This window comes from Calypte anna, chromosome 5 (genome assembly GCF_003957555.1).
Source record: "Calypte anna isolate BGI_N300 chromosome 5, bCalAnn1_v1.p, whole genome shotgun sequence".
NCBI classification, from domain to species: domain Eukaryota; kingdom Metazoa; phylum Chordata; class Aves; order Apodiformes; family Trochilidae; genus Calypte; species Calypte anna.
Genome location: NC_044250.1, coordinates 1,709,690 through 1,770,637, shown reverse-complemented (window position 1 = coordinate 1,770,637; position 60,948 = coordinate 1,709,690). Strand labels below are relative to the sequence as shown.

The window sequence follows — 60,948 nt, the reverse complement described above, 5'->3', positions numbered from 1 at the left end:
TTTCCTAGGAGAGCAGCCAGTGTTGGTGAAGGTCTAAGCCTGAGGAATGCTCAGCCTGGCCTAAGGGATCAGTTCCTCCCCTCAGTTGTTATGACTTGGCCTGCTCAGTCATGCGTGGCCTCACTGCCCAAAACCTGTCTAAATCTGCACTGATGACCAAGACTGAAACCAGTCAAATCAGGAACTTTCCAGTCTGACAAGAAAATAAAACAGATTTCTGCCTGACACTTCTTGTAGCACAGCCTGGACTCCTTACCTGTTGTTTGATGCTCTTGGTTGCTTCTGAAAGTCACCATGAAAGGGATCCAACCCACGGGACAGGAGTGGACTCCGAGTCAAGCTACACCATGGAGCTGAAACCTTCACCCAGCTTGAGGCTGTCAAGGAGGGGAGATTGCATTCCTCACACCCACCTTTAGCTCTCTTCCCTGTCTCCAGCCACCCTGCTCACCCTGCTTACCCCCCAACAGCTCCAGTCTTCATCAGGGCCTCTCCAGGCCAGCTCAGCTCCAAAGCTCTGAGAACAAAGAAGAGGAAAAAGCAGGGAATCGACTGAGTTGGAAAAGAGCTTTAAGATCATCGAGTCCCACCACTAACCCAGCACTGCCAATTCCACCACTAACCCCTGTCCCTCAGCACACCAGCTACACAGCTTTTAAACACCTCATGGGGTGGTGACTCCACCACTGCCACGGGCAGCCTGGGCCAGGGCCTCACAACCCTTTCAGTGACCAAGTTTCTTCTAATATCCAAACTAAACCTCCCCTGTCACAACTCGAGTCTGTTTCCTCTTGTCCTATCACTTGGTTCTTTGGGAGACTGATCCCACTGGCTCCAACTGGGAACTGTAGACCCAGAAGTTTTCCCCTCAGCCTCCTCAGCTCCAGGCTGAACACCCTCAGCTCCCTCAGCCTCTCCTCACAAGCTCTCCAGAACCTTCTCCTTGTGCTCCAGACCCTTCCCCAGCTCCAATACCCTTCTCTGGACCCACTCCAGCCCCTCAATGTCCTGCTTGTTGTGAGGAACCCAAAAGTGACCCCAGGATTCAAAATTAATCCTTTAGGGCCAGCTTCCAGGGTTGGCTTGATCACCAGATGGATCTGACAAGCTCCAGAACCAGCTGCTTGGTCAGCTCAAGCTTTTAGGTCATGCCTTGATGCTGGCCAAGCTCTGTAGCAATGGGAAGCAGAAGAGAGGGGAGACAGAAGCAAATTCCTTCAAATGCCCCAGCCAGGTCCTGAGGAGCTGGTGTACACCCTCCCTGAAAGGTGCCTCCCCACAGCTGCTGTGGCCAGGACCTTCAGTGGAGATGAGACCTCCCCAGGAGAGAGTTCAGAGGCTCAGACAGGGCCTGGAGCTGAAACAGCAAAGGGTTTGGTGAGGACACAGGGACAGCAAGCAGTGAAGCTGTTAAATCAAGAACAAGAGGGAAGCAGCTGAAGTTCTCTTACAAAGCATTTCTGCAGTCAGGAGATGCAGCTTGAGGAAGGGGCTGACATCAGCTGAAACAACAGGAGGGTGGAGAGAGCAGCTCAGGTGCTGAACCATGTGTGTGTGTTCCTTTGGACCCCGTGGAAAACACGAACTCTGAGGGCAGGGTGGGAGCGGGGAAAGCCAGAATTGCAGCATTGTTACTTCATCCTGGAAACTTTGGCAGGGAAGTGCAGCGCTGTGAGCTGGCTCAGCATGACCACACAAAAAAAGCAGCCAGCCCTTTACTGGAAACCGTGAGTGACTGCATCGCCCGCCACAAGGAGGCTTCACCTCCAGCAAGCGAGGATTCCACCTTCTCTCCCTGCTCCGGGAGCCTCACCACAGCCCAGCTCCTTGCAGAAGGTGCTGGTGTCAAGTCCAGGTCCTTGCCCAGCGAGGAGCACACCCCCAGCCCTGCCTCACTCCTTCTCCCAAGGGCCTGAGGCTTTGGGAAGAAGGGATTTGCCATCCAGCCTCCTGCTTGTTTAACTCCATCTCTTATCACACACCTCTTTGATCAGCCAGGGCTGTCCCACTGCCCTCTTAACAAGCAATTTCAGATTCAAGACACAAAACCCCTGCCCATGGGTACTTTGCCAGCAATTGTCATCAGTTTAAACAGTAAATAAATGCTATTTACTGATCCTGCTGTTGAGCCAGAGAGCAGCATCAGGGCAGCACGAGGCCCTGCAAAACTTCTCCACCATCTCTCTACCTTCACCATTTGCCCAGAAGCTCACTTGGTAAGAAAAATCTGGGCTTACTCTCTGTTTTCTTCATCTTTTCCTATACTTTGGAGTCACCAGGGTCTGCCTCCCTCATTTCCAGAGGAACAGGCTGGGCCATGGCTGTAAAGAAGAACATCCACTTCCAGTGTTTTCTACAGAAATCCCTTCTCCTTTGGATCACAGGATGAATCCTGCCTGCAGGGCCCTTTGGGTCATCCCATCCTCAGGTGGGAAGGGTTCAGCACCTTCCTGCTCTACTCCAGAGGCCAGAAAAAGAACAGGGAAAGGGACTGAGAAACTGTTTCTGCAGCCACATCCAGCAGATGAAGCACCAGTGCACGGAGAGACTCATGAAGGGGAAGGGAAAGTTTCACCACCATTACTCCAGAGCAACTGGGGACTTTCTCTTCTTGGATGAAGCCCCCCAGAAACAACTGGTAAGAGCCAGTTCTCCCCCTTTTCCCTGTATCACCCCCAACCCTGTCACACAGATCTTCTGTTTCAGTCAGCTTCTGCTTTCCCGAGGTGGGAAGTATCAGGATTGAGCAACAACCCTTCTGAAAACAACCAAACCCTGGGGTTTAGGAACTGGGAGGCAGGTTATTCTTTATATTCTTTATATAAAGAGAATTCTTTAATTCTCTTTATTCCTTTCCCTTCTGGAGAATGAGGCAGAATTTCATTTTCAGGCAACCTGCTTTGTCTGACAGCTGCAGAAACCAAACCAAGGCAGGCACCCTGGCACGAGCAAACTTCAAAAAGCACCTTTATTTTTTTTATTACCTTGGAGAACTGGAGGATTGTCCCTCTGTTACCCCACAGGGGCTGTGAAAGGTTGAAGCACTCAGATTTAATTCCAGAATTTAGCTATCTTGCCAAGAACCCCGTCCTGTCCAGCTCCCCAGGAGGATTTCAGAAACTTTGTTCACATTCCCCTTTTGCTTACAGCACCAGGACTGCAGCCAGCAGCAGACACACACAGGAGCTGCTCACTCCCTGCAATCTCCTCCTCCTTTTTCAGCCCCTTCCCCTCAAAACTCAGCAATTTCAGAGAATTTGGAGAGGAAACACCAGAGAAAGCTGCCAGCTGCCTCATTACCCCTCACAAGTGAACACACCTGCCTAATCCTCTCATCCTAAAGCTCCTTTTCCTATACGTACTTTCCACTTCGTTGGGCTTTCTATACATCAGCTCCGTGTCGTAACTCACCCGAACCTCCTTCAGCAGAACCACTCCGAGTTGGACCTCAGCCAGCTGTTTCAGGCTCCCTGCTCTCAAGCCTACACCAGCCTGTGACCCACACCGGGTTTCTGGGGGTGTTCCTGGGGATCTGTTTGTCTCTGGGGGTGTTCCTAGGGGTCTGTTTGTCTCTGGGGCTGTTTCTGGGGGTGTTTCTGGGGTTCTGCATCACCCCAGGGAAAAAAGGGAACGGAGGAAAACACTGGAGGGCTGGAACAGCACCCACGGCCCCGCTGCTCCTCCCGGCCTTGCAGCAGGGACCTGAACCAGACGCCAGCACCCACCCCGCGGGCACCTCCTCACCCCACAGGGCCGGCAGCGAGGGGAACCAGCCCGGACAGGAGGAACGGAACCGGCCCCGGGCCCTGTCCCACCCCGGCCACACGCTTCAACCCAGTTCAGGCAATAGCGGGGACGCTCGGGGAGTCCTGAGGCTCGGGACGGAGCTTACACATCGCTGCGGAACCGAGGCGTCGGGCCGGGGTTCGGAGCCGCCTCCCGCCGGTACCGGGGGAGCCCCGGGCTGCGCTGTCGCCGCGTGGCCCGCAGGGGGCGCTGCAGGAGGGGGCGTGTCCCGGCTGAACCAATCAGCGGCCTCCATCAGCAGGGCAGGCGCGGCGCTGCCCCGGGGCATGCTGGGAGTTGTAGTCCCGGACAGGTGCGCGGTGCCCGTGGCCACGGGTCCCGGGGCTGGGGTGCGGGAATCGTTGCGTTTCCCTCCGCAGCGTCACCTCGGGACCTGCAGAGCATCCTTCTCCTTCCCCCAGCGGGGCTGTGCGGGGCTGCCCTGGGATGGCGGCGGAGATCCCGGACGCGGTGGTGATAAGCCCTCGAGTGTCGCGTGTTGATGACGTCACAAGAAGTAATCAGGCTCGCTGGGCTCCGCGCGGCATGCTGGGAAGTGTAGTCCATGGCGAGGGGCGGGGGGACCCCAGAAACCCCCTGGAGGAGGAGGAGGAGGAGGAGGAGGAGGAGGAGGAGAAGGAGGAAGAGGCGGAGAAGGACGAAGGAGAAGGACGGAGGAGAAGGACAAGAAGGAGAAGAAGAATGAGGAGGAGGAGAAGGAAGAGGGGGAGGAGAAAGAAGAAAGAAGGGGCAAAAAAGGAGGAAGGAGAAGGATGAGGAGGAGAAGGAGAAGGAGGAGAAGGGGGGGGTCAGCCCCCGGGCTGAGCTCTCAGAGCGCCCTGAGGCTCTTGGTGCCCCCTCAGCCCCGCGATCCTTCCCCAGTGCCCCGCGTTCGGTACCGGTGTGTTTGTCCCTTCGGTTCCGGGAGCTCTCCCCAGCAACACCGGACCGGACAGTTCGGTTCTGACGGTACCACCCCGTCCCCCCCACCCCCCCCCCCTTCCCCGGCTTCCTCCACCTCCCAGCTCTTCCCGGAGGTGAAGAGCGAATTCCAGGATTCTCAGGGAAAGGATGAATTGATGTTTTACTTTTGTTTTATTTCTGCAGTTCTGCCCCTGCCCCCACTGCTGATAAAACCAACCAGGCAGCCGGTTTGGGTTTGCAAAGCTAAGTTTTATGCTGGTAAAATCATACAAAACGGATCATACCCTTCCTGTCCCCGTGCCCCATCCCTGTGTCCTCAGGCAGGACACAGCTGGAAGCTCCAGGGGACAAGTTCAGGGGTGACACCCCTGAAGCAGGACCCTAAATCCCCCACCACACAGAGAGGAAAGCAGAACGCTGCAGCAGAACTGATTTTCATTTCTCCCATTTCAACAAACTGGCTCTGAGAGAAGAACTGGGAAAGCTCTACAGAAGTTTCCAGTACCCAGTGGTGGATGTAACTGGGTGAACTGGGATGAAATCTCACCCATGGCAGGAATGCAGCAGATGCTCAGGTTTTGGGTAGAGGTGTGGAAAAGCCTTTCCAGAGGAATAAGAGAAAATGTTTGGGGTATCATTCATCTCTCTGCTCTCTCGTTTTTGGGGTTTAACACCCAACTTAAACTATTAAAAGTTTCATAGCTCAGCCTAACCTGTAGGCATCTCCTGTCACCCACAAAGAGAAATAATCCTGAAGTGTCCAGGGCAAAACCATCTCTGTGTAGGCTGCTGGGGGCTTTGCTTCTCTGAGTTCAGAAGGGGGCTGTACCTCTCTCTCCTGATCCAGGGACCTCTCGTGTGTCAAGGATTAACCAGATACCTCAGATGGCTGCAGGCTGTAAAGCTGTAAAGATAAATTTTGCTGACCCAGTCACTGCCAGGGCTGTCACCTATCTTTAGCTCAAGTAAGGAGAACCCAGACTGGGATTCAGCTTGCACGTGTTGGGATTGTTTCCTAAGGGCCAGAAAAAAAGCCTTGAAATGATCAGAGAATCACAGAATGGGCTGGGTTGGAAGGGACCTCAGAGCTCATCAGCTCCAACCCTTGCTCCACTCCCCCCGTGGTTCCCAGCCCATGGCACTCAGTGCCACATCCAGGCTCTTTGGAAAGATCTCCAGACACGGAGAATCCACTACTTCCCTGGGCAGCCCATTCCAATGCCTGATCACCCTCTCCAGAAAGAAATTCTTTCTCATCTCCAACCTAAACCTCCCCTGGCACAACTTGAGACCCTGCCCTCTTGTCTTGCTGAGAGTTGCCTGGGAAAAGAGCCCAACCCCCCCCTGGCTCCAACCTCCTTTCAGGGAGTTGCAGAGAGTGATGAGGTCTCCCCTGAGCCTCCTCTTCTCCAGCCTCAACACCCCCAGCTCCCTCAGCCCTTCCTCACAGCAATTCTGCTGGATCCCTTCACAGCCTCCTTGCTCTTCTCTGGACCTGCTCCAGCACCTCAATCTCCTTCCTGAACTTCCTGAGGGGCCCAGAACTGGACACAGGACTCAAGCTGTGGCCTCCCCAGGGCTGAGCACAGGGGCAGAATCCCTTCCCTGGACCTGCTGGCCACGCTGTTCCTGAGCCAGCCCAGGATGCCATTGGCCTTCTTGGCCACCTGGGCACACTGCTGGCTCCTCTTCAGCTTCCTGGCAATCCAGACTCCCAGGTCCCTTTCTGCCCCTCTGTGCCCAGCCTGGAGCTCCCCATGGGGTTGTTGTGGCCAAAGTGCAGGACCCAGCACTTGGCTGTAGATTCTGCCCTCTCTTCAAAGGGCTCAGGGCTGATCATTTCATGGGTCTGTGGGACCCTGAGGCTTGGAGAGAAAATGTCACCCAGGTTAAAACAACCCAAAAATAAGCTCCAACTTATTGCCAAGATAAAAGATAACATTACCTTTAGAAGAATATGAACCCTCTGCTTACATTCTGGAGGTGTTTGGGGCTTTTTCAGTTTTTTTTTTTCTTTCATTACTGTTAATTTTTTCCCAAATGAGCTCTGTATTCCTGAACCAAAGACCTCAGCTGACTGAAACCATTGGGATCCAATGGGATCCCTCTGGGACACGAGAGGATTTAAAAGAAGTTGACTGTGGAAACCTTGCCATTCCCCTGCTGTCTGTCCATCCCCCCTCACCTGGAGCCAGGGAGCAGCAGAATTCCAGCAGCTTTCTTCATTCTGCAGAGGTTCCTAAATGCCTTTGTGTGTCCAGCTTCCCAGCAGCACTGAGGACAGAAAGCATCATTCTTATTGTTAATTTCCAAGGTAGGAAAAAGATCCAGAGTCTGAAATATTATAAAATCTGACAGACTGGGAACTGTGTCACTGGTTTATTCTCTTATCTCTACTCTGGACTTCAGCTCTTGCACAGAGCTGCAGTCTGTGCTCATGTACATTAACAGTAAGAAAAAATAAATAAATCCATTACTGAATTTTCATATCAGGAATGGTAAAAAAAAAAAAAAAGGCAGAGAGGAAGATTGTTTTGATCTGAACTCTTTTTTAATTTTTAAAACCCTGAGAAAAATACTTGTGAATGTCCCTGTGGCTCCTTTTCCTAATGTGGAGACTTTGGGACTCTTTTCTCCTGGAATTTTGTACTTGGAGGGACAGAGGACACTGAGGTCAGGGTGACATCCAGCTGCAGCTCAGCCACTCTCTGTGCTTACAGCAGGTCTGGTGTTGGTTTTAGCCTCAACCCCCCCAAATCCACAGAAATTCTCATCTTGATGTGCTGAGAATTGAGATGTGGGGTTACAGCAAAGGAAAAAAAATCATTTAAGAGCCTCACCTTGTCACACAGACTGTGGCCACTACAAACAGTCCAAGAGCCTTGGAATTTCACAGAAAATTACTCACAACCCACCTGCTGGGCTCTGTGTTGCTGTCACCTGAAGGTGCACTCTGAGTTACTCTCAATAAATGCAAACAGCAGCAGCTTAAAAAACGTTTCAGTGATTCAAGTTGTTGCAGTGAGCAGCTTCACCCTGCAAGTTCAGGCATTTGTTTATTAACAAATCTTTTTTTACTATGACAAGAGAGCCTCTGAGTGGTCAGAGCTGCAGGACCCTGAGTCTTCACCCAGTAAAAGGAGAGCAGCAGAATGCCTGATTATTAACACCTGCAATTAACAGCTCTCATTGATTACAGAGTTCTAAACAGAAATGTCACAAGAGGCTGGTAAGCTGAGAACAAGAGGTGGTTTTCTGTTTCCAGAGCAGAGGAAAGGTGGTGGTGAGGTTACAGCCTTCACCTGTGGCCATGCTGGTGCTTATCAAGCCTGCTGGGTTTGTCTGATTAAATATTATCCCCTGCAGAGACAGACTGAGGGCTTTATCTAGTCACTGATAAACAGCAGCTCTGAGAGGCAGTTTCACCCCAAAGCAAGCAGATAGTTTAATTCCATGAATTTGGGGCTTACTGCTTTTTTATGCCTGTACATGAATGGGCACCTCAGGTCCAGGTAAGCACCTAGGAGGGTGAAGTTTGGCAGGATGGGTTCTGTCTCCTGTGTCAGCTCTTAGGTTGCTTTCAGTTTATATTCAACTCCTGTCTTTGGGGTGAAGTTTGTTCAGCTGTAGCAGTCTGGTACCACCTGAGACACCCGTGTGTGACCTGTCATTTCTCCAATTGTCATTCCAGAGGCACCCAAGATCTCCAGTGTCCCCACCTCACCTGTGATGGCTGCCTGCAGATGGCTCAGACACCTCCAGCACATCCAGTGACACTGTCACAGCTCAGGGTCTGGATTCAGCACTGAATTATTGATGTGGGCATTCTGCTGCTCTCCTTCTACTGGGTGAAGACTCAGGATCCTGCAGCTCTGACCACTCTCTTGTTATAGTTAAAAAAAAAATACATCTTAGGCAGAAGATGGCAGAAAGAACATGAAGTTCTACAAGGACGAGAACACCAGAAGATCCTAAATGTACATTAAGATACAGATTTCATTTGTTAGATGTGGTCTGTGTGCTGAATTTTGGCCTTATTGCAAGAAAAGCCAGTGTTCTTTTGGAATCTTTACCCACAAAAGCAGATCTGTGTCATAATGAGAGTGTCTGAAGGGTTGTTTTACTCCAGAAGTCTGTTTCTTCCAATGTCTAAGAAAGGATCTGGAGAACTGGGCTTTTAGCACTTAACCTTTTGATCTAACATTGAATTTTGATTTTTTTAAAGAGAACAGTACCTCTGGCAGGCATTGCAGTGTATAAAAATCAGGCATTCCTCTGTAAAATCTGTGTAATTAGACCACAACCAGCATGAAGAGGAGTTCAGTTAAATGTACCATAAGAAAAGGGTTGGACTTGATGATCTCTGAGGTCCCTTCCAACCCAGTCGATTCTATTCTATGATTCTATTCTATGATTCTGATTCTATGAAAACCACCTCAACATTTCCTCACTTTTCTGGTCACCATACCAGATGACATGAAATGTCTGGTATGCTCTGTCGGGTGCATTATTTTCCATGGCAGATTCTCTCCCCTTCCAAGAGAAACACAAACTCTTGCTACAGTCCTCTGGCAACAGATTTGACTTTCTTACTATTTCTTACCATTAAACCACTGGATTAAGAATGAGAAGAGCAAACCAGAGCGTGGTGACAGAATTCATCTTTCAAGGCCTTTCCTCCCAGCCAAGAACACAGACTGTTCTTTTTGTTGTGTTCCTGGCTTTTTATCTGTTGACACTTGTTGGGAACACCGTGGTCATTCTGGTGATCAGAGCTGACAGGCAGCTCAAGTCCCCCATGTACTTCTTCCTTGCCAACCTCTCCTTCTTAGATATCTGCTACATCTCCTGCAACGTCCCCCAGATGCTGGTGAACCTCTTGAGCGAGAAGAAGACCATCTCCTTCTCTGGGTGTGCTGTTCAGATGTATTTCTCTCTGGCTTTTGGCATGACAGAGTGTTTTCTGCTCGGGGTCATGGCCTATGACAGGTACGTGGCAATCTGTCACCCCTTGCACTACACCACTGTGGTGAGCAGGCAGCTTTGCATTCACATGGTCCTGGCTTCCTGGGCCAGCAGCCTCCTCAGCTCCATGGTCATCAACAGCCTCACCTTGCAGCTGCCCTTCTGTGGTCCTGCCACACTCAACCATTATTTCTGTGAAGTGCCAGCAGTGTTGGCCTTGGCCTGTGCTGACACAGCCGTCATGGAGATGGTTGTCTTCATCTTCAGCATCCTCATTGTCTTCATCCCCTTCCTCTTCATCACCACCTCCTACGTCCGTATCCTTTCTGCCATCCTGAAGATTCACTCTGCTCGTTTACAAGCCAAGACTTTCTCCACCTGTGGCTCCCACCTGATGGTGGTGACCATTTTCTATGGGACAGCCATCTGCATGTACATGAACCCCAGGGCAAGGGCTCCACAGGATGGGGACAAAGTGGTTGCAGTGTTTTACACCATCGTAGCCCCGATGCTGAACCCCTTCATCTACAGCCTCAGGAACAAGGACATGGAGCACGCCCTGAGAAGGGCACTGAAGAGACCCAAATCCCTCTTTCTTTAGAGGCTTTTCAGGGTTTGGCAGTATTGCATTTAGTTCTGGGAGTTGATTGTCCTAGACTTAATTTTGCAGATTATGAGATGAAATTGTCAATGTGCTAAAATTCAACAGCACCTAAACCCAAAGCCCTTGGTTATAAATAGCTTCCTAAAGAACATTTAGGATTTGGTCTAAAACCCAAAGGCTAAATAAAGGCCTTGTGACCTCAGCCTGCCTCACTCTGGCAATTCATTTGAAATACAAGTGGAAAATCATAGAATTGTTTTGATTGGAAAAAAACCTCAAAGATCATCAAATCCAACAGTTAACTCAGTGCTGCCAAGTCCACGAAAATGCCAAGAGCATCACGACTAGAAATAAAAAAGAGGATAAAAGTTGAAGAACTGTGAGAAAAATTGTTTTATATAAAGCTTAAAATAAACTTTGCTTCATGATTAACTTCAGAGGACTGAAGTTACGTTGCAGACAGCTGTGATTTCCCTTCAGACCTGGGAATTTCTCAGTGTCTATTCTGTTGGTTAGAACAGAACTCCTGTTCTCTCCACCACAGGCTGCAGTTGTTTGCATCTAAGATTTCTTCCCCTGCACTGTGAGCGTTTTCTCCACCCTGTTTCCATGAGCAGCTTTGTTTCCTCTGCAGCTGATTTCTCTCCCTCTTATTTTCTGCTGCATTTCAGTCCGAGTCAGGACCCTCATGGGCCAAGATCTCTCCATTTTATTTTGCCATTGAGCAGATTATTTTGTTTTCTGGTTTGAGTAGGGCATAATCAGACACGAATATCAGAGGGGGGGTTTCCTTCTGTAACTCCAAGACACATCCTTAGGTTTGAAGTAACCCAGGAAAGAGGAAGAGCATTTCAGACCTCCTGAACTTCCTGATAATTAAATTAGAGATGTGCCTCATACTCACATTCATGCAACGTGGTGTTTTTCCCCATTCACTGGATTTTTTTTGGACAACTGTGCTTCCTCCTTTCCATGGTGTGGGTTTAGTCGTTCCCCAGTGACACAACAGCCAAAATCTAGATGTAGTTGGGTGCCACTGTAGTTCTAATTTTATATCTGAATAACCCAATGGCTACAGGGGGAGAACACCTCCACAGACTGAGCAGCCTTCCTTGTGTAGATATATTTTGATGGAATGATTTAGGCCCAGAGAAACCCACAGAAAATCCTTCCCAATGGATTTCAACTAAAGAAATGCTTGAAAAGAAAGCAAAAACATCTATGACATCTAAGATGTGTGCAGCCTAAGCAGTGAGAGCATCTTTAAAGCCAAAATCTTGCCTTTGCCCCTTAATTTTGTGGCCCAAACTGTTCTGTTACCATCCAGCCTTGTCTCTTGTCTCCAGCAGCACCAGAGGAAGGCAGCAGGAGTATGGGAAGTTATAACAAACCATGGTGGGACACAGCTTTCTGGTCTCTAAAGATGAGAATCATCTCACATCTTTAAAACTGTAAAAATCTGTTGTGAAGTAGCTAACTTCAAGCTGGCTGCCAGGGCTCTGAGGTGGCACAGTGGGCAGAGAAACTCATCCCGTGCTATGGCCAAGTGTCTAAGGAAGTAAACACTTCATTAATAAATTAATGAATTTATTATTCATAAATGAAGGAAGAGGAAGAAGCACATCCATCAAGTTAGAGCTAGACATAAATTTCTTTGCTCTGTGTCAAGCAGCAGATAGCTGGAAGAGGTGAGATCCTTTCTGGGGCAGGAGGTAGAACTCTACCTCTCCTTCAATTACCCCTCCTCTTGGGGAGGGTAAGTGAGGCCTTGGATGGATGAAGCCTTTAGGAGGTAAATTCAAAGATAAATGGCAAGATTTTTAGCAGAGTCAGCCAGAAAGGGGAAGCAGAGCCAGAGCAGACACCACACCTGAAGGACTCACTTCCTTTTAAAAATGTTCTTCCCATGACCAGAGAAGGCAAAAGATAAAGTTGCTGATGAGTGAAGGGAAAAGCTGTGTATGAATTGGACATATGAGGACAACAGGTGATTTCTTAACCCTGAAGAGGGGTAAATAAGAGGCTTTCTCCAGCTGTAGGTAGGGACAACAGTCATAGCATGAGCCACTGGAAGCCTCAGGCAGGCCTGAGCTCCAACTTTGGCTGAGGAGTTAACTCTATTTCCATCAGAAGTTACACTTCTCCCTTTCCAAAACAAGGAACTCCCCAGGGAACCAGCCACCCAGGAGTCACCAGCCTAACAAGCCCTTCTGGGTGTTGTGAAGAAGTCTCTAATGATCTTGAGACCTTCTTAGAGAGCTTGTAGGAAATGCACCTCATCCTTCCTAACAAGCCCCCATGGGACAACTTCAGAGACACCAAGGAGAAGGAAACTTTTCCTCTCTGGTAAAGGCAAGAGACCCTTCTCAAGCAGTTTAGTTTTTCACAACTACTCCATACCCTGAAGTTGGCAGCTGGGAGGGTTTATGAGTTGACATTCACCTTCCCAGTCCTCCACTTGACTGGTAGAGAAGTTACCACTGGAGTTGGAAGGACAACACCTCTGTGCATCACACCTCCAGCAGCTGAGAGAGCAGCTGCCCCTGGCCAACACCTTGCAACACTCTGGCTCTTAATGTTATCTAGAGAAGAAGACTTTTTTGAAGGAAAAGACCCAGAAGATGATTAAATAAGCCATTTAATGTGTTCTTTACATGTGCAGAAAAGAATATTCACTTGAAGGACATGAAGTTGTATCTTTAGTATCCTGGAGGCCAGCAGTGGTCAACAAATAAGTTAGAGCAACATTTTCTGATTCCACAAGAAAAATAATAAATATTCAGATCTCTAACATAAGCTGGTTCAGAATTAAGGATCTGATACTGCACATTAAAATTCCTGCTCACTCAACATTCTGGAAATCTGGTTGGCAGTTGGGTTGGCTAAAAATAGGAAGTAAAACAAAGATTTCTGGTTAACTGCAAGAGAGTGATGGTTCTAAATAGCTGCAGATATTTTGGTGGGAAATCCAACTACTGCACACTGGTTGTGTTGCCACTGAAAGAGACCTGGAAAGGCTGGAGAAACAGGTCAAGAGAGACCTCATGGAGCACAACCAAGTCCTGCCCCAGGGCAGGAATAACCCCAGACACCAGTAGAGCCTGGAGGTTGACCAGCTGGAAAGCAGCTCAGCAGAGAAGGGCCTGGTGGGACATCAGGCTGAGCATGAGCCAGCACTTGGGGGAAAAAAAGGTCAAAATCTTCCTGGGTTGTGTTAGGAAAAGCAATGCCAGGAGGTCAAGTCTGTGAGACCTGGAGTGCTGCGTCCTGGTCTGAGCTTCTCAGTGCAAGAGAGCCCAGTATGTGCTGGAACAGGAGCAGTGAAAGGGATTAAGGGACTACTATAACCCAGGAGTTGAGCCTAGAGAAAGAGAAGGCTCAGGGGGATCTCACTGAGTGCAAATACCTGTTGGGTTGGAGGCATAAAGAGAACAGAACCCAATGCTTCTCTGTGGTGTGCAGTGAGAAGATAAACTGAAATTTAGGGAGCTCCATTTAAACATAAGAAAAGGCTTTAGTTCTGTAAAGGCCAAGCACTGAAAACCCACAGAGGTTGTGAGGTCTTAATCAGAGGGGACACATTCCTCAGCAGCCCCTCTGTTTGACCTGACTTTGTTCAGGTGCTTGTCCTAAATCATCTCCAGAGGTCCTGCCAAACCTGTGGCATCTTGTGATTCTGTGTGAAGGTCCAGATGGTCACAATCTTTGGCCCACAGACCTTCCTTTCACCTTGTTTTGCACAGTGGCCTCATGGTCACTACATGGGAAGTAGAGTAACTGGACAAGAAGTTTGTACTAAAGACAAGACCCATGTAGTTGTGTCAGTTTCAGAGCACACTAATTAATTTTTCAGCCCTAAACATGTGAGGTATTAAATAGTTTATGGAGGCAACAGAGATTTGCATGAAACATCCTCCTTAGAGAGAGGGGAAAAATATAATATGAAATTGTCCTTCAGAAGCACACTTGCCTCCTGATCAAAGTGCTGAGGGCGTGCTTCACCTCCTTGTTTCTCAGGCTGTAAATCATGGGGTTCAGCATGGGGATGAGAATGGTGTAGAAGATGGATGCAATTTTCTTGCCCTCCAGTGAGTTTGGTGACGTGGGTTGGAGGTAATTAAAAGCAGCAGACACGTAGAAGATAACGACAGCTGCCAGGTGGGAGGTGCAGGTGGAGAAGGCTTTGTGCCTGCCTGCAGCTGAGCCCATCCTGCCCACAGCCACCACCAGGCAGGTGTAGGAGGTGAGGATGAAGAGGTTGGTGGCCAGCAAGTTGAAACCCACAAAGACAAACACCAAACCCTTGTTGAGGCGCGGGTCGGTGGAGGTGACGGCAAGCAGAGGTGTCACGTCACAGTAGAAATGGTTGATGACCAAGGGGCCACAGAAGGACAACCTGAGCAGGGCACTTGTGTGCACACTGGCATTCAGCAACCCTGCAAGGTAGGACCCAGCAACAAGGCTCCAGCAGAGCCCAGGGGACATGGCAGCCTTGTAGAGCAGGGGCTTGGAGATGGCCACGTAGCGGTCGTAGGCCATGGCAGCCAGTAGGTAAACTTCAGCTGTGCCAAAAACTGCAAAGAAATACAACTGTGTGAGGCAGCCAGGAAAAGAAATGACTTTGTTTGTTGTTGGGAGGTCCAGCAGCATTTTTGGGGTGATGGTGGAGGAGTAGCAAATGTCTAAGAAGGACAAACAACCCAGGAAAAAGTACATGGGGGTGTGGAGCTGAGGGCTGAGCCTGATGAGGGTGATGAGGCCGAGGTTCCCCAGGACTGTCAGCACATAGATGCCCAGGAAGAGCACAAAGAGGAGAAGCTTCTGCTGTGGGTGCTCTGTGAGTCCCAAGAAGGTGAAATGAGTCACGTGGGTGCAGTTCTCATCAGCCATTTTTACATCACTACAGGGAGATTTGGAGGGAAGAGGATAAAAACAATTCCTGAGGCAATTGCCACTTTACAAATACCAATGCAAGAAGCTGGCACCACCACTGGAGTTAAATGGAGAAGAAAAAAATGTAAGAAGTGCCAATATTTTCCTTGCAATGACAGTGCCATCTTGAATAAACATCAGCACTTCTTAAAAGTTGTTTTTTTTTTAAGTCCTTAAGTTTGTCACCACCCCTCCTTCACTCCTGTATCTGTATGAGTATTTTGGGGGGATGCTTCATAAATATCTTGTCCCCAGTTGTGATCAGGTAACCCTGCTCACACTGATGATTTTTCCTGTATTTCAAACACCTTAAGGTTACAGTTCACACAAGGTCCTGTCACAAAGTGAAAGCAGAACTTGGAATTTAACACCCTGGGGGACAGGAGTTGTTCTTTTTAGTCTAGAGCTGGTATGTTCTTACCTACCCACAGCCTAAGTGTAATCCTTCCTTCTCCCATTGATTACCTGCTCCTTAAAAGATCCATCAGCCTTTGGATGACCACACTGCACACAGCTGGCCTTCAGCCAACACACAAAATTGGCTCTTTTGACCAATTCTGAACTATTTTGCTTGGGATAAAACAACTCACCCGTAGTCCAGGTACCCTCAGAGGGCAGATGACCTGTTCAGATGTTGACACTCGTGTCTAGATCTTGAAAGGGAGAGGAGATCAGTCCCCCCTGGCTCCCTGCAGACCATCAGGAATGCAACACAACACAACTCCTGAAGGCTGCCACTTGCACTTTTAGCATTTTGACCAAAGATTGCCAAAGTGGGTGAATCTTAAGGCAAAATTTCCCTTCATTGCTTCCTTTCCAGTTCAGGACTTTGGTCTCCTGTGCACAGCTGATGTGAAACTGCACAAGCAGATGTCTAAGGTACACATCATTCATTTAAAAAACCCACAGCCAACTGTAGTGAAATATTAATATTATTTATCAAATGTAATCAGCAATTTCTGGGATCAAGTGAGAAGAATCTCAGCATTTTTACAGAATGGAATCTTCCTTCTCTAGAAAAATATTTTCATTGTTCAACCTTCCTCAAGCAGCCTCAGAAATACCTACAATTTCCTACTGAAAACCCCTCTCAGTATATCAAGACATACCTTGAGCTCTCACTTCCATAGGCTTTAGATTTTCCAGCTTGTAACTGAGTGCTCACCTGCTCCTCCAGCTTGGTGCTTGACACAATCTTTGTCTTACACTCCTGTCTTCATTGTGAAGTTCTCAAGATCAAGGTTTTCTTGCAGACACTTCCACAGGGCAATTCTATCTGAAACAGACCTTGGGGATTTGAGGTGAATTAGCACTTCTAGTTGCTTACTTCTTGCATTTCAGGTGAGGGTAGAGCTGCACATGGGGAGTTCAGGTGTCTAAATTCATGTTAAGGTTCCTGAGAGGAGAAGTTCTGTAGATATGGCAAAGGAATTAACGGTTAATCAGTAACCAAGTGCATATAACCACTGACACAACAGTTCTGAGGAACATTTAGTGAAAGCAGGTGAGCTTTGTCTATTACATGACCCCTCAAATGAGGAGTAAACTGCAGCCTGTCTTTTGTCAGCACATATCCTGGTTCTGAGATCACCCCGTGGTGATCAGTCCCTGAACAGATATTTCCAACAATTTTTGATTTTAAATATCCCTCATCCTGTCTTCAGCCAGACCTGAAACCTCAGCCTCTTACCCCATTTATCTGGACACTTGATTCAAACAAACTTTCAAAATTGAGTAGTAACAGTGAGCAGCTTGGCCACCCCTCATTTTGAAGATGGGCCATGGCCAAGACAAAATGACACTTTGGAAAAGCTAATTTTAGCCATGTTATTTAAGCACAGTGATAACTTATTGTGCTTATGAATCCACTGTGATGCTCGAATTCCTTGTGAATTCATGTGTGAAAGCATCACCCAGTGTGCACTGTCATTTTCCTCCTTTTGGGTCTTTGCAGAATTTATCACTAAGTTCTCAATAAGATCCTTAATTTTCCTACTTCCCAACAGAGCTGCTGCAGTTTTTCATCATTCTCCATCCCTGAGAAACCACAAGCAGGCAGGATCATCAAGCAGGTGTAGATGGAAGATTTTGTCCCTAAAATCATTTCATTTTTAAGAGAGATTCACAAGGACAGTCAACCCCTCACCATCCAACCTGGCTTTGCATTGGAGATTCACCCACCTGCTCTCCTTTCAAAGTCCTCCTGCATCATTTGCAGATCCATGCTTGGCAATGATTATCCTGAAGTCAAAAAAAAAAGTCTCTCCACATCAGACTTTATGAAACCAGAAGGATGTCCCAACCCTGTGCTCCTGGGATAAATCATCACAGCCTCTTCAGAGCACCTAGAAAACAGAGGGAGAGTCTCCCCAAGGGCATCCCACAGGGATTTGTCTCAAATTTATGTTTGGGGAATTTGTTAAGACATCAGAAATAATATGTGCTGAGAGGATAAGCAATTCTACTTGTGTGCTTAACTTTGCAAGAAGAAAGGAAACCACACATGAAGATACTTTTTGTAAGCAGAAGAGAGCACTGGGATTTATTCAGGTCCTGTGCAAACCAGGCACACTTCAGGCTTCTGTCACCTTGAAGATGTTTAATGGGCAATCTCTGCCTTTGCAATCTGTCCATGGTGTTCCATGAGGTTTTCAGACACAAGAAGCAATTACCAACTACTCTGCTGGTTTGGTTTCCTTCCTTTTTTCCTATTTTTTTTTTTCCAGAGGAAAGTTAATGACCCCCCAGTGCATTGTCACATAAAATGACCCAAATGAATGCAGCAGCTACTAGGAAAAAAGTCACCTGGCATAATGCAAATGTAGGAAATTCTGCTCTAGATCAAAACAAGAGGGATTTATCTCACTTACATGTTGACTGTGTCCCTAGAAGCCACCTGAAGCACAGAGTACTGGCTAAGTAAGGAGTGGACATGTGGAGTTAAGTGAGATGGTCCCCAGCTGGAGTAGCAAAGCCAGAGTGATTTCAAGTGTTTTCTGGCTGCTTTCTCCAGGACTGGAGCAATCTTTGATGATCAGAAGGAAGAGTTTTGCTGGAGCCTTTCAAGATGTCCCTGTGAGACCATATCCTGCATCAAGGCAGACTGAAACATCCTGCTAGGTTTTATTGCTAGGAGAACACAAAACCACACAGAATAGAATATGAGACTGGGGTGCTTCAAGCCCCATCCAACACTTCCAGGGATGGGGCACCCACAACTTCTCTGGGAAACCACCCTCATACTGAAGAATTTCATCCTAATGTCTCATCTAAATGCCCCCTCTTCCAGTTTAAAACCATTCCCCCTCATCCTATCACTCCATGCCCTCAAAAGTCCCTCTTCAGCTTTCCTGAAGCCCCTTCAGGTACTGGCAGCTGCTATAATGGGGTGTGGAGAGAAAACAGTGACAGGAAGCTCCATGCCCTGCTCCCTGGGTCCATCCTGGATGCTTTAACCCCTGCCCACCCTCCACTCCCACCCACCCTGCACCACTTCAGCTTTAGCTCTGCCCTTCTTCACCATCCCTCTCCCAGCCTGGTGACCAGTTCCCTGCCACCATCCCTGGCAACAGTGTTTAAGAACCTCACAGTGACTGTGACCTCACCATCCTCACCCAGTCCCCAGGGGACAGAAGGGATGGGGAAGCAAGAGCAACTACAACATCCTGGACAGGTTCCTTTGACCTCAGGCCCATCATAATGGACACCACACTATTGACTCAGCTTGGCTGGCTCCTCCTGATCTGGGCCAGTGGCCTCCTCCTGTTCCTGGCTGTCTGGGCTGAGAGGCAGTGCTGGTGTAAGCACTCCAGCAAACAGCACCAGGTAGGAGGAAGGCTCCCAGGGAGATCTTCCTGTAGAGACCACGCAGCCACAGGGCTCCTGGCCTCAGGGGAGTTGGGGCTGGCTGGGACCCACACACAGTGGGTCCCTGAGGTCACTGAGCCGATGCTGCTGTGCCCATAGGTCAGTCCCTGCAGCCTGTGGAGGTGTCTGACAGAAGCCCACGACCTAGGTGAGGCTCTTTGCCTGTGCTAGGGATAGCGTGCCCAGGTGGCCACAGTCACAGCCCCATGTCCATGAGTTGTGGGTTTCCTGCAGAACAAGCCCCATCCCAGGGCCCTGGGGGAGTCTGGTACCTCCTGTGTCATCAGCTGTCCCTGCTGTGTCCTTCCTGGCCAATGAGTCTTGCTGGGAGGAGGAACAAGGATGTGGGGCTGGTGTGTTTCTCCTGCTCCCAGAGGTGATGACTGCCCCACTCCCCAACCCCAGCATAGCTCCCTGGTGAGATATTCTCACTCTCCACACAGTGCCAGGATACTCCAGGGATCACACCAACCTCTGGGGCTCCTGCTGTCCCAGTTGCTGCCCAGAGCTGTCCCCTACCCACCCAAAACTGAGCTCCTCTCCATGGCACTGCTCTCAGCCTCTGCACCCCCCGGGCTCTGTTGCAGGCAAGAAGGCAGCACTGCATGGCTGTGAGGTGGAGATCTGTGATGGGCAGGGCAGGGCCCTGGGTCGGTTCCTGTGCCACGACCTGAGCTGTGTCCCTTGCAAAAAATTCATCCAGAAGAGGAGGCAGCATCTGCGTGAGGCACAACAAAACCCCAAGAGCACCCAGCACCCGAGCTGCCCTGCCTTGCGCCGCTGCAGGCGGCTGGGGGGACAGGGCAAGCGTAGGAAGCTCCTTGCACAGCACAGGGACCAAGCCCACAATTTGGCAGAAGCTCCAGGGACACTCCATCAAGCCACAGCTGACTCTGAAATCCAGCTTGGTAGCCAAGCTGAGCTGACAGAGCCACTGCCCTCAGAGCTGGAGAGAGATGTTGGCTACCACGCCAGTGCGGCCGCAGCCACCTACCCACCCACCCGAGCCAACCTGTGGCTGTCTGATGATGAACCCTCAGAATAAGCAGCACAGCCTGGAGACAATAAACTCACATTTCTGACCTTACCACACGTGTCAAACTTGCTTCATCAGCAAAAAAACCCCCTCAACCTCCTCAGTGTTTTTGCTGGTATCAGAGAGGGGTCACCCTGAAGGAGGTGGAGGATTCCAGCAACATCCCAAACAAGACACCCGACCAGTAGTGAGGAGAGAGAGGTTTCAGTACTAATCCCTGGGATTGTTCTGCATGGAGAAGACAAAGCTCCTGGGAGACCTATGAGCACCTTCCAGTGCCTGAAGGGGCTGCAGGGAATCTGGGGAGGGATTTTGGACAAGGGCCTGGAGTGACAGGGCAAGGGGTAATGGTTCCCACAGCCGATTGCTGCTCTCCTGCTCTACAGATAAAACACCAAACACTCAAGAAGCTGATGAGGCCTGAAAGGAAAAGGCTTCCTGAGCAAGTCTGATCCCATAGTCTCAGGTTTAACAACCAGAATCTTCAGATTTACAAGGAAACTGAGCGTGGCAGCTCCTTCCCTATCCCTACACAGCATCCGCAGCAATTTCTGGGACTCTGAAGAGCAGATAATTGTCCCCAGAAGCAGAATGGTTCTCCAGCCAGTACTGAGGTTTCTGAGCCCCTTTTTTTGAAGTGCAGGTTGTCACTTTTTTGACCACATCAGGGCATGTCTTGTGATTTGTCAGGGGCTTTGGAATAAACATGTTTTTTTAAAAAAATTTCCACTGTCACAGTTCAAGAGCGACAGGAGAAGCTGTGCAAGCATCTGCTGCTCTGCCCAAAACAGGTAAATAAACCCTGTTTGGCAGCAGAGGACTTCTGATCTTTGCAGATCACACATTTTATGGAAATAAAACATGATTGTAAGTGTCCTGTGCCATAGGTCAGGACATTGAACTCTGTAGGAAGCTCTTTTGCAGTACAGCTGCATGGGTGGTCTAACTTCTTCATTCTTTGAAATTTAAGTAGTCTTGGACAGGCTTATGTGCATTTTCTTAAGCTGAAGAAATATATTTCTTAAAAAAACTCAAAAATAAATCAAAAGAAACCCCCAGAAAATTCAGAAGATATTAAATCCTAGAGGAAAGCTCTGGCTGACTTTTGAACCCATGGCTGACAGCTGAGAATGGATCCAGCTTAAATTATTTCCACTGGTTTCACATTAAGAATGTGCATTTTTTTGCCACTAAGATGCAGGTTCCTGCAGGAAAGCCATCAGCCCTTTACACCCACACTGCAACCCCCAAAAAAGGCCACTAAGAAAGACATCCTTGACATTTTGGTTTTAGTAAGGAGTGGTGTACAAAGCCATACAAGTTATTTAACACCAGGCCCAATAGCTGGAGTGACATGCCCCAGGTCCAGCTCAAGCTGGAGAAGTTTATCACCCCAGCACAGAGCCTTGTAGCCAAGATACACAGATTGCTAGCCACAGGGGAGACTGCACAGCACTCCTCTCTGCACATCATTTTCACTTCACCTTTTGCCTGGGGTTGAAGCCCTGTTGGGAGTTATGGAGTCACAGAGACCTAAAGCACAGGCTGCAAACCTACAGTCTGCCAACACTGAGAAAAGCCAAGGTGTTCCCGGGCAATGGCCACCAAACCCATGACTGCAAAGCCTTCTTTTCCCCCCACTGACCATCATCTAGGAAATTAAGGAGAGCCACCAGCACAGTTGACATAAAAAATGTGTGGAAATTGAGTTGCATTGGTTTTGAAACACCTGATGCAAACTGTGGCTTGATTGTGCCTGCTGGCACAGCTGGCATTGCAGTTGGATTCTTGACATACTGGGTGAAAACACCTCAACTGATGGCCTCAAATGATGGCAAAGAAGCCTTCCCTCCAGTCAGCATCCCACAAAGGATGTGTTGCTCTTTTCTGCAGAAGCACTGTGGGCAATAAGGAGAGTTGGATTCTTGACATACTGGGTGAAAACACCTCAACTGATGGCCTCAAATGATGGCAGGGAAGCCTTCCCTCCAGTCAACATCCCACAAAGGATGTGCTGCTCTTTTCTGCAGGAGCACTGTGGGCAATAAGAAGGCACTAGCCCTAAGCACAGAAGAGTGTGTATCCAAGTGTGCCCACAGCTCCAATTCCCAGCATTCCTGCTCTAGGATATGTATCCAACATCTGTGTCCAAGGCTGAAGCTCTCATCTAAGCACATTTCTCTGTGCTTAGTGGAGAAAAACATTACCAGCTGAAGCCCTCTTCTCCTGTGATGGTGTCCTAAAGCTCTCAGCTCCTAAAGCTGAGACATCCAGTTGGCCTTTGGGAGGTGGACACTTTTAAGGAAGCCCAGAGAAGGAATTTCTGTACCAGAATCCAGCTTTCAGATGGCTGAAGTCACAGAAGATCAACCCAATTCCCAGAACTCCAGGGGATGCCAGAGGCAGAGATGTTATTGTCTTGTTAAAGCAGTTCTTATCTGTCTGATCCCTCTACTTAGGGCATTTTTAACTTCCTTGTTCCTCAGACTGTAGATTAAGGGGTTCAACAAGGGAGTGAGGATTCCATAGAGCATGGAAACTATCCTACCCTGAGCAGGGGAGTAGGTGGAGGAAGGCAGTGCATATGTGCCAATGGTAGTGCCATAGAAAAGGCACACTGCTGCCAAGTGAGACCCACAAGTGGAGAAAGCTTTGTGCCTGCTCTCAGGAGACTTCATGTGCAGGACAGCCAGGAGGATGTAGGTGTAGGAGATCAGAGTGACCACAAAAGCACTGCTCCCCAGAAGCCCAGCAACAAGAAGAATCACCATCTCCCTGCTGTAAGTGGGTGAGCAGGAGAGGGCCAGCACAGGGGGAATATCACAGTAATACTGCTCAATTGCATTAGACTCACAAAAAGGGAGTGTAAAAATCATAGAGGTGTGCAACAGGGAATTTAAGAATCCTACCACCCAGGTGCCAATGGCAAGGTGAGCACAGAGTTTCATGCTCATGATATTCATGTAGTGCAGTGGGTGACATATTGCAACGTATCGGTCGTAGGCCATGAGAGCCAGGAGAAAAATCTCTGTGCCTACAACATCAATGAGGAAAAACAACTGGAACATGCAGCCAGTGAATGAAATCACCCTGTTCTCCAGCAACAAGGCCTCCAGCATCTTAGGCACGGTGACAGTGGGACATAAGATGTCCAGTAAGGATAAGTTGCCAAGGAAGAAGTACATGGGGTTGTGCAGATGAGTGTCTGTGCTAATGGCAACAAGGATTGTGATGTTGCCTGCCAAGGTGGTTAAATAAATGAGCAAGAAGAGCACAAAGAGAAGAAAACAGACTTCTGGAGCATCAGAGAGGCCTACAAGAACAAATTCAGACACTGTTGATAAGTTGCCACTCTGTGTCTTATCATTCATTGTGGAAATGGTTGCAGAGGTTCACCTGGAAGAAAGAAGCTGTGATTTAGTCAAAATTGTATTTCTCTTCTGAAGAGTCTGTTTTGGTTTTTTTAATCTGTTTTGCAGTTTAAACACACCTGCATGTTTGTATTACCACACTGAAAATTTAATTTTTATTCACATAGACCTAAGGCAAAAGGCAAAGTATAAGTATTAAGCTTAATAGTGATTAATCAAAAAACCCTTTACTTCATGCAAGCCACTTTCTCAGACTGAAAAGCTAAAAGCTGAGGACAGAGACACCTCCTCTGAGGTGGGAGTTTGGCTGACACAGCCCTGAACAACCTGACAGGGCTTTGAAGGCATTCAGACTCTGAGCAAGGCAGGTGGAGTACAGATCTCTGGAAATCCTTTCAGCATAAATTATTTAGTGATAATAGCATCACCAAAAGGCTCTAGATCACTAGCAGAAGTAAAACCTAATTTTAAGCAAGTAATGCTACCACAGAAGAATTAAATCCTTGGTAATCAACAGAGAGGTAGCATACCCCAGTTGTATTTTGGTTTTATCCAGTGGGATATAAAAAGATCTATAATCTAGTATCCAAATAAAGCCTTCTCTCCTTCCTATAAATTGTATCCTATTTTTCCACAAGAGTATTAGGACCTTTAGCACCTAGCTGGACTTTTTCCACCTCCTCCTTTTAAAAGAAATCTAGGAAGACTTGGCATTGAAGGATCTTTCCATCTGCCCTGAGTTACTACCCTGATTACAACTCAGTACTCATGGTAATGATTTACCTGGTCATGCTATAGAGAGATAAAACAAAGTTTGGCTCCAGCATCTCTGTTTGCAGCCTGGAATTAGATTGTCAGATGGTGTGACTATTGTTATACTCTCATTTGTAAAAAATGCAGATAAATTAAATCAGAAGACTCTGATATCCTGTCTGATGAAAGATCAGCTGTTATCTCCAGTGCTCACAGAAGCTTGCTTCAAGCTTGAGAAGGACTAAAGTCAGAGCCCAAACTACCATAAGAAATATCTTGGGTGGCAGAAATAAAAGGCACAAAGTGCTTGAAATAATAGCATCACTTGTTCTCAAAATGAGGAACTTACTCAGGTGAAGCACAGCAGAAATTTAACACAGAAATACTCACTGCCACAAAGAGCAACTACTGGTAATATATGGTCATCTGTATCTCCACAAAATGTGACTATCCTTTATCCTTTTTCTTCTTTCTACTGCTGCTCAGAATATCTACAAAAAATATTTCACTGTAGAGTCAGGAACATCAATCTGTTAAGGAAGTGATGGGTCCAGATTTAGGAGCATAAGAATCTTCACACAGGCAAAAATTCAGGCTTGACTGCAAGGAGAAGCAGCTCTGGAGGTTTTATAAACATGAGAGGCTGTACCTGGGGAGGAGTCTCTCTGAAGCTTTTTTGGATGCCACTTTTATCACATGAGGCTTTCTTTCAGCATTTTGTCAGAGGGGTGACCTTTCTTCCCCCTGAATTCTTTGATTCTCCATGACTTCTGTGTTGCCTGTTTTAAAGGGCTGTGGTTTGGTACTTGAGACTACTCCCAGGAAAAGGATATAGATGGTGTTATTCTCCCTAGGTGCTGCCATTCCCTTTCAGGTACCACTCCAGGTTACTGAAGATTTACATCTCACAAGAGTCCAGTGTGCCAATTCCTTTAAATTCAAGCACAGCCTTAAAATAGCTTGATCAAAAATTATTTCCAAACCAATTTGTTTTGCTCTGGAGCCTGAAGTCACATTACACATATTGGGTGAAAATAAATTTAGCAACAGGACATACCTTGGATGAGGGCAGTGGTAACAGTGTCTGTGCAGGGTAAAGAGCAGAATTTGAGCCACTGCTGTGGGGTGTTTGTAGAGGTGTTGTAAGGGCAGCTAGGACAGCATCACGTGCCTTCCTTGTTGGTTTTATGGGCCATCTCTACTTCTTGTAGAGGAGCAACCTTCTCCTTTTGGATGGGCCCTACAGGAATGACAGAAGATAAACCACTTGTGAAATCCATGCAGATGTGTACCCTGGCTTAAGAGGGAATATAAACTACCAGCACTACTTGGAAGAGCTGACAAATCTTCCCCTCTGCTTCCAGAAAACATCCATGGATTATGCAGTGACTTATGGGTGCACTGCTTTCCCTCTGACCCCTTCCCTTCCCAGGATAACCTGCTCATAGTTGCTGCTGCTAACCAGAATGATGTTGTCTGTCAGTCATTCCTAAAGCCTGGTTGCTGTTTGTAGTGTGTGGCTCCTACAAAATTAAAACTTCTGCATATGTGGCAGAAGATCTGTTGGAGATCTCCAAGGGTTACAAAGCACAGACCTATCCTGCTGTGGCTGGAATAAACAGACATGGTCCAGAGCTTCTCTGGTGGCCCTAGGACCAGACATTCCACTTCCCATGGAGTTTTGCAGGGAAGAATGGACCTGAAGTTTTCTTTAATAAGCCCAGATGCCACAAAGAGAGACAATCAAGAGCTCAATCTCACCCAGAGCTGTGAGAACAACTAGGACTGTCCCCTTCCATCTTCCTGCTCTGATTTCATGCCACTTCCACTGCCTGACAGGGTCCCACCTCTTGGTTGAGCAGCCACAAGAGGGCAACACTTGATGCAAAATCTCAGCTTCAAAGCACACTGCCACCAACACCACCACCCCTCAGGGTCAGACAATCCAAACCATTTTATTTTGACGAGTTGTGGGATTCCCAAGCTTTGTCAAGTCTTGAGCTCTCTAGCTAGGGATGCTAAGCATGAGCTCACAGACTTCGTTGCTAAAATGCTCTTTTTTCTTTTTTTTCTAGTGACCCTCTTGTGTTTCAGACATGGGGATAAACCCATTTCAGGTAATTCTGATGTCTTCATGCTCAACAGGGGACAATCCCACACTGCAACTCACACTGTAGGTAGGCCCCACACTCACTATCAGGTTCCCTGACAATGTCTTCTCTTCCAAAACTACATTTGGGATTTTATTCAAAACTTTGTTCCAGGTTCTGGTAAGAGGGAGGAGCCAGAAGTTTGCAGAGCAGAAGCCCTGAGACAACTCTGGATGAGCCTTCTCTTTGCCAGGAACCATTTCTGAGTTTAATTTTTGCACCTCACAAAAGGGATATTTGAAACCAGCTCTATCCAAGCAGCTTTAGAGCTGTGCAATGTAGATGATCTTCTTGACCCCCAGTCCTTAAAGAAAATTTTAGTCCAGGCTCTCTTCAGTTTTATTGGGATTTAACAAAAGTACACCAGAGATCCTGGCAGTTTGCAGAGGACCTTTTCTCTTTTTTTTTTTACCTTTGAGACACCTCTTTCACTGCCTCCCAGCTGAGGGCAATAATCAAACCTGAGCATAAGCTCAGAGAGCTGCTAATTTCCAGCAGAGAAAGAACTTGAGATTTTAATGATGCACAGTGGAGCCAATTTAAACACCCTTACAAACTCACCTGCCAAGTTGCACCTCTGCAATTTGTCAGGCACCAACTTTTTAACAGCATCTACTGAGGCCTTATTAAAAACCATCCCAAGCTGTTTCCTGGAGAGAGAAAAATCAATTCTATTAAATTGTTTATCATGAGACACAAGCTCCCAAACCTACGTGGTGTTTGTCTTCCTTGTCAAAATCAGTGATTTTTTTTTTCCAAGTCAATACATGCAATTATCTGCATAGTGTTTCCTTTCTACTTTGAAGGTCCATGAGTTTTCCCTCCTCTTACCACCTTTGCCCAGTGTCCAGCTGAGCTGCTCCAGTTTTCCATCACAGCCACCTCTGCTCTTTCAGCCTGTCCTCATCCCCATGCCCACAAGATGTCCTTGAGAGAGCTGCATTCCTCTTTATTTTCACTTGATAAACCTTGCCTGCTTTAAGACTGGCATGAGAGACACTCACACAGAATTATTTACAGAACAACCACTTACATTTCAGTGTATTTTTTTTTTCTTCTCCATTTGTCATGGTCCTCTATCTTTTAAAAAACATTCCTGGATTTACTATTTCTCCTGTAGCATCCAGTGCCAAGTGCAGCACAATGCAAGCACCAAGAAACCATTCATAATGGATGTACCCAGTTTCTGTGGCTTTGGGGAGGCCAACAAACACTTTGCAGCCCAATTTCACTGAGAGGATCCAGGTAGCAGGGACTGACATACAGCAGGAGAGCTCAAAACTAATGAAATATCCCAGAAATATCTAAACCTGGAGTTGTGAAGAGGTTGCCCACCACCTCCTCAAGCTTTGACATACTTGGCCAGGGGCCACTTACACTCTGCAGTCCTCTGCTGGCAGCTCTGACCTTTTTCTGGACACAGCTCTTGGTTATCTCAGACACAAGTTTACTCCAGCAGCTTCTATCAGGCTGAAGGTGTTGATGCCCCTGATTTATACCTGCTGAACAAATGAAGCAAATCAAATTAACATCAGCTGAATAACAGGGCCAGGCTCTGACTTACTGATTTACAACACCTGAAGCCTTCTCCAGCATTTTGAGGATTTTTCCTCAGTTGAAACATACCCTAATTGACCTGTTCCTCTCTATATGATTTTACTTACTTGCTTGTGTGAGATTAGGACCATTTTATGAATAGCTTAAAACCCCCCTGCATCCCTGTTTTTGTAGGGTTTTTGTAAAGAAAACCCTATAAACAAAATCTCCAGTGTTTCACTTCCCTGTAGCATCAGTGTCTGCTTTTAGGTACTCCTGACACCCTGTGGCAAAGCCCAGAAATAGCAGGTCAAGAGAGGGAGAAAATTATCCTGGATTTATTTCCTTGAAAATTCTGATCCCACACAAGTGAAACTGTTAAGGAAGTTTCGTTTTTTTCCAGAATTTATTTTAAATATGATCATTTTCCCATACCTCCATAATGAGAAGAGCTTCTGTGTTGAAGATACTTAACTTTGTGATATTTATTGTTTAGGTTGTTGATAATGTTTTGTGTTTTACTGTATTGAATGCTGTATTGTTGCATTAAACATTAATGTGGTGACAGCAAGATATAACACATTCCTTTCAAGTAGTTGAGTCTGGTGTTAGGTACAAGCTTCAGCCACAGCTGTCCTAAATTATTCCAAATGATGGATAAGCACGTTGATTTATCTCACCCAAACCTTCACCAGGAGTCCATTGGTCTCAGCAGCCTAAACTTTAAAATAAAAACCCAAAACCATTTCTTAAGCACTGTTCATCTTCTCTTAGATAAGACATGGTCATATCCTAGGGTCCACAGATCTTTGTTTAGTAGAAGGAAGGTCAGACAGGCAATGCAAGTGAAGGTGATTGCTTCTGAGATCAGGTACCCTACAGCTAAAGTGTAGGAAACAAAACCCCACACTTTGTCCTTAAAATTGGGGAATCAGAGTGACTGAACATAAACATAATCCCTCTGCTCTCTACTGTATCCTGAAATATTGACTGGGTCCAGTATAACCATGCTACTCTGTTGGGCTAAGGCAGAAAGATCTTTGGAGTTTAATACATACTAAGGTAAAAATAAAAGAATAAATTAAAAAAAACCCCACTATACCCAACTAATTCTTGCTTTTTGCAAGAGGAAATTCAACAGTTACACCGTTTTGTAGGAAATTCGTGTTCTTCAGGTCTTAGCAATTAGTGGTGAAAGACCTGCTTGGTATTTCCAGTTTCTCCTTGGCAACAGACAGCAAATCATTCTGTCACAGCCACTGTTCCATCCTGCCAGAGCAGTGGATTTCAACACAGGCAGAGCTGATTGCTTTCCGAGTTGGGAAATAACCTCAGAGGACATTTCAGAAGTTCTTGTCTGAGCCAAGCTGTGTAACTGCCTGGCAGTGTCTCAGATAAGGACTGGGTTACTTGCCTGATTTCCCCACTGACCTTTGATTCCTTGATGTTTCTAAATACACATCAAAGTTCCATTTTTAACCTAACCACTGGTTTTCTCTTTTTTTTTTTTTGGAGCTGCTTTTTAATGTTTTTGCAGTGCTGGGAGTTACCATATCCTAATTCCACATTATCCCAAAATGATGCTTTGCTAAATTTAAGCCCAGTTTTAAATACAAACTGATTTTGGCTCTGCTATTTCAGATGGTTCAGAAAATGCCTAAGAAGAAGCAGTCCAAAACCTAAGAAACACTCTAAAAATTAAGAAACCTCAAGGCAGTCTCACTTTGGACAGCACAGTCTGGTTTTTCCACACATCTGATGATTTCAGAGCTGAAGGAGAGGAGATTATTTTCTTTCACAGACAAGTCAGGAAGAGGAGTCACTGATTCTCCAGAAGTCCTTTCTAACCCCATTTTTGTGGTAACAGTGGGTAATATCTTAAGAAGGGATCTGAAATGTTCTTTAATATGTAGTAAGCACATGCCATGGCAGAGAAATGGCCATGGCAGAGAAATGGCCGTGGTGATGGGAAGGGCCCATCCATTTCTATGAGAAACAGAGAAACATCATGGCAAAAAACTGTAGAAAAGCAAAGAGAAGAGAGTGAGGGGGGGGAAATGACACTGACAGAGATCTCAGTTGTTCAAATCTTTCTGATTTGTAGTTCAGGGAGAAATTATCCATGCCTTAAAGATGTCTCCACTTTTCTTAACAAACTGTAACATGTTCTGCTGTGTAATGGTAGTTTATTCTTCACAAGCAAAGTTCAAAGGCTGCTCAACCTTTCCCATCATGCAGATCCAGTGCTTAAATAACTGTTGTTTAGACTTATATCCCACAGCATAATTCCTTCTTCTTCAGAATTTCATCCCAAACTGAGCTCTCCCCAAGCAAAACTCCTAATTCACTCACTGATCACAAGGGTCACTCTGTGCTCAAGAATCTGCCCCTCCTTACTTCTCTTTGAGAGTGCAGAGAAGGATGTTCTAATTGTCATCAATCAGAGAAGTTCTAATTGTCATCAGAAACTGCAAATATTATTGCAAAATTACGTGAATGGTAAAAACCTTCAAAATATCTCAGCTGTCCTGCAGCAGGAAAAAGTCCACAGGTGAACTAAGGGGACCCAAAAAACAGCTAAGAAGATCAATGAAATCTATAGGTCTGAAGAAACCAAGGTCAGGTAAATTCCTTAACTGGAAATAACCATTGTTTGGGTTTCAGATATTGCCCTACATGCCCCTTTCCTGTGCCCTGGGATCTCCCATTAATCTGCAGGAAAGTAACTCCAGGTTTGCTGCAAACCCAGCTTGTCTCAGGAGACTCTGCAGCTCTTCCACAACTTCCACATGGATGCCTTGACCTCGTTATTCCTCAGGGTGTAGATGAGGGGGTTCATCACTGGGCAGATCACAGTGTAGATCACACAGATGTGCTTGTCAGAGGGGGAGGGAGAAAAGGGCCAGAGGTAGATGAAGATGCAGGGGACAAAGAAGAGGGTGACAACCAGCACGTGTGAGCCACAGGTGGAGAGGGCCTTCCAGTGCCCCTCAGTGAAACGGACCCTGATTGTGACCAGGATGAAGGTGTAGGATGTGACCAGCACCAGGAAGCAAAGCAGGGAGATGAAGCCACTGTTGGAAGCCATGAGCCACTCGGTGACGTAGACGTCCGTGCAGGCGAGACGAATGACAGGGGTCACGTCACAGAAGAAGTTGTCAATCTTGTTAGGGCCACAGAAAGGGAGCTGGATTGTGAGCAGGGTCTGGACAATGGAGTGGAGGAAGCCCCCTGCCCAGCAGGCAGACACCAGGACCCAGCACACTTGCCTGTTCATAAGGGCTGTGTAGTGCAGGGGTTTGCAGATGGCAGCGTAGCGGTCGTACGCCATCACCGTCAGGAGGAACATCTCTGAGGCCCCAGCAAAGTGGAGGAAAAAAAGCTGAGCCACACAGGCTTCAAAGGCAATGCTCTTCCTCTGAAAGAGGAGGTCCACCAGCAGCCTGGGAGAGGTGATAGAGGTGCAGCAGATATCTATGAAGGACAAATGGCAGAGGAGGAAGTACATGGGTGAGGACAGCTTGGGGTCACTCCTGACTGTCACAATGATGAGGAGGTTTCCCAGCAAAACCATGGCATAGGCCAGGAAGAAGAAGGTGAAGTAGAGGACTTGTAGCTCCCTTTTATCAGAAAGCCCAAGGAGGATGAATTCAGTCACCTGGGAGGAGTTTCCCAGTGCCATTGCTTCAGCTGGGGCTCCCATAGCACAGGTGTGGAGTTGAAGTCATGGGGCTGACCAGGATGAGACAGGGATGTGCTCCAGCTCCAGGGCACCTGGATGATGAGAGCAGGATACATTTACTGCTGTTCTGCCTGCTACACAAAGCACAGTGTCACATCATAACTCATGGTGAGCAGTGTTTGCAAAGAGCACTGTCCACCTCTCTCCTTCTGCCTTCCAACTCCCTTTTCAAGTTTCTGGCCCCTCCACACTGACCCTCATCCCTCAGCTCTCTCTGTTTTTCTGCATAGTGGTTGATGTGGCAAAGTTTGTGCTCCCCTCGTGTCAGGAATCACATCCTGCTCTCACAGGAGAAGAGCCATGAATTCTGGAAAAATGTCACACTGTCCTTTTACCTGCTGGGAGTGCCAGGATGGAAGCAAATGCTGTGTCTGCAATACAGAGCCATTCCATGTTCTGCTCCTACTTGCATTCCTCTAAACTGACAGGAAGGTTCTCCAGTTAGCTTCACCACTCTGAAACTAGAAATACATGCACAGAAAGCAGGTCTGGGAGGTTTTTCACTGGCATTCCTCTCCATTGAGGAACAGCAGCTCTTTAGTATCTGGGGTGCTCTTGCTGGTAGCAGAATATGCTCTCCTGAAAAAAAAGTGTGTTTTCTGACTCAGCAGAAGCTGAAAAACTCTGCACAGTTGCTCTACCTTTTTGTGGCTCAGACTTTTTTGAAGTTCTTCAGTAGAGAAATCCACTCACTGTCTTGTGGAGGTTAAAATAAGACCAGCAAAGATCTGCTCAACTTCAGTTACAAACATAACAGGAAATTCTTCATCTCCTCATTTCTGTCTAAGAGTTTTTAATGCAGCAAAGGAGATAATTACTAAGAAAGCAGTGTCTGTTGTTCATTTATGCCTCTGTTGCCTTCTACTAATAGCCTTTTACTTCCCTCAGGTCCTGCTCTACTCCTTACCACTTTCTTGTAGTTCTCAAACACTCTTTTTCTTTCCCATCAACAGAATTGACTTCAGGCAGAATTTGGAATATAGGTCTGCAAATCTCATCACTAGTTTAGAAATGATCCTGATTTTTTTCCTCTCTGTCTCTCCCAAGAGCTCAGCATTCTCCCAGAGCCAGCCCAGCTGCAGAGGTGTGAGCTGTCTGTAGTGATCCCTGGTGTTGTGTCACCCAGAGCCCTGCAGAACTGACACCACAGCTTGAGCACAACACTCCCTGCACAGTGGATTAAGAGGAATAAACACCTTAAAGGTGTGACTCAGTTTACCTGGATCATTACACCACAATGAGATGACTTGGACCACAGCAGACAGACCATCTGAACTTCAGGATAAATGGAGAGCAGAGACCTGCCCCAAGCTACATGTCTACCCTGCAACCAGCACTCAACAAAGCTGCCTGGAAGGATCCAAAGGAGAAAAATGTCACAATAGTATTTAAATTTGGCTGTATATTTTTCAACAGATTATTAAACCTTTCTCTCTGCCTTTCACATAAACAACGACAACCACACAAGGGTGCTTTAATATGCCATGGCTGATACAAAGAGCATAAGAGGAAGAAAAGGTTACTACTGTACCCAGTGAGGAAATGTTGATACAACATGAACTTTCAAGTCCCAACTCCACAGCATTTGTTATCTGAAAACATTTTCAGTCATTCACTCCAAGTTTCTTTCAAGTTATCAGTCAGATCAGGGCATTTTTTCACTCTTCTTCCTGCTTGTAATTACCATATCCTTGTTCTTTTCTAAAGTTAATAGTTGCATAGAAATTTGTTTCAGGTTTTCAGACAACTTTTTCTGTTCCTGACAGGCAACAGGCAAATTTCACTGTGATGATATCAATGTCCCATTTTTTCCTTTAGGCAGAAAGAGCCAATAAGGCAACACCTCCACAGCTTTCTGAACTGACCTCTGTGTTTTCTGCATCTTCTTCCTCCCTTAAGTCATCCCAGTACAACCTATAAATACTCCTGTAATGTACTGGGTGCTAAACAGAAGTGAAAAGTAAGTTTTCTGCTAATGGAGTTGGACCTGTGAGATCATTACCAAACTCCAAACATCTACCCAAGGGCCTTATTAAACAATTTGGGTTGCTGGGTCCCTTGGTGTGCAATTTATGACAATTTATGCTACCTGTTTGGGAGGTGAAAGGAGTAACCTCTTCCAGCAGGGAAAATCTAGATAGGAATCTTGGTGACTACACACCTTGTTTTTCTCCCTAGCAGCAGGGAAGATAAACCTTCCTCTCTTGTCAGGCATTGCTCCCTCTTTCTTGTCCTTTTCTATCTGGAAATATGGAGAAATTTGTTGAATTAGCAATTTTTAAAATTTTACTACTTTGTAGTAATGAGGACTTGTTGCTGTATTTCATTTCCAGGTGTGGTCAATTACTATTTTAAGGACATCCAGTTCCCCTCCTTCCCCTCCCAAAATATTAGTGCCAAGAGAAGTTTTTTAGAAAATTCATGTCTTGACTACAGTCCATCACTTTGCAGCAGAAGAGCATTGCCCACAGTCATAAGATTCTTGGGGCATTTCTATGTCAACCAAATGAAAATGTCAACCAAACAAAAATGTTCTTATTAAGAAGATGAGGAACATTTCCCCCATTGACCTAAGAACTTGGTTGTGTTTCAGTGTGAAGAAATCTTTAATCTCCTACTTCCAGTGAGTTACCAACCCCTGAGATAAGATCAGAGCAATAGCTCTGGAGTGTGCTGACCAAAACATGCAACAACCCCATGGGGAGCTCCAGGCTGGGCACAGAGGGGCAGAAAGGGACCTGGGAGTCTGGATTGCCAGGAAGCTGAAGAGGAGCCAGCAGTGTGCCCAGGTGGCCAAGAAGGCCAATGGCATCCTGGGCTGGCTCAGGAACAGCGTGGCCAGCAGGTCCAGGGAAGGGATTCTGCCCCTGTGCTCAGCTCTGGTGAGGCCACAGCTTGAGTCCTGTGTCCAGTTCTGGGCCCCTCAGCTCAGGAAGGAGATTGAGGTGCTCGAGCAGGTCCAGAGAAGAGCAAGGAGGCTGTGAAGGGATCCAGCAGAATTGCTGTGAGGAAGGGCTGAGGGAGCTGGGGGTGTTGAGGCTGGAGAAGAGGAGGCTCAGGGGAGACCTCATCACTCTCTACAACTCCCTGAAAGGAGGTTGGAGCCAGGAGGGGGTTGGGCTCTTTTCCCAGGCAACTCTCAGCAAGACAAGAGGGCAGGGTCTCAAGTTGTGCCAGGGGAGGTTTAGGTTGGAGATGAGAAAGAATTTCTTTCTGGAGAGGGTGATCAGGCATTGGAATGGGCTGCCCAGGGAAGTAGTGGATTCTCCGTGTCTGGAGATCTTTCCAAAGAGCCTGGATGTGGCACTGAGTGCCATGGGCTGGGAGCCACAGGGGGAGTGGATCAAGGGTTGGAGCTGATGAGCTCTGAGGTCCCTTCCAACCCAGCCCATTCTAGGATTCTATGAAATTTCACTCAGTGTCTAAGTAAAGCTCTGAAAATTCTTCTGATTATTCCACTGCTCAGGCAGTGTCTATGGTCTTTAACCATGCTTGGGTTGCTGCTCTGATAGATTATGAACAAACTCAAGGGTCTTGGAAAGGTGTTAGTCCTTTAAATGGGACTGAGCCAAGCAAAAATAGCCATAATTTGAAGTTTATTGTAAAGGAGGTTTTTTTGGAGCTGGATATTAATTTGCAGCTCTTATACTTGTTATCACAGACAACTTAGATTTGAGGAACCAGGGGCAGGAAGGGGAATATAGAACTTTCATCAGAATGTGCCAAATAAGTGAAAATTGGGGACATTCAGACTCAGCATTGCTGGAAAGCTTTTAGCCCAGTGAGCTTTTAGATCATGGTACTGACACTGAGGTTGCTCTGCTTGGAAAACATTTTTAATATTTACATATTGCTGTTTATTTCCTTGCTGGTGTTTCAGTACAATTTATTACCCCTCCCTGTCTTGCAGAGCCATACTACAACCTCCTGCTTCTCTCATGGTCCTGTTTTACCATGAAATGAGCACAGTCCCTCAGTTGTAGACACATCCTGTTAGCACATCAAAATATGTGAGATGAAAGCTGTCAGTGCTGTGTCCTACTCAAAGGTTTGTTTATTCTTGGAAGCTTGGTGCCACCATCACTTCTTTGTGCAGAAATGAAGGAGCTGCTACTCTCCAGAGCTTTTAGGAGCTAGGAGGAAACAACAACTTTTCAAAATACTTGGTTGTTTTTTCCTAGTGCCTGGAGAAGCCTGGATAAATCCCTAAGATACAGCTATGAGGAAAATGTCTCAACATTACTCACATTGCTCAGGTTTGGCAGCTGACAACAACCCCACATAAAACCTTCAGTTTAGTCAGCTGAAAAGCTGTGCTGAAACCACAGCAGCATTACTGGAAAGTCTCTCCTGAACACTTCTCTTTCCTTTTCCCTGGTTTCCTGAGCTCACGTCATCTTACAGACACACACTGTGTTGCTTCATTCCCCTCTCCCCTCCACTTCTCTGCTCCACAAAGTTTTCATGGCATTTTTCATCTCTTTATTTCGGAGGGTGTAGATCAAGGGATTGAGCATGGGTGTGATGATGGTGTAGAAGACAGACACCACCTTGTCTGCTGAGAAGGTGGCAGAAGGGCGCAGATAGATGAAAATGCAGGGCCCAAAGAACAGAACTACAACAGTGATGTGGGAGGAACACGTGTAGAGTGCTTTGAGACACCCTTCAGAAGTGTGAGTCCTCAAAGAAACCAAGATGACAGCATAGGACACAACAAGGACAACAAAAGAGCTGAGGGAAATCACACCACTGTTGGCAGCCACGGTGACCCCAATGGTGTAGGTGTCAGTGCAAGCCAGCTGCAGCAAAGGGTGAACATCACAGAAGAAGTGGTCAATCTCATTGGGCCCACAAAAAGGGAGCTGAATGATCAGCAGGGTTTGCACCACTGAGTGCACCAACCCTCCCAGCCAAGAAGCTGCCACCAGCCAGCCACAGACAGGCTTGTTCACAATAGTTGTGTAATGGAGAGGCTTGCAGATAGCAATGCAACGATCGTAGGCCATCACTGTCAGAAGGAAAATCTCAGTGCACCCAAAGAAGTGGCCCACAAACACCTGAGCTATGCAGCCCCAAAATGAGATGGTCTTCTTCTCAACAAGGAGGTGATAAATGAGGTTGGGAGCTGTGACAGTAGAGTAAGCAATATCCACAAAAGACAAGTAGCTCAGGAAGAAGTACATGGGAGAGTTCAGCTGTTCACTTGTCTTTATAGTCATGATGATAACCAGGTTTCCAAGAATGATAGTGCCATACAAGACTAAAAATAAGAAGAAGAACACTTTGGCTACTGCCTTATCTTGTGTCAGTCCATGGAGGATGAACTCTGTCACGTTGTTGTTGTTCTCCATAGACACTATGAAGACAGGACCTGAAGTATAGAAAAGAGACACCAAGTAGGGCACTGGGCATGGGACAGTCTCAGTACACATGCATACTGACCACTGGTATGTTAAACATTAAGCATATATCCATTTAAAGTCAAAGCTCCCCTCCAGAAATAACAGGTGACACCCAAAACCAAATGTATCATAAGCTCAGATTATTCATTTGAGGAGGGTGGTAGAAATAATACCCCCAAGAATCCTAATTCTCACCTTTGCCTCTTTTCAAAAAGAAGACAAAGTACCAGGTCCCCTTCAGACCCACTTTTACCCTATAACTTTGATTTGGAAACAAAAGTTGACCAGAAGAGACAAAGTGGCTATAATTCAAGTCCCAACATTTTGATCATGGCCTGAGGAAGGTCTTTGTACAAGCAGTGACTCTACTTTTCAGTCCTCTAAGAGGACTAAGGACTAAGCTAAAGGACAGCAACAAAGCTGCTCCTTTTAATCTTTCTGACTGAGATAAACCTGAGGAAGTTCAGTCACAGAAAGAGCTGGCCTGTGTTTTCTTGGTCCACCTTTGTTATAGCACCTGAATGAACTAATCTTGAGCTAATTTCCAGTAATGGTGCATTAAAAGAGGTTTGCATACCTCACCCAAGTCCTGGATTTAGTGTGGAACACCTCATAAATACACCTGTAGTGGCACTGGTGTGACATCTGCATGCCTGCTGTCCCTCCTTTACTCACAAACATCCATGGATTCACCTTTGCAGCATCCCCAGGCAGTGCACAAGTATCACTGGTGTTCACATTCCTCATGAGGACAGAGGTGGCAAATTATAAGACCTTGTCTGAATTCTATCTGACAATCACAGGGCACTCAGTTCTTTCTCTGAGATATCTGCCTCACCTTCTTGCTACTAGGGAGGCAGAGGAAAGGCTCTTAAGTGTCTCCATCCCTGTCTCCATGCTTCTCAATGAGCATAGGGAGAGCACTGTGGGGAAGACAAAATGTGTGTTGTGGCATGGGATGTGCTGTCATCAACTCCTGAGTCCTCTCTGTAAAACTGACAACATCCTTTGGACACATCTGTCTGGAAATGGCATCTAACTGGGGGGGAAAAAAAGAGCAAATAAGACACCGACGAAAATGAAGGCTGAAAAATCAGTCACTGGGTTTTTGAATTCCTAAAATGGACCTCCCAAAAGTCACTCACCAGAAGTGCCTTGAAGGATTTCAGTTATGCTTGGACAAAACAAAGCATAATATCAGAAAACTTACTCTGTTCATATTTGCCAGTCCCCAGGAGTTCACCTGCATTTCCTCCTCTGGTGACCTCCTCTGACCACCTGAGGTGGTTTCAGCAGAATGTCCCAGCTCCAAGTTGCTGCTTAGATGTAGTGAGAGCAGCCCTGCCAGATCTGAAACCCCCAGCACCTGAAAAGAAGAGCCTGACCCTCTGCCTGCACTGCTCATCCTGCAAAGAACACCTTCCCAGAGCACCTGCAAGAACAATCATCTCTCACAAGATGGAGAAACTGGAGCAGAAATATTTAAAGTAGATCACACAGCAGAAGCACAAGACTGCCAAGAGTAATGAGATCCCAAAGGCACACCAAGTTTTGTCAGAAATCATCAGTAGACAAGGAGCTAAAAATGGGATAGTTATTAGGGTAGTCTCTGAAGAGTGCTGTTGGAGTGTGGTCATCTAGAGTGTGACATTGCCCAGGGGTTTGCTGGTTTGCTTGTTTGCTGGCTGGCATTTCATGCTCTGCAAATAAATAGGCTTTGTTTACCATTGGGCAGGTATTTCTTCTGGAAGTATTTTTGGCTTAAATTAGCATCACATCTTTCAAGGTTTACATTCCCCTTATCTTTGCAATCAAAGATTTTTGAAGTAAAGGCACAGGACATTTTTGTAAGTTCTGTTTTCTGTCCTAGGTGACTATTTCTCATATGCTTTTTTTTTTTTTTTTTCCTTATTAACTTGTTCTTCCCATAGCATGTTGATAGCATAAGAAATATCACAACTGTGCTCCAGACTGCTACCTCTCAGACAACTGCTGTACAAATTTGAAACAAGGAGTAAAAAAGGAAATTATTCAAATATTTAAAAGGTTTGTGGTCAGTCCTCACTGCTTATCAGGTATTTTTACTGAGAGAATGCAAAACACAGAATCAGTGCTTTAGCACAAGTATTAAGTTCCTGTAAGAATTACTACCAAAGCCAAATGCTGTTTTCAGTGACACCTTCCATCAGCTGTGGTCAAGTATTTGCTTTATTAGTCTAAGCATTAAAAGTAAAAAGTCTGAGGCAGAGCTGGAGGTTAAAAGGGGTGGTTGGAAGGATGGCATCAGTGACAGGTGGAGTAAGTAGATAATAGATACAAATACAGAGAGTAAATAGAACAGGTTGGGTTGGAAGGAACCTTCAAACATCATCTACACCAAACCACCCTGCCACGGGCAGAGACATCTTTCACTTGATCAGGTTGCTCCAAGCCCCATCCAACCTGACTCTGAACTCTGCAGAAAGGATTTGTTGCACTGGCAAAGGAAAGGGAGAAGCTTTCCCTCCTGCTACCACCCAATATCAGAATTGTAATTTCTAATTCATGGATTCCAGACACCAAAATGTGGTTCTCACACTTACTGTAAGCAGAAAGAGGCCTCCCTCCAGCAGAAGGTGGTTCTGTCCTTCCCAGCCAAATGGATTACAGAGAAGATGGACTTCATCTAAATGTTTATACCTAAGTAAAGGGATGTTCTACCTGGACAACATTTATTTAATAATATTTATTTAAACACTGGTGTTGCAGTCAGTGCTTGGGAGCACTCATTGACAAGAGAATAGGAAGGGAATGCCTGCTTGTCACAGAGTTCACATCTCTCAAATCAAAAAACAAACCTTCAGTGTCTTCCTAATGACAACAGGAGCTACCAGCAAGCTTCTCTTTGACAGGCAGTTCCTACAGAATTTTCACCCAAGAAATGATAGTGGAAGATGCTTGATTTTCCCCCACCCTTTGGAAACGTTACCCCAGTTCTACACCTTTCCTTTTTCACTTCCCACTTTACTTCTCCACAGCTTTCTCATGGCATTCTTCACCTCTGCATTTCTTAGTGTGTAGATGAGTGGGTTCAGCATGGGGGTGATGAGAGTGTAGAGCACTGCCACAACCTTGTCCTCTGACAGACTTCTGGATGGACGGACGTAGATGAAGACACACGGCCCAAAGAACAGAACCACCACAGTGATATGGGACCCACAGGTGGAGAGAGCCTTGTGCCACCCTGCAGATATTTGACTTCTCAAGGAAACAAGGATGGCAACATAGGATGCCAACAGGGCTAACAAAGAGCTCAGAGTCACCATTCCACTCACAGTGACAAAAACAACTCCCACAGTGTAGGTGTCAGTACAGATCAGTTGTAGCAGGTGGTAGACATCACAGAAATAGTGGTCAATCTTGGGAGGGCCACAGAAGGAGAGGTGGGAGATGAGAAGAACCTGCACTATGGAGTGCAGAAAGCCTCCTACCCACGAGGTGATCACCAGCAGGCCACACACTTGCCTGGTCATGAGGGTGGTGTAGTGAAGGGGTCTGCAGATGGCAGCGTAGCGATCGTAGGCCATCACCACGAGGAGGAAGATCTCTGTGCAGCCAAAGAAATGCACCCCAAAAAGCTGTGCCATGCAGCCCACAAAGGAGATGGTTTTCTTTTCAACAAGGAAATCAGCAATCATTTTGGGAGCTGTGGTGGAAGAGTAGCAGATATCTATGAAGGACAGGTAGCAGAGGAAGAAATACATGGGAGACTTGAGATGCTGACTGCTAAAGATAGTGATAACAATGAGCAGATTTCCTCCCACAGTAATCACATAAAACAACAGAAACATCACAAAATATATTTTCTGCAGCCCTTGGTTCTCTGAGAGGCTCAGAAGAATGAATTCCTTCACACTGCTTGCATTCTCCATGTTAATCAGCTGAGTGGTGATGGGCAATGTACAGCCTAGGCATATGGAAAAACAAAGACAGATGATTCATCAAGTTTATTCATTATAAATAATGAGTTATTTATCAGAGGTGCATGCATGCAGGCTAAGAGATATATAGGATTAGTATTAAGTTTATGAAGTGGGGTTTTTGTTGGGTTTTTTTTGTCTTCCCCCCTTAGGTACTTTATTTTAAAACTAAGTTCATGAGATTTCAGCTGTGTCCCTGCACTGAGGCAGCTGCACTCTGGGATGGGTTCCTCCATCCTTCTCCTCCAGGATTTTGAAGGACTGGATTTATGGCTGGTGTGCTAAGGATAAAGCCAGAGCATTCACCTCCAGCACTTTTAAAAGTAGGGTTTTCCCTCAGTGTCAACCAAGCCCATGAAAACAATCTCTGTAAAAACAGTGCCTATAATAACACCTGATGATATTTCTTAGAATGCTGGTTCATTTGAAAAGAAAAAATGATCTTTGAATTGTTGATTTGAGGGGAAATGAAACCACCCACAGAGAAAAAATAGAAATCTCTTGTGTATATACATTTTGAAACATAAATTTGCAGCTTCCTGAGGTGAACAGTGAGAAAGTTATCTGTCAGGGTGAAAACAGCAAACAATTTCACATATGACTTGCTCTAGCATTTAGTTTGCTCTAAATCTCAGCAATATTCCTTTGAGAGGAAGGAAGAGTGGAAGGATATTGTCAGATCTTTACTCAGGGAAGGAATTTTACTTGCTACTGATTTGTGATACACTTTGGGGGGACACTCTCAAGGGTTAATTTCTGTTTAGTGATGTCAATCTGGATAGTGGTCAGAGTCTGTCTGCAGACAGAGCAGCTAAAGCTCCTTTACAGAACCCTTTTTTTTTTCCCATTGCTTAGGAGGAGCCTAAGTAAATTAGCAGCACCAGGAGAAAGTTAATTTCAGAGATTTTTTGTTCACTGGAATTATCTCAGAGCTTTCCAAAATGCCAGTCCTTTTTTTTTTTTTTTTTTTTTTAGTGTGTGTGTGTGTGTGCTATGGCTGAACTCCTTATCTCTGGGTATTTCTACACCTCTACAGTTTCCCTTTCTAGACATGGACACATCCCAGTGTGAATGTAGGGTTTTTATTTAATGTAGGGTTTATATTTTTTATTTCCACCTGTAGCTCCCCAGGGCAGGATGTGTCAGTAGGAAAATAAAGAATCTACATCTTAAAAAAGACTTAGTCCTTAATATTATCCACTTGGCATTATGCACCCAGGTATCACAGTTGTTTTGGTCAAAACCAGCTGGAAACCACTTGAGTAAACTCATTACAGAGTTTAACCAAAAGCAGCCACCACTGAGAAACAAATTATCAGCTGTATGGGATTCATCCTGGTATCAGAATATTCCCAGGCAGCTGCTGTTAAAAAGGGCCCTTGCAAATCCTGCCCAGTGAAAACACAAGAGGTTCCCACCTGCCCAGGTGATCTGAGCAGCTTTGTGGGATGAATTCAAGTTACCTCACACCTATTTGAGATCACAACAAAATCAGGAAGTCTTCTGCAGGCAAAAAAACTCTGATGAAGCATCCAGAGGAAACACTGAAATGGAGAAAAACCAAAATTGCTTTTAAAGCCACAAAGTAAAGCTTGGAGAGGAAGTTGGGAAACTTAGGGACTTTTCCAGTGCTTACTGCTGTACTAACAGTAGGTAAAGGATATTAAAGAAAGAGGGCTGAAATTTAAATGGATAATTCCTTTTCTGATGTATCTCCAAGGAAAAAAGATCACTTAGAACAGTGAGAGATCAGTTTCTACCTCGTCTTACCAAGTCATGATCCTTTCCATCCCTCCACTTTTCCCTTGGTGCTGCCACCATTTTCTACAGAAAACAAAAGGACAACCTGGGCACGTATTTATGGTTGTGGAAAAGAAACAGATGGGATCCACCTAGGCCAGAGCAGAACTGGGAATAAATCCCAGCAGTCTTGGTGTCATGTTGAGACAATCAGTGGTTCAGAAAGGAATGACCAAGAGATAAATAATCAGGAAAAATTATACTGCTGAATAATGGCAGAAGGAAACATCTAAGCTAAGAAAAAGTGGGTTTTTTGAAAGGTTTGTGACTATTTTGTCCTTCTTAGTAAGGTCCCTGTCACCACCACCAAGTGGCCTTTTACATCATCTGTCTCATTAATTAATGTCAGGTAGGAACCTGGGTCTGAGCCTGTCACATGTGTTCTTTCTGCCTTTGCAGGGCAATTCATGACCAGCCCAAGCTGTCTATTTCAAGTTGTGATGATTTCCATGATGGAAGTGCCTCTTTTTTTCTGTTGACTCTAAGAGGATGTCTAGAATTCTGGTGAGAAGTCTCACAAGTTATGAGATACTTCTAAAGTATCTTTTCAGGGAGAGAATATAAGCATGTGATGAAGTGCAATCAGCTGCACAGTAAAAATAAATACAACAGGGACTGCTAGCATTTCAAAAAGGATGACAAACTCCACCATCTCCTTTGCTGCAAGCATTCTTTAAAATCTCAGGTGGTAAATGGGAAAGAAAATAACAAAATCACCTCATCTGGGACTACAGAACTAGCTGTGTGCAGCCAAAGATAGCCACAGACAGTTGGTAACTCCAGTGAAAATTTCTTTTTGTATTTTCACATTTGTTCAAGGAGAAGGGAAACAAATGAGGAAAGGAGATCAGGAAAAGATATGAAGAAAGGAAGCCAAAAAAGACAAAGAAAAAGAAAAGGAAGAATCCAGAGAACCTGGAAAACTTACCTCCTCTGTGCTTGGAAATCTAATTTTTTTTGTTAGTTCTTTATGATTTCATCTCCTCACCACCTGCCTTCTCTGGTAGGAATCTGAGAGAGCACAGAACATAGAATAGCTTCTGGAAAGCTTCCAACACTTTCTTGGGAGGTGCCTTTTACTGTGTAACCCCATCCAATTGAATTCCTTGCTTTCCTGTACCACAAGTGTGTGCCTGGGTATTTTCTGCCTGTGTAAGGACTGCTTTGTTGGGCTGTCTGGACAGCATGGTCTGAGCCTTGTGCACTGAACAGTGCACTCAGTACCCAGCAGCAGAAAGAAGGCTGAGAAAAAAACCACTTAAATAACACTCTGCAACCCTCTCCCCAAGGAAATCTCCAACCTGAAGGACTCTTGGGGCTGGAAGAGGGAGGTGTGGAGGCTCAGTGAAGGGAAGGAATGAAAGGAAGGGACAAAAGAGGAGAAATTCATTCTGCTCTGGCTGGAAAGTTTAAGCAAACATATTTTAAAGAAAGAGCCATCAGTCAGGGATAATGATGGCATTAAGGCACTTCAGGATTTATCCAGGAGAAACAGCAGTCAATGGGCTGACTGAATATTGAACTGGACAAACATGTGCAGTGTCTCAGTCTAGTTAACCCTTTCCAGGGTCCTTCACTGGGCAAGGATTTCTGGTTTTCCCAAGAGCAGAGGCTCATTAGATCCACTGCTTTGGCTGCCTAGCACTGGGAGGTATAAAACAGTACTGCATGTCTTTGCATTTCATGGATAAGAGAAATCTTGACTAATAAAGAAGTCAGAGAGATTTCTAGTAGTAAGGAGAGAGGTGCCATGCTCTGGGGTGGTGAAGAGTTACCTGTCACAGTAATCTTATCAAGGGCAGGTTGGGCACAGTTAGCTCAGTAGTGGTTATGATGAAGTTGAGCTCTCACAGGACAGAAGATGTCCTGCAATGGCTCCTGGTGACCCTTCATGTTCTGTTTTGCAAGAAATTTCATCACTGGCAGCCCAGTGAATAAAGCCTCTTGCAAGGATTTGCATGTTTTAGTAAAAGTCAGCAAATTACAGAGTAAGTAAAAAAAATCCTCTTTCACAAATGGGGAAAGCAAGGGAGGAAGTCAGCTCTCCTATGACCATTGAAAGTCTGCTGAGTTGAGTCTTTGCCACCCAGAGCTCTCCTATGGAAAGAAAATGGAAATTGTCTCCAAAAATTCATTCACCTGATCTACTTCAGACAGGATTTTTGGATGGGATTAGGCTTGAAAGAAACATCTGGATTTAGAACAAAATTACTTAGAGCAGGCAAAGGCCATGTCCAAAGAGTTACAGTCAATGGCTTGATGTCCAAGTAGTGACCACCAACAAATAATGTCCCTCAAGGGTCAATCCTGGGACAAATTATATTTAATATCTTCATCATTGATGGAGACAGAGAGTGTGCAGCCTCAGCAAGGCTGCAGATGATACCGAGTGAGGCAGGTGAGTCCATCCAGAGGATCTTGACAAGCTTGAGGAGTGGGCTCATGAGAACCTCGTGAAGTTCAGCAAGGCCAAGTGCCCACAAATCCAAAAAATTGAACATGAGCTGGCAATGTCCTGGGCTCTATAAAAAGCAGGGTGACCAGCAGGTCAAGGGAGGTGATTCTACCCCTCTATTCCACTCTGGTAAGACCCCCACCTTAAGTACTGCATCCAGCTCTGGTGTCCTCAGTACAAGACAGACATGGATCTGTTGGAGCAGGTCCAGAAGAGAGCCAGGAGAGCAATCCAGACTGGAGAAGGCTCCTCCAAACCTTCTTGTGGCTTTTCTGTATAAAAAGGGTGCTGATAAGAAAGACAGAGAAAGTCTTTGCAACAATGTCTGTAGTGACAGGACAATAGGAAACGTTTTTAAAGTAAAAGAGAGTAGATTTAGATTGGACATAAGGAAGAAATTCTTTGTGATGAAAGAGGTGGAACAGGTTGCCCAGAGAAGTTGTGGATGTGCCATCCCTGGATGTGTTCAAAGTCAGGTTTGATGGGGCATCTCCCAGCATGGAATTCTAGTGTTCCATGCAGTGAAAAGGGAAACCCTCAAATTAATGAGACAGTTAAATACTTCTCAGGGTGAAAATAGCCTCTTAAATATCATCTTCCATTGTAACCTGGGCTCCTGGGCAGGTTACTAAGGGTTAACAGTAGTCACTATAGGAAACAGTATTGGGTAAGAAAGTAAAAACTGTCTTACAGTCTTTGGGAAAGGAAGAGGAGCAAGAAATGGTAGAAGCTAAAGATGAGCCATGCCTGTGAAGCTATTTGAGCCCCACCTGCCACTTTCTGTATCCACAGACAAATATGAGAGCAATTTGGTTAGCACCATACTCATCACCTTTTGTTTCCTTAGCCAAATGGAGCTGCAGAAGTGAATGCACAAGCCCAGATCAGGAGCTGCTGGTATCTCCTGTAGCAAAATAGTTCCCTAGGAGGATGTGCTTACTTCCAAGAAAGGAGAAAGACTTCTCTCCTTTTCACTCCAGTTACTTTGGCACATGGAGGGACTGTCTGTGGTGAGATGTGTGAGGAACTAGATGATCTTTAAGGTGCCATCCAACCCAAACCATTCTATGTGCTTTACTCTGAGGTGTTATGGGTGGGTTGAGGAGTCTTGATAGAGATATGAGGTAGTGAAGAGGAGTTAATTCAACGTTGGGCAGGATGGAAGTGAAGGGGAAGTTGTGAAACTGGAAATGGGAGGCTGGAGGCTGTCTTGAGGGATTTTGTGAAATCAGAAGTGCCTGTGGTGCAGTGAAGGGCTCTGCTGAAAGACACAATGGCAGCAGGTAATAGTGTGGTGTGTGAAGTTGCAGAGCTCATGACATCAGAGGAGGGCAATATGTACTGAAGGCAGCTGAAGCAGAAGTTGTGCAATCACAGCTCCTGAGTGTGGTAAAGTCCTGGAGTTTGGGAGGATCCTGCTCCTGGAAAGGCTGTGTGAAGCAGTAGGGACTAAGCAGGGTGGTCACTCGTGTTGTGAGAGGCTGTGGGTCAGAAGAGGACATGCTGTGGTGATGGGTGTGTTCCTGCTGATGTGGAAGGGACAATAGGTCCTTGGGGAATGAAGAAGTTGTGCTGAGGGAGGTTGTGAAATCATCAGCAGGTGTTACAGAAGAGGACTGACAATTTCCCAATCTGTGTGACCCTGCAGTGAGGCACCTGCTGGCAGGACTGTGAAACAAGAAACACCTCAGGGACAGGAGTAGGAAACAAAGCATTGGTGTGAGAAGCAAGGTATAATTCTGTACAGACAGCTCTTGCTTTCTTTGTACTGTGAGACTGGGGAGAAGAAGGGAGAAGTTGTAAGAAATACATTTTCAGAACCATGAGGGTGATAGATTCTGTACAAAGAGGGAAGGGGGAAGTGGTTCAAACCCAAGTGGCCACTCACAACAAAGTTAATATTTCCTCTGGAGAGTGATTGGCTGGCTCTCAGATGGCAAGCTGAGGAGACTGTGGCTTTTTAAGCAGTGTCTAACTAGTCCAGCACTCCAGTATGACACAAGGATTTTATCTGAACCACATGTCACAGAATTCAGGTGACAATTTGCCCCAGTAGATCCATACCAGGCAGCTGCTGCAAATCAACTACTGAAATTCCAAGAAACCCACAAAGAGGTGAGAAACTGTGAGATGGGATCTTTGCCATCTTGCTCTGCCCAACACTTTTGAAGGGATGGTGAGGGAAAGGGAGGAGAAAAAAACAAACTGAAGGAAAGAAGATCAAACATTTTCTTCTCCAGATGGTTGGAGATTGGCTATAGGTGAGCAATTGTCTCCATCATTTTCAAGGTAAGGAAAATTTCACTCTGGGAACCCTGTTCCATGACCACATGCTATTGGATTGCTCTGTAATATGAGATGTCATCATTCAGAGACCTCACATTAGAAGTTTTGGTCTGAAATGATTACTTAAGCCAAGAAAATACAACATGAGAACTTTGTATCTGTAATCTAAAATATTTCTGTGGTGTCAAAGTCCTTCAGACTGACATCTGCTACAAGAACTCCGTGGTACTTGGTGTGCAAACCACAGGGAGGATGTTTGATGCTAAGAGAAAAGAAGACCACGTAGACTCAGTTTGCTGCTGTTTGATGTTTCATTAATTAGTTTTATTAATGATGTTGCTCACATCTTGAATGCGTCTTAGAGACATAAATGTGTCTTGGAGACAAGAAGAAATCAGTCTTTCCAGGGTCATAAAGACATGAGGACCATGACAGACATTGTTGGTATTTTTTTCCACAGTCTGCAGAAGTCAGAGAAGGATTCCTTCACACCCATTATAGTGGAAGTCAAATTTATTGATGTTTTTTAATTTATTTTCTATTTGCCAAATAAGCTTGGCAAGATTAAGTTAGCCTGAGAATCACCTGGTGTTCCCTGAATGCTCAGGGGAGAGAGACCAACTTCTGGAGGATGTGTAAATTGCTCTTTGGAGATGAGTGCAGAAGGGAGGTAGAACAACTGCTTTCCTAAAATGGACACCTGGTCAGAAGGTTGGAGGGAGCTCAGATCTTAAGTGACACTCAAATGTTCATGTCCTTTCCAAATCAATCAGCAATTTGCTTCAGATTACACAGAACTAGTAGAATAGTGCTGTGTGGGCTCTTTTAAAGTATAGGAAACCTCTTAACCACTGGGTTTTCTTTTCTTCTCACAGCAGACTTGATTCAGAGAATTAGAGGCTGCTCCAGTTTGGTTTTTTTTGCTGTGAATCAAGGTCTGCTAATTTCCTGACACCCCAAAAGCAGTGAGCAAAGACATAAAGCTGCATCTTTTCAATTTGCTTCTTCCAGATTCTCAGGGCTGAGGTAGCTGTGCTAGGGAAGTTGCTCAGGCAGGATGCTGCTCTGCCTAGACAAGGAAGGAGAATGGGAGTTGGAATTCAGGGATGTTCCTGTTGTGAAACTGGGCTACAACAGAGACTCTGTGCATTCTGAAGGAGATGGTGGGGTTTGGTTTTCCATAATCCCTTTCCACATGTACTAAAATTCTATCTTCAGAGACCACTGGTCTCTAAAGTCTTCATGTCAGGACCATCCCAGGATGGAATAATTCACCTTCCTCTAGAAGAGTATGGTGCAGTGCCAGAAGTCCCCTGGTTTCAGCCAACCCTGAACATTTTACATCCTTTCACATCACTTTGGTGAAGTTAAGGGTGGGATTCCCATCCTCTGATTTCAGCTGTCCATACATTTATCCTCTTCCTGAAGGTGCACTCTGCAATCTATCTGCAGTCAGCAAAGCCAGGCAGGTGTCTGAGACACCCACCTGAGACAACAACCTGAGAATAAACTCCATGACTGTTGGAGGTGCTCCTAAACCTTCATGAATTCAAATGGCAGCTCTCAAGGCAATGCTGAATGAGATGTTTGTGCTTTTGATGGTGAAATCCAGGTGTAACAGGGAGGTGTAAACACCAATTATCTTGCCTGTGTCCATGCAGCACTGCAGACAGTGCCAGTGTGCTGAGCTGGAACAATAATGATTCAATCTGTCACATTTTCTCCATTTTACAGAGAGAACAGAATATTCAGACTGCTCAATGACTCACATCTTCCAAGCTCTCCCAGTTTTGACTTGTTCCCTTCTTTAACTATCTCCTGCTGCCTTTCAGGATATTTCTCTATCTTCCCATGTCAAAATGAATAGCTGGGAGGGAGAGAGGAAGAGAGTCATGCTGTTTCACCTCACCAGACAAGATAAAGGGTGTGAAATCTATTTTTTTTTTTTACTTTTTAAAAGGTATTTAATATTCTAATTCAGATCCAAGTGTCATGGGGGGAGAAGCAGGGTGAACTGTCTCAGGAAATAATAATTTGAGGGTGAAGTAATTATTTGAACCATGGATCAAAGCCCTGTCAGGGTCAGACATTTTGTCCCAGTTGTGGTTCTTACAGTTTCTGAAAAGGAAGTTATTAAGGGCTGGCTCTGTCAGACTGAATAATTATTATTTTCCATACACAGGGTTCAAGAGAACAACCCAACTGCATTAAACTCCACTTTTTCAAATTAGAAATCAGTCATCAACATAAAAACCTACCAGCTATTTTGAATACTCTCTACCACATTTTCTTTCATGCTGATTAAACTTGCAGGCTGATTGCCTAGAACTTCCACACACCTTTGGCAAGATTTGTCTCCCTCCCAGCCACATGAAGCAAAGACAATTACACCAGAGTTTTTAACACTGGCATCACTTTTTGTTCAGACAAGAGGTACTTTTCAGACATGCTTCAGTTAAGCTATAATTGGTTTTTTAAAAGGTTTTTGTTTCCAAATACAAAAAGAACCTTCAAGAAATGTGTTTTCCAAGGGGAGGAACACTGACTGCAATCTAACTTTTCCTACATGCCTTAGATACAGCCCTTTGAACAATGCCCTGTGCTCTAAGTCCAAACCCTGCAAAGAGCTGGAGCAAACCCAGAAACACCACCATGAAGGTGACTCCAGTCACATTGGTGTTACCACCTCTCTCCTCTCTGCTTCCAGGTCTGTCTGAAATCACTCAGTATGAGTCCATCCCCAACCTTCCTTCCAGCTGCAACCAGCCAGCCCCCTGGGACTAATCAGAGCGGGGCTGTGGGAGCAGCAGAACCTTCATATGCTGTCCTCAAGTTCATGGAGAGCTTCTGCCTCATCAGTGCTGTCTGTGGGATGGTGGGAAATGGCATTGTCCTGTGGTACCTCGGCTTCCGCATCCGGAGAAACCACTTCACAGTCTACATCCTGAACCTGGCTGCTGCTGACTTCGGTTATCTGCTCTGCATTGCCATCGAGACAGTCCAGTACCTGATGCAGTTCAACGTGGGGGTGCAGTTTGGGATATTCCTCTTCTTGGATCTTTTCATGTACGGGACAGGCTTGTACCTTCTGACAGCCATCAGCATTGAGAGGTGCCTCTCGGTCCTTTCTCCCATCTGGTGCCGGAGTCACCGCCCAAAGCACTTGTCTGGCATCATCTCCAGCCTGCTCTGGGGGCTCTCCCTGATGCTGAACACTTTGGGGTATTTTTTTTGTACCATTCGCCCCTCGGCCAGGACCTGCCAGCTCCTGCTCATCAGCATTGGCTCCTTGGACTTCCTCTTCTGCACGCCTCTCATGCTCCTCTTCAGCCTCACCCTCTTCCTCAGAGTCAAGTGCAGCACCCAGCACCTCCGAACAGGAAGGCTCTTCACTGTCATCATGCTCACTGTCCTCTTCTTCCTCATCTTTGCTGTGCCTCTGAGCATCCTCATCCTATTTGACTTCTTGGGCTACAAGTTCCTCTACTCCCCAGAGATTGGCTTTGTGCTGTCCTGTGTCAACAGCAGCCTCAACCCTGTCATTTACTTCCTTGTGGGGAGCTACAAGGATAAGAGAATCAAACTGACCCTCAGGCTGGCATTCCAGAGGGCCTTTGAAGATTCAGGAGATGACAAAGAGGAAAGGGAAACTCGTGACACAATAACCATGTCCTCCTAATACCCTGCAGTGCCTAACCACAGTAACACTGGTCTGGAGCTGAGGGACAAGAGTTTACAGAATTTAAGAACTCTGAGGTATTGGGGTAGCTTTATCTCACCCAACCTTCAGTATCTGTGTTAGAAACCTCTGTCTTTCATCTAAGTATTTAAGTTCCATCTGTGGTTGGTGAAAACACATAAGCAGCTGGATGACCTGTACTGGGACCACACTGAAAGTGCCTCTTTCTTTTCCACGGGCATTAAATGACTTCAGTTTCACAAGGTGAAATGTCGTGGTGTCTGCATGTCATCAAAAGAATCCCACTCAGAATCTGCAGCTCACTCACCAAATCTCTGGCTTTCACAGCACAAGAATGTCAAATTAATTAATTCTCAGCCACTTATCACTCAGATCTCTGAAGATGGGAGATGAGATCTATCCTCCTCCTGTTGAAATGAGCCATGAAATTCCTGGAAAGCAAGTCTCTCCCTCTCTAGATTTTAAATACTGTATTTCAGGAGCACATGCAACCTTTTGTGTCTCACCAAGTGCATGATTCTTTGCTTCTTTGTCAGCATTTCACATAGTTAAATGACTCATGCTCTTCAAGTCCCTTTATTCTATTATCTCAGGGGGTTTCCAGACTGTAGTGTTGTGATGTAGTAAAAAAAGGGCTCCAATCCCTACCAAGTGGCCTTACAACTCAACTACAACGTGCATGGGGTGACTTCTTCCTTGAAGCAGGACAGGTAAGAAGCCCTGGCATCTACCATCTCCTCTACCAGAGAAATAAATTCAAGGATAGGGAAAAAATAAGAAAGAGAAGAGAGGTAAATAAATAAAACAGTTATTCTCTAGACCTTTGAGGTGCAAGATGGGATTATTTGAGGTGTTGTACTACCAGACAACATAAAAGTCACTGTTTTAATCTAAATTTATAGAAAAAGGCAACACAGGTAATTGTCTTTGAGTAACCTTACTGATTTCCTCTTCATGTCTTCATTTGCAAGTAATTTGCTAAAAGGAAGCTGCATTCTGCTATTGTCTATTATCTTTTTTTCTATTTGTATTTTTATTAATTTTGAAAAGCACCACTTTAGAAAATAGTGGCTGACCCTAATGTCTACAGTTGCTTTTTGCTTCCTGTTGCCAGTTCCTGAAAGCTGAAATTTGAGTTCCACCTCTTTAATTGTTAATGCTATTGTTCTGCAATGTACATACAATTGATTTGGATCAGGTCTGTGTCATCAATTATTTTTAGTAAGGTTTTTTCTTTTTCTAAGTTATATTGCTGGAAAAAAAGAGAGCATCCATTTATCAGAAAACGTGTTGTAAATGTCTTCCTTTTCATATCTGTATTGATTTTATCACTGGGAGAACCAAAACATTGCCATTATTATTAAAAATGTTGAAGAGGAACTCAAATTGGACTTAAAAACTTTTTTTTTTTAAGAGGTACACAAACTGGACTTCAAAACATTCTGGTGAAACATTCATGGAGAAAGCCATCAACTGGTGAAAACAACTGGAATATGAACTGTGAAAAACTGTGTTCAGTGATAGGACATGCAAGAAGATGGGGATCATTTTCAGGCTTTTCCACCCAGAACAAACACCAAGAGAGTCAGCCCAGCCTGCCAGGTAGAACGTCCTCAGCATCTGAATTAAATCTGTCCTCTGAATTGCTTGCAGTCTCTCTGGAGGGATACCAGGGCATCCAGAAGACCTGCAGTCATCCATGAGAAGGGGACATTCCCCAGGGACCACCAGGACCTTAAAAAGAGCCCACGTTTCTGCTTCCCTGGGGACAGCTGAAAGGAGACAGGCAGCCCAGGCCACAAGTCTTGAGTGTGCTCCTCAAGGTGATCCATGTTCCAGCAGTGCCCACAAGGGATGGTGTCACCACTTCCCAAGGACAGGAAACCTCACTCCACTCCTCTGAGGAGTTCCTACACACCAGGGCCCAAAATACTCTTTATTTTCTCCTTGATTTCAGCAGAAGGCACACCCATTACTGTTGGTATTCCTGCAGTGCAATTAAGGCCTGGAGGAAGGGATGTGTACAGGCACATGGACACCTCATAACCACCCAGTTTTCACCACATGCAGGAGAGTGAGAAACTCTCTGAGTGTCTTGATTTTGTTCCCTTTCCCAAGCCTCCATCCCTTTTCAAGCATCTACCTCATTCTCCATTCCAAGACCTTCTACAACAACCAGACCACACCAGCCTACCTCACACATACCTCAAAGGAGCAGCCTTCCCCTTGCAACCCTCCCCAATATCAGTTGCCAAATACCTTCTCTCACACCTTCCATGGAGATGTGGCTTTATGGCACAGGAAGGAAGGGGCAGCAGATAGTAAAGCAAGGCTACATCTTTGGAAGAGGAGAGTCAGGGTCAGCTAACTGGGGCTAGAAGGGGGAGAAAGCACCTCTACACAGCTATCTTTTACACTATTCAAGTGTTGCACCATCTCACAGCTAAGTGGTGTCTTACAATCCTCAGGGATCAGCAGAAACACTTTAAGACACATAGGTTTGTGCTTTAAAAACTTCACTGTTGAAGCAAGTGTTTACAGGCAAAAAACTGTAGACAAAGGTCTGACTCCAGTCCCAAGTTCTGTTTAGTCTTAAGTAAGAGAGGTTGCAAAGCCACAACTTGACAGAATGTGGATCAGGTCTGCTCAAAGGCAACTCCTGACTGTAGATGTGGAGAAAGACTCACTTCTTCACAGTGTGACACGTGAAGACTGAGGGACTTCTGTCCCCCTGGAGCCAACACCCTCCCATTTCAAACCTTGCACAGCCACACTGTGAACAGACCTTTATTCCTGTGATGGGTGGCACACAGCAAGTTTATTTCCTGTCTGCAGCCTTTCTGTTAATTGCTATGAATAAAATTGCTGTGTTTATATGATCCTTCTTAAGCCTCTTTCAGCTCAGCCTTTTAAAAGACTTGATTTCTCCAGGATCAGAAGTGAGCAATGAGTCAGCGAGAAGCTGTAAGAGCCCTGGGCAGTTCAGAGAGGCTCCACCTATCAGCCGGAGAAGGAAATAGGCACCTTTTCACATGCACTCTGAAAGAAAGAAGTCTCAGAAGCACTCCGGGATGGAAAGTGAGAGCTGATCACATCCAGAAAAGATTACTGATGTCTTGCACCCAGGGGATGAAAGCCTGATTGTCTGATCTGTTTTCTCTCACCCCAGGCACACTGGATAAGCCTTTTTTTCTTGCTGGGGTAATGGCAGGATTTGGGGTAAGGCATTGCACAGGAAATGAATTTTCAAGGAAACACTGGGGCAAGGGATACTCTCCCTCCATGTAACCCAATCTAAACCCAGTCTGATTTTCCAAGAAAGACAGAGCTAAATAGAATACCATTCCTCTGAGAACTTCCCACAGCTTTTGGCTCCTGCACAAATGCACCAAGAGCCCTTCACAGATGCAAGCAACATCCCAGAGCACTCGCTGGAATCCCTGGCAGGTAGTTTTTCTCCCCACCTACTGTAGGAGCAACTGGAGAAGGGGAACAGGAATCAGAAATGGCCTCACAATATATAAAAAAAACCCAAACCTTCTCACCCACTGCTGGCTTCATCACCTCCTTCCCCCTCTGCACGGTGAAAACTCCTTCCTGACAGCACCTGCTCCATTACCTCACAGGAGACACAAACTGCAAACTAAAACATCTTCCTCATTCTTTCTGCAGAAAATGTTTCCCCAAAGATCCAATGGGATAAATTAGAAGCTCTGCTGGGTCTTGGTTGTTTTGTTTTTTTTTCTCTCAGCTGTCTCTCTAGAGCAAACATTGAAACTCCTTTTCCATCAACCATCTCACTTCTAAAGCTGTAGCACAGCTCCCATACTGTCAAAAATGCCTTCTCAAAACCAATTTAAAAGCCAATTCTTTTTGGCAATAAAGCATAAAGTAATCTCCCTTCACCCTACTCCCCCAATATTTATTCTTTAAAGAAATAAACAGAAATCTGTGGTTCAAAAAACCAACACAACCCAACATGGAAGCAAGCATGACCACAATGTGTTGAAAGCTTCAAAAGGTGTGTGAGAGTTGTGCTCCTCCTGAAAAAGAGAGAGGGACACAGAAATATGGGATTATTTCTTGAGGGCAAAACAGAAGTAATGAAAGGTTGAGCTTCTGGGGGAAATGCTGGTGCAAAAGAGCTTCAAAAGTAGCTGAGGAAGGCACACACTGCACAGAATAGGTGCAAACTAGAGATTTAAGAACTGCACCACGGCATCTGCCATTTCACTCTTAATCCTCAATATGCCATTAACTGTTATTTTTTGTTCCCCTAAGAGAATGGATGTCACCTGGGGCTATAAACAAAATGCTAATAATATTGAAGATGTCAAAATCACCTCAAATCCCACAGTACAGATACCAGTACTCTGGTTTTTCTTTTTACCTCAGTAGAGTGCTACTGTATCACCTCTGGAAGTGAAGTGGGCAGGGATTTGGAAAGTTTAGACAACAAAGCAGAAAATTTTATGGTATCCAAACAGAAAATGTACCTTTGTCAAGAGCTAAGGATAGAAGTGAAAGTAATTTTTCATTATATCAAACTAATTAAACTCAGCAAACTTCAGATTAAACCCATTCTAGGAAGAGTTTCTCTGAGCTCAACCTGATGATGCTGTTCAGTGAGGTTACTGCTCCACCAGCTCTCTGCAGGAGCTGTCTCCTACCTTCAATCTTTATTTTACTCTTCAGAGGCTCTGAAGAGTAAACACAAACTCAACAAAGAGCAAAACAAAACCTTGAACCTCTCAGGTTATTCCCTATGAGGCAGTAGATTAAAGAAAAAAAATTTTAAAATGCTTCTGCTATTTGCAGAGAGAAAAGCTCTGGGTGCAACACATGGTCACCAGCTAAAAATCTGTGGGTTTGATACCTGCACTGAGGAGAACATCAGGCAGAAAGGTAGTGATAAGAATGTAGATCTCTCCTGGCTGTACTGCCCTGTGTACGTTTCAAGTGCTACTGAGGAGGGGAAGATGGAGAAGAATCAGAGGCAAAAATAATCAGGGAATGTGATTTGAAGATATGTGATGCATGTACCCTCACTGTTAAAATACATTGCTCCACACAACATGAGACAACAGGCTCTTGAGTTAGTGGACTCAACGCTGGACCAAAGAGGGGAATTCTTGATTTCAGAGTTTTGAAAGAAGATGAGAAGCAAACAATTGCACTCATCAGCACAGAGGTGCAAACCAGCAGCACAAAGGCTGTGAGGGAGGCTGGGAATCCCATCCTTCCAAAGACAGCAAAGAAAAGAGGAATAGGAGGATGGAAATTAGCCCAAACAGAAAAATGTCATTGGTACACATCAACAGGGACACAGCCTAACTGGATTCTTGTCCATGAGCACAGAAGAAACACACAGGGATTTGTCTGACCCCAGGTAAAGGTCAGAGGGAAGGTTAAGAATGGAGGAATGAAAAAAACAACAATATAGAATGGAGGAATGAAAAAAAAACAATATTATTTCAACTACAATGTGTAAAGAACAGCTCAACAAACTGGCTGCCCTACCTTCCAGAACCAGTACCTCAGAAGTTGCTCATATTCAGTGCCTCGCCTCCTCCTGACAGAGCTTCCAGGTGATCACAGAGATGGTGCTGGAAATGGCAGACCCTGCGTGTGTGTGTGTGTCCCACGGGAGAGGGACCAAAGCTGGGAATAGCCCTAAGACTGATAAATACAAAAAAATTTTCTGTGTGTGTGTCTGTGTCTGTGTACTGGGTGTCTGTGCTGAGCTGCTGGCAGCGCAGGCTGTGAGGGGAGCCGAGGAGCACACCCAGCTCCAGACGGCTACAACCGGTTCCAGCCAGTTCCAGCCAGCTCCGCGTCCACCTCAGCCAAACCCTTGAGGGGAGTGTGTGTGGGACACTGTGAAAACGTGTGTGAAAATAGGGAGAAAAAAGCCAAGAAGGGGGAAAAGAGTGAGAAAGAGCAGGGAGAACAATGAGGGAAGAGAAGGAACGGGCGGGTCCACCATGGAGGACGCTGGGTCCAGAGCAGGTGGACATCACCTGAGAGGAGCTGCTGCCTGAGGACAATCTGTGCTGGAGCAGGGGGGAGGTGGGAGAGAAAAGGAGAAGGATGAAGGTCCAGCACACCTCTCCAGGCTCTCCAGGAGAAAGGGTCTGGTGATGGCTGCTGGGGACACCCTGCTCTGCTTTGTCCTCGCCCTTCGTGCCTGCAGAGCAGATATTTCTCCAGAGATCACGTCCTGTGGTCAGCAGAGTCCCCTCCCAATCTCATTGCATCGCTGACAGCATCCCCTCACATGTCCCATGGACAAAGATCTTGTCAGTAGGAGTTGGCCATGTCACCCCATTCCTCTTCTCCTCCTGCTCTCCAGTATCATCCCACCACAGGAGGGGCTTTTGTCTTTCTTGGTGTTTCTCTGGATTGCACCAGGAGACCTTCTGCATTGGGAAGTCACCAGTGCGTGGACATGAAACAGCATCAGGGCTTCATCAGCTGTGTCTGATGAAAATCCCCAGGTGTGTCACCTGGGAGACTGTGGTTTACAAAAGCTGCAAATGGGACTTCATCTGCAAGGGGTTTTCAGCAAACATCACCCAGCAACACTATGGAGACAGCTCAGTTCTTCTGAAGCTCTTTTCATTCCTGGACTCTATTTTTTTTTCCTCTCTTGCTTTCTTTATTTCTCTCTTTCTCTGTGTCTCTCACTCTCTTTTTCCCTTCCCTTTCCTTCTCTCTTTTGTAGTTTCCTTCTTGCTTTCTCAGTCCCCCAAATGCTATTTTTCCCTGAGTCTTATTCCCTCCACTTCCAATCCCTCAGCACCCACCACCACCCAGGGGCTTGCCCATTCCCCCAGTCCTTTTGGCAGAGCCCAGCCTGGCTTGGCCAGCAGACGTGGCCAGAGCTCCCCCAGGGCCTCATCTGTCCCACCTCCCCGAGGCAAGAGATCCCCCAAAACACCACAGAACACATCTGCTGAGCCAGAGCAGTCGGAGTTTATTGTCTGGGGCCAGGGCCATGAGGGTCATTGCAGTGGGGAATGCAGGGACCCAGCCGGGCTGAGCAGTGCCGCGCTGGTTCTGGGCCACGTGTCCCCGTGCTGAGCTCCAGCCCCCCGGCTCTGCCAGCCAGGCCCTGCAGCTCCAGCTCTCCTCACCAGCACAGCCTCACAGACTGGTCTGCCCCATGGGCTCCCCCGACACGTTTCTCCTCTCCTCACTCGTGGTTTTGTCTTCAAACACTCGGCGAAGGGCGACCATGAGAGAGCCCTGGAAGCGGCACTGCCGGCAGCTCCCCACCAGGAAATAAATGAAGGGGTTGATGGTGCTGTTCAGTGAGGCCAGCAGGTAAAACAGAAGGAAGGTATAAGATGGGATAACAGACACAAGAAAGAGCTCAACAGTGAGAGGAAACCCAAAGATGAACAGGAAGACCACACTGAGCAGGACAGCCACGTAGAGTCTCCCTGGGTGTTGTCTCTGGGAGCCACATCGGAGTTTGATGAACAAAGCAAAGTTGGAAAGGAGAGGAAATAAGGAGAAAATTATAAAATTCAAAATGCTTACAGCTTGTGATATTTTTACACATGTTCGTCCCCAAGGGAAATGATGACAAATGGAAAAAAAACAGCCAAAGAATACAACAAGAGCCCAGGTCACCCCACACACAATGCCAGACAAGCGCTTTGGGCGATGGCACCGGTACCAGATTGGGAACAGGGCACACAGGCACCTCTCTATGCTCATTGCTGACAGGAGATACATGCTGGCAAAATACCAAAATACAAACACCCGCCTTACAATAATATCTGTAAGTAAAAAATCAAAAGAGAAGATACAAGTGATGACTGGAACAGCACGTGATATCAGTATGACAATAAGGCAGAAGACCTGAGCGAAGTCAGCAATGGCCAAGTTCAGGACATAGACAGTGAAGGGGTTCCTCTTCATTTGGAAGCCCAGGAACCAAATGACCACCATATTTCCCACAAGACCACACAGGGAAACAGCAATAAAGATCAATTCAATTGGCCACAATCTGTTGTATGGTGGGCACTGTTTCTCAGCTGCTGCAGAGCCTGCATAGTCTCCCTCAGTCATGTTGTTCAGAGAGAGGTCTGTTGTGTTGGTCTCCTCCATGGTGAATGGCCCTGCTCTGGGTGGCCGCCGTCTCCCTCTCTCACCACCTCCTGGGACAGAGGAGGAAGCAGAAGGAAATGAGCTGGGGCATCAGCACTCCCCGCACTCTCTGTCTTTCCCCCAGCCCCACACCAGCCCCAGCCTGCCCCAGGAAGGACCCCATCTCCTGCCGTGCCCACAACAGGCTTGGTGCCCAGCCCTGGCCCTGGCCAGGGGGCCTCTCCCACCTGCTCAGCCCTGGCCTCCTACCTCCTGCTGCTCCTGGGAACAGTGCTGCAGCAGGAGATCCAGCACAGGGGGCCTCCAGGCTCTCCAGGAGAAAGGGTCTGGTGATGGCTGCTGGGGACAACCTGCTCTGCTTTGTCCTCGCCCTTCGTGCCTCCGGAGCAGATATTTCTCCAGAGATCACGTCCTGTGGTCAGCAGAGTCCCCTCCCAATCTCACTGCATCGCTGACAGCATCCCCTCACATGTCCCATGGACAAAGATCTTGTCAGTAGGAGTTGGCCATGTCACCCCATTCCTCTTCTCCTCCTGCTCTCCAGTATCATCCCACCACAGGAGGGGCTTTTGTCTTTCTTGGTGTTTCTCTGGACTGCACCAGGAGACCTTCTGCATTGGGAAGTCACCAGTGCGTGGACATGAAACAGCATCAGGGCTTCATCAGCTGTGTCTGATGAAAATCCCCAGGTGTGTCACCTGGGAGACTGTGGTTTACAAAAGCTGCAAATGGGACTTCATCTGCAAGGGGTTTTCAGCAAACATCACCCAGCAACACTATGGAGACAGCTCAGTTCTTCTGAAGCTCTTTTCATTCCTGGACTCTATTTTTTTTTCCTCTCTTGCTTTCTTTATTTCTCTCTTTCTCTGTGTCTCTCACTCTCTTTTTCCCTTCCCTTTCCTTCTCTCTTTTGTAGTTTCCTTCTTGCTTTCTCAGTCTCCCAAATGCCATTTTTCCCTGAGTCTTATTCCCTCCACTTCCAATCCCTCAGCACCCACCACCACCCAGGGGCTTGCCCATTCCCCCAGTCCTTTTGGCAGAGCCCAGCCTGGCTTGGCCAGCAGACGTGGCCAGAGCTCCCCCAGGGCCTCATGTGTCCCACCTCCCCCAGGCAAGAGATCCCCCAAAACACCACAGAACACATCTGCTGAGCCAGAGCAGTCGGAGTTTATTGTCTGGGGCCAGGGCCATGAGGGTCATTGCAGTGGGGAATGCAGGGACCCAGCCGGGCTGAGCAGTGCTGCGCTGGCTCTGGGCCACGTGTCCCCGTGCTGAGCTCCAGCCCCCCGGCTCCCTGCCAGACCCTGCAGCTCCAGCTCTCCTCACCAGCACAGCCTCACAGACTGGACTGTCCCACGGGCTCCCCCGACACGTGTCTCCTCTCCTCACTCATGGTTTTGTCTTCAAACACTCGGCGAAGGGAGACCATGAGAGAGCCCTGGAAGTGGCACTGCTGGCAGCTCCCCACCAGGAAATAAATGAAGGGGTTGATGGTGCTGTTCAGTGAGGCCAGCAGGCAAGAGACATGAAGGGAAAACTGTTTAAAAAAATGAGGATCAAGG

At 46.2% G+C, this 60,948-nt stretch overlaps 9 protein-coding genes across 13 annotated transcripts in view; 2 read left to right on the top strand and 7 right to left on the bottom strand.

Moving 5' to 3' along the window:
* Positions 1-9,086: 9,086 nt before the first annotated feature.
* On the top strand, positions 9,087-10,655 carry LOC103532547 (olfactory receptor 2G3). 2 transcript variants are annotated; one of them, XM_030451162.1, is made up of 2 exons: positions 9,087-9,699; positions 9,943-10,655. In XM_030451162.1, the coding sequence occupies exons 1-2, from the start codon at positions 9,335-9,337 to the stop codon at positions 10,274-10,276; spliced, it is 699 nt and encodes a 232-aa protein (XP_030307022.1). In that variant the 5' UTR covers positions 9,087-9,334; the 3' UTR covers positions 10,277-10,655. The 2 variants fall into 2 exon arrangements, with proteins under 2 accessions (XP_030307022.1, XP_008496544.2); XM_008498322.2 differs by having other exon boundaries at positions 9,087-10,655.
* Positions 10,656-14,027: 3,372 nt separating this feature from the next.
* LOC103537620 (olfactory receptor 1052) lies at positions 14,028-16,573 on the bottom strand. Of its 2 annotated transcripts, none has more exons than XM_030451163.1 (2): positions 16,377-16,573; positions 14,028-15,179 (listed from the first exon to the last, which is right to left on the bottom strand). In XM_030451163.1, the coding sequence occupies exon 2, from the start codon at positions 15,167-15,169 to the stop codon at positions 14,234-14,236; it is 936 nt and encodes a 311-aa protein (XP_030307023.1). In that variant the 5' UTR covers positions 15,170-15,179; positions 16,377-16,573; the 3' UTR covers positions 14,028-14,233. The 2 variants fall into 2 exon arrangements, with proteins under 2 accessions (XP_030307023.1, XP_030307024.1); XM_030451164.1 differs by lacking the exon at positions 16,377-16,573 and adding an exon at positions 15,802-15,829.
* A 2,788-nt stretch (positions 16,574-19,361) lies between these two features.
* On the bottom strand, positions 19,362-23,485 carry LOC103532548 (olfactory receptor 1019). The gene is made up of 2 exons (XM_008498323.2): positions 22,570-23,485; positions 19,362-19,402 (listed from the first exon to the last, which is right to left on the bottom strand). Exons 1-2 carry the CDS (start codon positions 23,483-23,485, stop codon positions 19,362-19,364), a joined length of 957 nt encoding a protein of 318 aa, XP_008496545.2.
* Positions 23,486-30,679: 7,194 nt separating this feature from the next.
* On the bottom strand, positions 30,680-31,627 carry LOC103532531 (olfactory receptor 1509). The gene has a single exon (XM_008498307.2). It carries the CDS (start codon positions 31,625-31,627, stop codon positions 30,680-30,682), a length of 948 nt encoding a protein of 315 aa, XP_008496529.2.
* Positions 31,628-36,087: 4,460 nt separating this feature from the next.
* LOC103532549 (olfactory receptor 4S2) lies at positions 36,088-37,029 on the bottom strand. Its single transcript, XM_008498324.2, has one exon. It carries the CDS (start codon positions 37,015-37,017, stop codon positions 36,088-36,090), a length of 930 nt encoding a protein of 309 aa, XP_008496546.1. The 5' UTR covers positions 37,018-37,029.
* Positions 37,030-39,129: 2,100 nt separating this feature from the next.
* Positions 39,130-40,979, bottom strand: LOC103532550 (olfactory receptor 4S2). The gene is made up of 3 exons (XM_008498326.2): positions 40,076-40,979; positions 39,582-39,605; positions 39,130-39,152 (listed from the first exon to the last, which is right to left on the bottom strand). The coding sequence occupies exons 1-3, from the start codon at positions 40,977-40,979 to the stop codon at positions 39,130-39,132; spliced, it is 951 nt and encodes a 316-aa protein (XP_008496548.2).
* A 6,327-nt stretch (positions 40,980-47,306) lies between these two features.
* On the top strand, positions 47,307-53,203 carry LOC103537821 (proto-oncogene Mas). Of its 3 annotated transcripts, XR_003987622.1 has the most exons (3): positions 47,307-47,571; positions 50,276-52,960; positions 53,092-53,203. XR_003987622.1 is itself a non-coding variant. In XM_030451480.1 (2 exons), exon 2 carries the CDS (start codon positions 50,297-50,299, stop codon positions 51,245-51,247), a length of 951 nt encoding a protein of 316 aa, XP_030307340.1. In that variant the 5' UTR covers positions 47,307-47,571; positions 50,276-50,296; the 3' UTR covers positions 51,248-53,203. The 3 variants fall into 3 exon arrangements, 2 of the variants coding, with proteins under 2 accessions (XP_030307340.1, XP_030307341.1); XM_030451480.1 differs by having other exon boundaries at positions 50,276-53,203; XM_030451481.1 differs by having other exon boundaries at positions 47,309-47,397; positions 50,276-53,203.
* Positions 53,204-58,414: 5,211 nt separating this feature from the next.
* LOC115598400 (proto-oncogene Mas-like) lies at positions 58,415-59,386 on the bottom strand. The gene has a single exon (XM_030451524.1). The coding sequence runs from the start codon at positions 59,384-59,386 to the stop codon at positions 58,415-58,417; it is 972 nt and encodes a 323-aa protein (XP_030307384.1).
* A 1,336-nt stretch (positions 59,387-60,722) lies between these two features.
* Positions 60,723-60,948, bottom strand: part of LOC103532552 (proto-oncogene Mas-like) — a 978-nt gene continuing 752 nt past the window's right edge. Inside the window, exon 1 of the mRNA XM_008498328.1 lies at positions 60,723-60,948. This exon is cut by the window's right edge and continues 752 nt beyond it. Within this exon, the coding sequence (XP_008496550.1) occupies positions 60,723-60,948 (226 nt within the window).

Excerpts from the sequence above, each read along its gene's own strand:
- LOC103532547 (XM_008498322.2), top strand. The coding sequence starts at position 9,335 with ATGAGAAGAGCAAACCAGAGCGTGGTGACAGAATTCATCTTTCAAGGC.
- LOC103537620 (XM_030451163.1), bottom strand. The coding sequence starts at position 15,169 with ATGGCTGATGAGAACTGCACCCACGTGACTCATTTCACCTTCTTGGGA.
- LOC103532548 (XM_008498323.2), bottom strand. The coding sequence starts at position 23,485 with ATGAATGATAAGACACAGAGTGGCAACTTATCAACAGTGTCTGAATTT. Across the intron at positions 19,403-22,569 it reads GGAAGTTAAAAATGCCCTAA|CAAGACTCATTGGCCAGGAA; the intron begins GTAGAGGGATCA and ends TCCTCCTCCCAG.
- LOC103532531 (XM_008498307.2), bottom strand. The coding sequence starts at position 31,627 with ATGGGAGCCCCAGCTGAAGCAATGGCACTGGGAAACTCCTCCCAGGTG.
- LOC103532549 (XM_008498324.2), bottom strand. The coding sequence starts at position 37,017 with ATGGAGAACAACAACAACGTGACAGAGTTCATCCTCCATGGACTGACA.
- LOC103532550 (XM_008498326.2), bottom strand. The coding sequence starts at position 40,979 with ATGGAGAATGCAAGCAGTGTGAAGGAATTCATTCTTCTGAGCCTCTCA. Across the intron at positions 39,606-40,075 it reads CATGAGAAAGCTGTGGAGAA|AAATTACAATTCTGATATTG; the intron begins GTAAAGTGGGAA and ends TCCATGAATTAG. Across the intron at positions 39,153-39,581 it reads TACAATTCTGATATTGGGTG|TAAAAATACCTGATAAGCAG; the intron begins GTAGCAGGAGGG and ends GCATTCTCTCAG.
- LOC103537821 (XM_030451480.1), top strand. The coding sequence starts at position 50,297 with ATGAGTCCATCCCCAACCTTCCTTCCAGCTGCAACCAGCCAGCCCCCT.
- LOC115598400 (XM_030451524.1), bottom strand. The coding sequence starts at position 59,386 with ATGGAGGAGACCAACACAACAGACCTCTCTCTGAACAACATGACTGAG.